This window comes from Staurois parvus, unplaced genomic scaffold (genome assembly GCF_062004578.1).
Source record: "Staurois parvus isolate SC_StPar_1 unplaced genomic scaffold, SC_StPar_1.0 ptg000437l, whole genome shotgun sequence".
In the NCBI taxonomy this organism is placed as follows: Eukaryota; Metazoa; Chordata; class Amphibia; order Anura; family Ranidae; genus Staurois; species Staurois parvus.
Window position 1 is genome coordinate 1913102 of NW_028318233.1, and position 72089 is coordinate 1985190.

Sequence of the window (72089 nt, forward strand, 5' to 3'; positions counted from 1 at the left end):
GGGATGACCAGTGACTGCGGACAGTACAGGGATGACCAGAGACTGCGGACACAGTACAGGGATGACCAGAGACTGCGGACAGTACAGGGATTACCAGAGACTGCGGACACAGTACAGGGATGACCAGAGACTGCGGACACAGCACAGGGATGACCAGAGACTGCGGACACAGTACAGGAGATGACCAGAGACTGCGGACAGTACAGGAGATGACCAGAGACTGCGGACAGTACAGGAGATGACCAGAGACTGCGGACAGCACAGGGATGACCAGAGACTGCGGACAGCACAGGGATGACCAGAGACTGCGGACAGCACAGGGATGACCAGAGACTGCGGACAGCACAGGGATGACCAGAGACTGCGGACAGCACAGGGATGACCAGAGACTGCGGACAGCACAGGGATGACCAGAGACTGCGGACAGCACAGGGATGACTGCTGACCTTTGGGGAGGGAGGGGGAGCGGGTACCTGAATTTGACAGGTACCCGCTCTTACTTCCGCAGAGTTTTTTTTTTTATCTTACCTGTTCCTTTATCCAGCCGCGCGTTGTCTTCCCGGCTTCTGTAGTGTGGGCGGACAGCCGGATGCCCAGTGCGCATGCGCGAGAAGCGCTGCGCTTTGTGATTGGTCCGGCGGCTTCTGGGATCTGTCATGTGTCCCAGGTACCGCCTTACCATTCACAAAGAGCACTGCTTCTTGTGCATGCGCACTTGGGACCAGGCTGTCACGCACACTACAGCCGGGAAGACAGCGCGCCGCTGGATTCTCCTGGCGTGCCCACAGATAAGGCTCGGCGTGCCGGCTGTGGCACGCGTGCCACGGGTTCGCCATCACTGATCTAGGGAGTTTAGTTGATCCTCACTTAATTTTAGTAACCCAGCCATTTCCAAATATTTCTTTCTTTTCTGGCTCTTCTCATTGTCTATAGTTTCTGAACCTTCCAAGGGGCTTATATTATACAGTTTCCTGTAATATTCTATGAAGGCTTTGGTGATATCTTTATTTGAGTGTTTCATGTTTCCTTTAGCATCTTTTATTTTTTCTATATAATTTCTATTTTTCTTTTTCCTCAGGGCTCTCATCAGATACTTTCCAGGTCTTTCTCCCCATCTATATCTCTCACTTAAAACTCTATTATATACTTTTCTCCTCTCCTCTTCTATCATTTCTTTCAGTTCTTCTTTCTGTTTTTTTAACTTCAGCTCTATTTCTTTTGTTATTCTATTCTTATGTATTCGTTCTAATTTACCTATTTCTTCTAAGAGCTCATTCATTTTCTCCCTTCTTTCTTTTTTCTTTCTTGCCCCAATCGCCATTAATATTCCTCTTATATAAGCTTTGTGAGACTCCCACACTGTGGCCGTTGACACCTCCCCTGTCTCATTCTCCTTAAAAAAGCGTTCGATCTCCTCCCCTATTTTCTGAGCTATTTCCTTTTCCACTAAAAGTGTCTCATTCAATTTCCATCCCAGCCCTCCGATTTTCCTTCTCCCCCATTCCATTTTCATAATAACTGGAGCGTGATCTGATAGAGATATTGTCTCTATTTCTACCTGGGTCAGGTGGTCAATTAATTGATGTTCTATTAATATATAATCTAGTCTTGAATATCTCTTATGCATATTTGAGAAAAAAGTATAATCTCTATCTTGTGTGTGTGTAATTCTCCAGGCATCTACCAATTGACTTATGTGTAATTCTTTTTTCAATAATTTCAGGGCCTTACTTCCTTCTGTTTTTATATGGGAGGTGGCGTCCCTTTGTGGGTCCATACAAAAGTTAAAGTCCCCTGCCAGGATCAAACGTCCTTTTTTAAAGTCCATCAGCTTCCTCAACACCTTTTTCAGATACTCCTCCGGTTTTTTATTAGGACAGTAGATATTGGCCAGTGTACACTCGATCTCCTGTAACTTGCCCCTTAAAAACAAAAATCTCCCATCTGGATCTGTTTTTCTATCTTCCAACTCGAACCTAATGTTCTTTGCCAGACCTATTGCTACCCCTTTTGCTCTTTTAACCGGGGAATCTGCATAATACCATGTTGGGTGGTTTCTAGACCTCAGCCTAACATTTGAACTTATCTCAAGATGTGTCTCCTGTAGAAATATCACTGAGGCATCTCTATGGTGTAATTCTTTAAATAATCTATATCTTTTCCCGGGGCAGTTCAACCCATTTATATTATATGTTATAAACTGAATCTCTTCCATCTGCCTTAAATTTCCTCTTTTCTCCTCCATCTATATTTTTCATTTCTCTCTCCTTCTCCCTTCTCACTTGCTTTTATATCGTCTTTTATTTTGCAGGAAAACCACCCTCCCTCTCCCATTTCCCACCCTTCCAACCCCCTCCCTCCCCCCTCCCCTCCCCCCTCTTTTTAGGCTCAACATTTGCCTACTAATCATTTATGGATTAAAAAGTCCACCTTTGATTTGGTCCTTGGGCTAAGACTCCATCCATGGACGACTTTCCCCTTATCTAACCTCCCCATAACCTCCCAGGCCCCACCTGGATTTATCACAGGCAGAGAAAAAAAAAATCAGAAACGAGGGTGATAGAGTGGGGATAGAAGGAGAGAAAAAAAAACAAAAAAAACCATTTCTCTTCCTCCATCCCTCTCCCCCCCTCCCCTCCACCTCCTCCCCCCCACATATTGCCAGTCCTCTTTTCTCTTCGCTCTATTTTCCCATTGTTCTTCTTCCCAGCCAGGGATTTCCATTCTTTGAATTTTTAAACTGTCACAAAAATTTTTCATATCTTCTGGAAACCTAAGGTATGCTGTAGTCCCATTTTTCCATCCTATTAAACATTCGGGAGTCCCCCATCTATATTGCACCTTTTGTTCTTTCAACCTTTCCAATAGGGGTCTCAAAGTTCTCCTTCTCCACAAAGTCTCTGGAGCCAGATCCGCATATATCTGTATGTCTCCTCCTTCATACTTAATTACTGATTTTCCCTTAGTCTTCTTCCAGATTTTTCTTTATCCCGAAGTTCATAGAATTTAACAATTATATCTCTCGGCCTTTCTTTCCCCAGATTTCTCAGAATTTTTCCTTTTTTAAAGGTTCCTTCTATTTTAGACCTTTCCATTTCAGAGCTGTCTGTTATAGTGTTAAATATTTTACAAACCACCTCTTGCAGACTTTCTCCCTTTAAGTTTTCTGAGACCCCACGTATCAAGATGTTTCTCTTCCTGTCTTTATTTTCTTGTATCTCGGCCTTATATAACAGTTTTTCTTGGGCTTTCCCTATATTAGTTAGTTCTTTTTCAAGTTCAGAGATAGCCTGGGTCTGACCTTTAACTTTCTCCTCCGTTTCCTCAACTCTCTCCAAGAGGTGTCCCAGATCACTGCGAATGTTTACCATTTCTTGTTTTATTGTTTTCTCTAGTTCTTTAAACATTTCTGCCATTTCCTTTTTATTAGGTATTTGTAGATCTTTTTCCATCTCTGTATTGCCTGATATTTGCTGATTACTAGTATCAGGGCCTATTGATACTCTAGGGCTTCTTTCCATACTAAGGTCTGCTTCTCCTTTTTCAGATCTGCTCTGGGGTCTTTCTGGGGTTACATTCCCTTGGGATGTGTATTTTTTAATTGTGCCAGTCTGGGACCCTTTAAGCCCACTTCCTTTTACATTTTTGTTTTTCATTTTTCTCTGTGGCACTTATCCTTCTTATAATCCTTTATAAGTTCGTGGGTGGGGTGGGAAAATATTTCTTTAAACTTTCAAGTCTCTGCCCTGTCCTCCTGCTGGTTTTTCTCTTTCTCTTTTCTTCCTCTTCTTCCTTCCCTCCTCTCCCCCTCCTTCCCCCCGAGCCTCTTTTCTTCTCTCTGCGAGCCTCTTCCACCTTGTATACAGTCTCCAGGGGTCCCCCCTTTCACATACACTCTATTTCTTGGAGGTCAGCACAATAGGTCTTCAAATGCAAATCACATTTCATTCATAGTCACTCACCCTCCTCTTATGTCTTCTTCCAATGAGTGCCTTTTCACTCGATTCCTCTGAGGGTCTGTTCATGGGGGGGAACTCCCCAGGGTCTCTTCAGACTCCTTGTCCAGGTCTCAATGGTTCTCCTTCCACTTTCTATTAGGCTCCAGGGTTACTAGGGGGATAGGGGGAAAGTGTGTCGGCCACCGGCAAACAGGTCGGCGCTGCTCTCTCCCTGCAGAACGCCAGCCGGCCAGCCGGCTTCTCGATCTCCCAGAGGTGCCTTGCGGCCGGTCACGTGATCGCGCCGGCCCCTCTCGTCTCCCAGCGTCCAGGGACTCTCTCTTCACCAGTCTCCAGCCGCTCCTCTCTCTTCCCTCACCCGCATCAGCCTCTCCTCCACCGGGAGCCGTCAGACCGGGTAAGTCCCCCACCGCAGGGCTCTAACATGCCCCAGGGGATAAGCTTGGAGGCCTGGGGAGGTCAGACAGCGGAGCTCCGTCCACGAGCTCCTACATTGAGCTCTCCCCTGCCGCCATGTTCAGGCTCCGCCCCGCCAACTCCTATTTTCAATTCCCCAAGTCTCTTTTACATCTTCTTCCCAGCCTGGGATATCTATGTTTTGTACTTCAAGTCTCTCACAAAAGTTTCTAAGATCTTCCGGAAATCTCAATCTTGCAGTACGACCATTTTCCATCCGATCAAACATCCTGGGAACCCCCAGCTGTATCGAACATTCTGCTTTCTCATCTGTTTCAGTAATGGTTTCAATGTTCTCCTTGTCCATGTTTCCACTGATATATCTGCAAAAATCTGTAGGTTTACTTACATATATTATATCTGATCTGCCTTTTATCTTCTTCCAAAGCTCCTCTTTGTCTTTATAATAATGGAATCGTACAATCACATCCCTTGGATTTTCATTTCTACTTTCTTGGAATCTTCCAATTCTATGCACTCTATTGATCTTGAGAAGTTCTGTTACTGATCTGTCCATTATTGTATTAAACATTTTCACCGTTATTTCCGTCAGATCATCTCTTTATGAAATCTCAGGCAGACCTTGTATTCACAAATTACACCTATCTCTATTCTCCTGATCTTCCAATTTGTATAGCAGGTTCCTTTGTTCTTTTCTCATTTCTTCCATTTGTTTTTCTAATTTTGTTATAATTTGGGCATGTTTATCTAATTTCTCCTCTGTTTCCTCCACCCTTGACAGTACTCGCCCCAGGTCGTTATGTATTTTCACCATCTCCTGTTTCATGGATCTTTCCAGACCCTTAAACATTTCTGCTATTTCTGCTTTAGTAGGCATCTGTGACGTCTGCTCTTGTTCTTCGAAGTTCTCAATAGTCACTACATTTTCTATGTCATCCGTTTCCATGTTTTGACTGATATTAGACACTCCCAAAGACAGTCTGGAGCAATCACCGTTAGTGTTTTCCATCTCTTATCTTCCATTTGCTCCGATGTCTCTCTAGGGTTTGTTTCTCTTGTGACGGTATTTTTTAATTGAACTTGTTTGGAATGACTTTGGCCCTCCCCCTTTTGCCACTTTATTTTTCATGTTGTTAGTATTTAGTTCTATTTTTCTCTGTACTGGGGTTATTTTTATGTGAGAATTAGGGTTGAATCCCTCCAGGATCTTTACCGTTTGGGTTTTTCCTTTCCTTCTTTCCCTCCTGTACCAAATTCTTCTCTAAGGGTCTCTGTGGTCTTTATCTCTCTTGTATCTCCTTTTCAAAACTTTCTCCTTCTAGGCTCCCTGGGTTGTCCCCCCCTATTGCTCTTTACACAATGCAAAACAGTTTCAAGTTTTGACATATTATCCTCTGTCGACCGCTGTCCCCTTCTCCACTCCATCTTCATTCGCTTTAAACCTGGTGGTATTGGACAGTCTCTCCCAGGGGCGGCTGATTCAGTTCTGAGAGAAAACCCACCATAAAGAGGTGGCTGTTAGGGGAGGTCACTTTCTGTGGAGTTCCATAGGTTTTAGGCCAAATATAATTTTATTTTAGAATATACTGTAGCAGCCGAGACCTGCTCCTTCTTCTCAGCCCGACCGGCTTCTTTGCCTCCCAGAGCTCCTCCGTGTTTGCCACCTGACTGTCCGGCGTCCTCCGATCTCCAGCAGCTCCGCCTCCTCACTGACTGTCCAGCTCATCACTCTCCCTTCTCCGCTTCGGCGCTACCACACTCCAGCACCGAACCACGGCACAAAGGGCACCGCTCTCCCGCCAAACTCCCCCAACGGGACTGCATCTGAGCCCAGGTGAGTCACAGCCTCCTAGGCATTCCTATTAGCGGGACACAGTGAGCAACCTGCTATCCGAGAGTGCTCACATCGAGCTCCCTCTCGGCGCAATGATCAAGCTCCTCCCCAGTGCTACCCCTTCCCCCATGAAATGTGTTTCTTTCACAAATTTGTAAGATGTTGAACTAGAAGCGCATAAAAAAGTTTTATTTTTTTCAATTAATTTTTTTTTATAATATCTTTTGAGGTACAGTTTTGCACCTCATGCTTAAACATAACTAACCGTATTGCACTTGGCTGATTGTGAACTTGTGAAGTGTGTACAATACATACATATTTAATATGTTTTTTTGAGGTACAGTACCTGCTCCTCATGCTATTGCACTTGGTTGATTGTGAATTTGTGAAGTTACATCATATGTATTTGAAATACAAAGACTGTACCTCAAAATACATTAAATATGCATGAATTAAACATCACACTTCACAAGTTCACATTCAGAACCAACCAAGTGCAATACAGTTAGTTACAGTGGCTTGAAAAAGTATTCATACCCCTTAAAATTTTCCACATTTTATGTTACAACCAAAAATGTAAATGTATTTTGTTGGGATTTCATTTGATAGACCAACACAACGTGGCACATAATTGTGAAGTGGAAGGAAAATGGTAAATGGTTTGCAACATTTTTTACAAATAATTATCTGAAAAGTGTGGCGTGCATTTGTATTCAGCCCCCCTAAGTCAATACTTTGTAGAACCACCTTTCACTGCAATTACAGGTGAAAGTCTTTTTGGGTATGTCTCTAACAGGTTTGTACATCTAGAGAGTGACATTTTTGCCCATTCTTCCTTGCAAAATAGAATTAGGGTTGCTGTCCTGCTGGAAGGTGAACCTCCGCCCAAGTCTCAAGTCTTTTGCAGACTCTAACAGATTTTCCTCTAAGATTGCGCTATATTTGGCTCCATCCATCTTCCCATCAACTCTGGCCAGCTTCCCTGTCCCTGCTGAAGAAAAGCATCCGCACAACATGATGCTGTCACCACAATGTTTCACAATGGGGATTTAGTGTGCAGGGTGAAGTTCAGTGTTAGTTTTCCGCCACACATAGCGTTTTGCTTTTAGGCCAAAAAGTTACATTTTGGCCTCATCTGACCCCAGAGAACCATCTTCCAAGTTTGCTGTGTCCCCCACATGGATTCTCACAAACTGTATTATTACTCGTATTCGGTCCTAAAAAAGTGGTATCGGTGTATCCATTGGAGTCTGTATCTTTTATGGTATATAGGGGTCTAGATTTTTCAATCCATTATCATTAAAGATTATCAATACATTTTTAGTGTCTAACTCCCCAGGAAGGGGGGGGGGGGGGTGGCATTTGGTTGCATTCAAATCCATCCCTTTGTTTGTAAGCAGTGTGGGTTGGACAGGTGTCCACCTCTGTCGTATGACAATGCTGCTAGAAAGGAGACAGATTATTTGTGATTGACAACTCTGGTATCTGGCAGCAGGGGCCCTTCTGGAGACCAGTGCCGTCCATTTGCACAAAAAAAAATCAAACAGCCTGTGGTGCTGTGTGTGTCTATCAGTGGCTGCTTTTCCACGTACATGGATCGCACAACACTGCAGTGCAGATCATTCAGCTTAGAGAGAGGGTGGGGCTCTGGCTGTACCTATCCCACAGGAACGCCCATAATTTGGGTTTCAAAAGGGAATGGAGCTGCAACCATTATTAAGAGGTGTGTTTAAAGGACAATGGGGCGACTGGTCAGAATGGAACCAAGTGTTATGTAACAATAGTTTTCCTACAAGTCTAATAAAATGACATCAATAATGCTGTATGTAGTGGTAAATTATTACTGCACCAGAAAAGCTGTCCTAAGTAAGGTTGGAAGGGATAGTAGAACCCCTTAGTAAGTGTGCAAGAGCAGGCAAACTCACCCATAACATTGGAGTACTAAATCCTATTGCTAAACACTCTTTTGCAAAGAATGCCGATTGCTTGGGGGGGAAGGGGTTGAGGTATGTCAAAGTCCAAAATATGTGATAAATATCACTGCAAAGTAAGTATATTCCACCAGCTAATGGAAATCCTCTCCACCACACGGGAGCAACAGAGCTAAAAGGCACTCGCCGTCATTAAAACTGCCAGAGGAAAGCAGCAACGTGCGCATTTATGTCTAAAGGGTCCTTCACACGTGGTCAACAAACTCTGTTCCCACACTGGGGACTCCCCCACAGTATGCCTTCTCACCATTGGGGACAGTCAGGTTTTCTTGGTACTGTCTGGGAGAAAAAGTACTCACCACAAGCAGGGGACCACATATAGTGTAGTATAATTATTAAAAAGTGCAGATTTCACATAAAAAAAGTAAAAGGCTTTATCCAAATGCCAGTAAAACTATTATCATGACAAACAAAACAGTGCACGTACAAAGAGAGCCACCAGTTCCAAACATGGAAGTGGTGGCGAGACGTCAGTGTGTAGCTCCTGCCCCAACGCACAACACATTTCGTACAAATGCATGTCTTCAGAGGACTTCTTGCCCCTACTTCCATGTGTGAACTTCCATGAATGGAGCAGGTTGACCAAGTGTGAAGGATCCTGTTGACAGAAACACATTGCTGCTTTCCTCTGGCAGCTTTAATGTCGGTAAGTGCATTTTAGCTCTATTGCTCACTGGTGGTGGAGAGGATTTCCATTAGCTGGTAGCAGACACTTTCTCTGTGGTGATATGTATCACCTATTTTGTTTTTTGTTTTTGCATTAGACTTTATTTACACTAATTTATCTTTTTATCATTTTTGAACTTTGTGGATGCTTTTTGCACATTACGAATGCTGTGTTTATAGCACGCTATAACTATTTTTATATAATTCCTTGCAGACTACAAGGAGGATAAGTTATGGCTTTTCCTTGTAAATGAACTGTCCCAATCAGTTACAGCTACAGCACACATAAGCTATCCACATGCTCTGCCATTTCCTTTGTAAGTGTGTTCACCATGATTAAATGATGGCACTGTCCAAAGCAACAGAGCCATGATTGGTTCATTTATCTAGTGCTAGATAAATATTTTCACAAGTAGAATGTAAAATCTTTTCAATGATTTGATGATACATTTCTAGATTGAACAAGGTTTTCCTTTCTACCCATACTGCTTATCTGGGACAGTTAAAAAAACAAAAAAAAAACCCCCAACTAAATAGACCATTGTCTTGATCCTAGGCAACCAGAAATCATGTCCTGGTGCTGGGCCCCCACGAGCCCACTTACCGCCGCCAACTCCCTTTGCCCAATGCCCTGGGCAATTCTCCATGCAGAAGCTGGATGCAGTGGAGGTCGGAGCAGAGAAGCTGCCTGGGCTGTATGTTCATCTGCTGTGCCCCAGGGGGAGCCACTACACTACGCTCTTCTCCCACGGGCTCCCACATCAACTGCTATATATATTTATTTTTATTATACACACACGCACACACACTATATTGCCAAAAGTATTGGGATACCCCTCCCAATCATTGGATTCAGGTATTCCAATCACCTCCATTGCCACAGGTGTAAAAAGTCAAGCATCTAGGCATGCAGACTGCCATGACAGGTTGTCACCTGTGCAATAAGTCCATCTGTGAAATTTCCTTGCTACTCAATATTCCATGGCCAACTGTTAGTGGCATTATAACAAAGTGGAAGCAACGGGGAACAGCAGCAACTCAGCCACGAAGTAGTAGGCCATGTAAAATGACAGAGCGGGATCAGCGCATAGTTTGCATAAGTCACTGTCTGCAGTCAATAGCTAAAGACCTCCAAACTTCGTGTGGCCTTCAGATTAGCACAAGAGTGCTTAGAGCGCTTCATGAAATTGGTTTTTCATGGCCGAGCAGCTGCATCAAAGCCTTACATCACCAAGTGCAAAGCATCAGATGCAATGGTTTAAAGCACACCACCACTGGACTCTAGAGCAGTGGAGATGTGTTCTCTGGGGTGACGAATCACGCTTCTCTGTCTGGCAATATGATGGACATGGTTGGGTTTGGTGGTAGCCAGAACGATACTTGCCTGACTGCATTGTGCCAAGTGTAAAGTTTGGTGGAGGGGGATTATGGTGTGGGGTTGTTTTTCAGGGGTTGGACTTGGCCCCTTATTTCCAGTGAAAGGAACTCTTACGGCATCAGCATATCAAGACATTTTGAACAAATTTCATACTCCCAACTTTGTGGGAAAAGTATGGGGATGGCCCCTTCCTATTCCAAGATGACCAAGCACCAGTGCACAAAGCAAGGTCCATGAAGACATGGATGAGCAAGTTTGGGGTTGAGTAACTTGACTGGCCTGAAGAGTCCTGACCTCAACCTTATAGAACACCTTTGGGATAAATTAGAGCGGAGACTGCGAGCCCGGCCTTCTCGACCGACATCAGTGCCTGACCTCACAAATGCACTTCTGGAAGAATGGTCAAACATTCCCACAGACACTCCTAAACCCTATGAACAGCCTTCCCAGAAGATTTGAAACTGTTCTAGCTGCAAAGGGTGGGCCAACTCAATATTGAACCCTATAGACTAAGACTGGGATGCCAGTAAAGTCCATGTGCATATATATATATATATATAAAAAAAAAACAAGCGTGTATACGGAGGGACGTATCAAGGGGGGAACCAGGGTGAATATTGGGTGCAGGGCTCAACAGATCTCAGGTCGCCATGGTGACCAGAAACCACGTCCTGACACCTGGGCTTCCCCCAGCCTACTCACCACTGGCACCAGCAACACCCATTGCCCGCCGCCCCAGACATGCAGCTCCGAGAACAGCCGATCCATCTCAAACATCCTAAAACAAAAAAAACTTCAGCTCTGCTGCTTATTCACTTCCTTTCTACACACCATACACCCTCCGCCCCCTCCCACAGCAGACCCACAGCCACCATGCAAAAAGACTCCCCTCTCCCTCGACACCAGCCAATCTGCAAAAAATGGCCCAACCCTCCTTACGAAAGCTGTTCATAAGAGGAAAAAAAAAAAAACCATGCTCCTAACTTTTTTTTGCTGGCTCCTAGCTTCAAAGCAAATTTGTCAAGCTCTGGCTTTGACCTAGCTTCAAAGCAAATTTGTCAAGCTCTAGCTTTGACCTAGCTTCAAAGCAAATTTGTCAAGCTCTGGCTTTGATTATAAATGCTCTCACTCTACACAGCACAGGCAGGCAACCTTTCAAAGGTGGAGATCTACCTGACCATGGAAGAGATCAAAGATCACTGAGGTGCAGCACCTTTTTTAAAATAAACAAATCAACTAGCAAGGTCCCAATAGAAAACAGAAGATGACATTGAGAAAACTCCAAAAAGTCTAATAAAACTAGCAAATGTCACTGTAAAAATATAAAAACTCAACCTACATTAAAAGATAGCTTCCTTGAGGAACTTACCATTCACATTATGTAGGCCAGTGTCTAGGGGGTCAGTAGTGTGTAGGGCAGTAGTAACTATTGCAGTTTACAGAGGTCAGCAGTATTTGGGGCAGTGTAAGAGGTCAGAAGAATCTAGCACTGTGCACAGGAGGGCAGAAGGCCAAAGTACAGAGGTCAATAAGGCGGAGGACAAAGGTCAGCAGGTTGGAGGACAATAGGGTAGCACAAAGGGGTCAGCAGGGCTCAGGAGAGTGGGGCACTGTAAAGGGAGGCAGTAAGGCAGAGGTCAGGTAGGGCAATTTACAAGGGATCGTAGAGCTGAGGATAAAGGGCAGAGGTCAGCTAACCAAAAGGCAAGAAACACCTCTGCCACCTGTGACTGACTGTTGGCTTAAACAGCTACACTGCGGGATAGCTCAGGCGTGTCTGAAATCTGAAATATACCTGTCAACTGCCCACATTTGACTGGTTGCGTATTAGGAACCATATGTTTACAACCCCCCAAAAAAAAAATTCCCACCTGAGGTCCAGACCAAAATGCACACTTGCTTGCAATATGGGAGAAAAAAAAAACCCACCACTGGCCTAAATTAAATCATCAAAATTTATGTATGATAATTCTTTTCAATTACAGTAAACGTGGTACATACACAGAATGCAACATTCATTTTAAAAGGAGACATATAAATGTTACATTTACATAGATGGCTTAGATGGATTATGTTTGAAAAGCATGTATCCCATTGAATACCATGTACACAGATGTAATATACATTTTCAAATGGTACACAACGTTTTGAGTTCATAAGTTCAGCAAACCAACCCTGAAAAAATAAATAATAAATATCTGAATGCTATCAAATGATGGGTTCAACTTAAAACTCTGCATTGGCTGGGCTGGTTTAAAAAGGTTGTAAGCTTATCTTCAAGGTTTAGCAAGCCAGAAGGTGTATGGGCCTTACTGCTGTCTGTTCAGAACTGAGATTCTATTTGATTCTAGATGGATTCAAACTTTCACTTTATTTTTTTTTTCTTTTTTAGATACTGCAAAAAAGTAGATATTAAAGAGGTAAAAGTACAAATATTTTATACAAGAATGTTCAATATTATAAAATACTGACTGAAAGACATTAACGCAGATCAACAATATATTACAAGTAGCTTGCATATTAAGATGATAGAATTTTTATTGAAAGTACTCTTCGATACAAATTCTACCAGGAGGACAAAGCTCTTCCCACCCATACAGACAAAGCAGACCAAAAAATAAATTAGGCACATACTCTCAACGCAAAAGAAGAGCCTCAACATTTCCATTTATATTTCTTTTAAACAAAGCTGCAAATCACATAAATATTGAGAAAACAGATGTAATTATGCAGAGATGCAAATTCCCATTTTGATCTTCTGGAGATATGCACGCAAGTATCAAAAAGGCAGATAGTTAAGAAAATTCTGGTTTATATTGGCTCCTTTCCCCCAAAATTCTCCAAAGCCTATATTACAAAAACAGTAACATAACTAACTCAAATCAAGGAATAAGAGTTATCTATAAAATGTAGTTATCTGATAAAAAAGTTCAAGAAAAAAAAAACAAAAAAACAAAAAACACACTTAAAAGGAAAAATGTAAAAGGTGTTGTTACCCAATAATGTACTGTTACACAAAAACAAACAAACAAAACAAACTTGTCTTTGGCCTATTTTAGCTGTTTCTTTAACTTAAACCTTACTTTTAAATAGCTTTCATGAAAATGTGTTTTTTTTTTCTTAAGAAAAAATTATTAATCACAATACTGCATCTGAGTTTCAATCACTAGGCAAAGGAAAAAAAAATAGTAAAAAGAAAAAAAGGTAAAATGTTACAAAACTAGTTACAGAACAGTTTAGTGTAAATTTAAATTTCTTGGAGAAAAAAAAAAAGTTATGACCATTTACTTCCTGTGTTTTAATATATGTAAAGTAACATCTTCTGTTGTGCATGCTCTTAAGTCCACATATTGACATGCTTTTTTTTCTGTCCACGTTGCAATCATTAATGCTGGTGATTGGTGGATATTAAGGCAATGTCCATACTATAACTTTGTGTCTGTACTGTCATCACCTAGAATCTCATTGTTCTCATATATTACAGCAGTTTCAGGCTCTTCCTCAAAGCCTGCCCTATTTTCAGTGTCAGAGTCATGATCATATTTAATGGGGTAGAAATCTTCATTTTCACTGTCTTCTTCTACAGGTTCCTGTAATCCTGGGCTCTGTAAAGATTCACTGTCACTGTTTGTTCCACAAGAGCTGGATGACAGGTCGTCGTCAGAGTCGGAGAACACTTCTGCACCATGGAAAATATAGCGATTTGGGGATAGAAATAAATATTGTGTGCCTAAAAAAATATATATATAAAAAACATGAATTAGAATCAGACATTTTGATGGACACATTAGCTTGACAGAATAACGGTATTATTGTTGGAAGAATAAAAAAAATTTACTGTGGTTGCTGGGCATCAGTTTTCTTAAAGCCCTATTGATGTCATCAGCCTCCCTACCTCTAAGGTTTTGAGCAACGGATAGCATAAAGTGGTGGCAGGCCTGATACCCTTTATGTCCAAAGAAAAGCATTGTTACCTTGTAAACATGAGATATTTATCTTCATAATGTAAGGAGATTTTCATTATGTACTGCATCTTCAATATATTGGGTGACCAAACATGGAACTATACCTGTTTACATTTAGACTTTAGGTCCACTTTAAGGATAATTTAGAACAGAAACAAGTTTTTATACAAGGCCATTACCAATTTGTTAATTTGTTTCCGGATGCCGGCCTTAAAAGTAGGGCCAATGCTTTTATGGTTTTTCTTCTCCTGTGGGACACAGGAGTGCACTTAGTTGTGAATATTGTGATCAGTATTCAGCTGACGGTGGGCTAAAGCTTGCCGTCGGCTAACATCACTAAACAGGTCCAGGCTCTGGAGAGATTCCGACTTTAACGCGGAACCATACTCACATTGGCTCCAGCAATGCAACAACCCGCTGCTGCCTGCTTGCCTGGGAAGCCGACTTCGGGGTTTCGATTGCCGGCCACTGTCATTGGCTAGGCGGGGATGACATCACTCCCACACATGCACAGGGAGTTCAGTCAGATTCGGCATTGCCGAATTTGTACAGTGAGCTTTGGATGTTTACATTTTTTGTGACAGCAATAGAAAGTGATAAAAGAAAAAAAATACATTAAAAGAGTGTAAAAATAAAAACAAACATTCAAATCAATTTTTTTTTTTTTTTTTAAAGCACCCCCATCCTGTGTTGGTCCCAAGAACAATAATTCTAGCTCCAGACCTGGTAACCTATAAAGGCAAAGTGGCGCCTATAGAGATTTTTAGGTACTATAGTTTGGTGCCGTTTTACATTCATACTCAATTTTAAAGCGTGACATGTTAGGTATCCATTTACTCGTCTTAACCTCAGTCTAATATATTTTACCAAAAAATGGATATATTATGTTTGTGTGCACTAAAATTCATTAAAAGTGTACTTTTTTTTTTCTTAAATAAAATTGCGTTAAAAAAAACTACTGCACAAAAACAAATTTTTCTGTAAAAAAAAATGATCATTTTTACATGTAGGAGAGAAGTGTCAGAATGGGCTTAGAAAGCACATGGTTAAAAAAAATTCTAAAAATATAATCACTTGTAACATGTATAGCTTCTGCTTTTTAGAATCTAGCTTTACATGAAAAATGTAATTCCAATCAGTAGGTAACCTGCCATGCCACTGTAACAACGGTCATCTGAAAATGTATGCTTACCATCTAGGCGTTTGCTTATCTGCTCCTTTGCCATTTTGGACAAACTTGTCCTGGACGGATCAATACTGCTCTCATTGTCACATTTCTCTGGCTCTTCAGTGTTGCTGGTTGGGGTTTCACTTACAGGTTCTGAAGGCTCTGGTGGTGTAAATACTTCTCTACCATTTATACTATCTACAGTAATTTTTCCTTTACAACTTTGAGAAAGTTCAGAGTCACTTTCCGATGACAAGCAGTCTTCAAGTGGTGGGGTCAAAGGTAATTCTGGGTGAGCTAGGCCATCTTGAGAGACTAAACCATGGCCAGTGCCCAAAGCCTTAGATTGTGCATCTAGCATAATGGAAAGCACTTTGTTTGGCCGGGGAGGTTTCTCTGTGATTTGTGTAAGTTTCAAGGAATTGCTACAGAGTTCTGCATACTCTCCGCCCAGTCTCTGGCTTAGCTCATTGATAATGACATCACAGTCTCCAAGCAGTTCAATATCAAAATGAAGATGAGGCAAAGGCTCTCTATTAATCAAAATTTGAGGCACTTCGTGTGGGATGGAACCTAAATAAAAACAAAAAAGAAAAACGTTAAAAATAAAAACTTTACAAGTTATTAACTGAATTAATCACTATTAATGGAAGTTATTTATTTTGCTTTGGGGGGAGAATAAGTGAGTGCTAAGAAGTAAAGTCTATAAAATTAAAGGATTATGCAGAAGAGAAGTTAATTCATAAATTAAATCTTTGCTGCTGTAAACTGTGAGGAAAGGCAGAGTATGTAGCAGTAAGAGGGCTGTATTACAACTTTTCCTTGACAGCTTCTTTATGACAGTAGTGAACCAATCACAACATTCAGTCTAGCTGCTATCCTCTTGCTGGTCAGGTTTGTCATGTGACAGCTTGAATACTTTCACATTAAATCAGGATAGGAAAATGAGAACGGCGACTTCTGACTTTATGAAGGTGCAAATTTCAGGGCTGCTATCGTTATCAATTCTTAACAATTCTAGTATGTGCATTTGCATGTTAGATGTCCTAAAACTTTACTGACTGCATGCTTTTTCCAGGTCAGCAACTTACTAAGCAGAGTGAGGATGCAAAAAGGCTGCTTTGGAGCTTGCACTTTCAAAATATCAGGTGCCCTGACAGTTGACTGGCTGCATGCTTGTTCCAGGTAAAAAAAAACAAAAACCTTTTGCTGCAATATTCACAATTCAGATGTTTCCCCAACAGTACTTTCTTCTGCCACTAGATGGCATCAGTCTGATGAACAGCAACATTCAAATCACTTCCTCTGAGCCTAGGTCACCCTGGGCCAGGTCCCACCTTGTGACTAGACCAGGGGTGGGCAAACTTTTTGACTTGAGGGCCGCAATGGGTTCATATATTGGACCCGGGGGCCGGACCAAGAGTAGATGAATGATGTGTATGTGTCATCCATAGTAAGTATAGTAATATTCCCCCATAGTAAGCATAGTAATTAATCCCCCATATAGTAATTCATCCCCCATATAGTAATTCATCCCCCCTATAGTAATTCATCCCCCCTATAGTAATTCATCCCCCCTATAGTAATTCATCCCCCATAGTAATTCATCCCCCATAGTAATTCATCCCCCATATAGTAATTCATCCCCCATATAGTAATTCATCCCCCATATAGTAATTCATCCCCCATATAGTAATTCATCTCCCCTATAGTAATTCATCTCCCATATAGTAATTCATCCCCCCTATAGTAATTCATTCCCCATATTAATTCATCTGATAGTACTATTCCCCCCCAAGTAGTAAGCCAAGTCCCCCGTGTCAATTCACTTACCTTTGCTCCGCGCGTTCTTCTCGCCGTGTTCCCGCGCCGTTCCGGTCTTCAGGGCGGACTGTGAGAGGAGCCTAGCTCCCCTCACGTTCGTCACGCTGCCCCGCCTACACACATCCCGACAGCCATCCTGACAGTATCACGCTCCACGGGCCGGATTAAAAGGTCCGCCGGGCCGTATATGGCCCGCGGGCCGTAGTTTGCCCATTGCTGGACTAGACAGTGAGAAGGAGAATAGCACAGTGATAAGGTCAACTACTCTACTTTCTCTCATCAGCATACTTTATTGCAGCACATGAACTCATTTGGCACCTTGTACAGCTTCCTCTCACATTCTGACTCTGCTATACAGAGACTACTGCAAGAGGCTGATATCAAGGTCAGATTCAGGTACTTGCACAGCCTGCATTTAAAAATACACATAATTATTTAATAATAATTAAAGAGCTGCTTTAATGTACGTCTATCTGTCTAGAGTCCAGCTTTAATGTTGTATAGCTTACAATGTACAAAGCAAACACCCAAAAGTAGAAAACTGCACCAAATTTTTATAAAATGTTGTAATGTTCAAAGATCATCCAGGGATGAAAGATATTTCCATTGTGTTTTTTATTTATATTATATAAACAAAAGTGGAGTTACTCCTTAACAGCTTGAACGGAGTTTGATCAAGTGCCTTGTGTCAACATAAAAATGCACATACATGTGCATTGATAGCCTTGTGGAAGATCTCTAGGATGCATCTCTAGACCTCCCCTCTGTTAGCTGAGCATTCAGTCAACCTAGTCTTCGCTGCTATACGCCTCATCATGTGTGTGCGCCATGACTGCCATTCCCACTTTGTGCTGGGGGATACAGACTCATCCTAGAACCATTTCGCTGATAGCTGGGAGTGCTGTGTCACATGATCTCACAAATGACTGGGACGCTAAACCTCATTTTCTGTGTACCATGAATACCACATCCGACTGATAGCTGAGAAACCTGGCAACATCCTGTAATTTTTCCTCTGATAGCTGGGAACAACCCATCTCAAATCCTCGCAAGAAATCCAAGAGCTGCCATCCATCAGTAAAACAAAGAAGCAAAGCCATTCAATTAACAGGTCTGTGCTTTTGCTGAGGTTATCATCAGAACTTAAAGAATGCTTTATAAAGCGGCACTGCTCTCTGATGAGGACCTATAACATCAATGAACCAGGCCAAAAGCACAGAAACAAAGTTACACATAGATGGCTTCTAGCCATACACAGCAAGTGTGTTCCACTTTTGCCTGCTGCGGGAGTTTGCCATCAACTTGCTCAAAGGACTGTAAAGACTGATGTATTTTGTGTTTATACTATATATAGTGACATTTCACCTATTATAGTGGATTAATGCAATTGTGACTATTGCCACTGGTCTATTTGCATTTTTTGCTTGTCTGGGTTTTGTTGAGTTCTAGTGTTCTACTCTACCAGTCTATTAAGCAGCATATATTCCTGATGGGCCATTTAACCATTACACAGCGTTGGGGTGGTTCTCCAGTTCTAGGAGGTCGTCCAGGGAAGTCCTCCCTAGCGCATGCAGTGGCGCACTCCTGTAGTAATGCTTGGTACCCGGCCACAAGGGGTATCATACCATGCATGACAGCTTGCTTACTATTGTAATGTCTGTGATTGATCACAGTTTTCACATAGTACATGGCCTTTTACCATGTGATAGCTGTAGCCAATCACAGCATCACAATAGTAAGCAAGCTGTCATGAATGAAAGCCACTTGTGACAATTAAAACGATTGCTGTTACAGTGATCATTACTATAACAAGCAATCATAACTCATCCTTCTCCTCCCAAAGTACAGTTGCACTACGGTAACACTACACTGCTCTGGTCACATGCTGTTACCAGTCAGTATCCTTAATTACCGCCACATCAGTCATATGATGCTGTACTGCACTGGTGACATTATGTGAAAAAAAACTGAAAAATTATGAAAAGCAAAAAACAAAAAAAAAAAACCTTGAAATTTCTTCATTGTCCAAGACAAAATAATTACAACTTCAAAAAACTCGCCATGCCCCTTACTAAATACTTTGGACTACTTTCCAAAAAGGGGTTATTTCAGGGATATCTGTACTGTTGTGGCATTTCAGAACCTCAAGAAATGAGTCAGTAAATCAGGATTGATCAATTTTCAAGTATATTGTAGTTTGTACACTACAAAGTCCATACAGACTAAATATACACTGATTGTAATTTTACCAAAGCAATGTAGAAGAATAATTTTGGCCTACATTTAAGAAAGAAAATGTACAAAATTTTATAATGGAAACAAAAGAAAAGTGGTGACCCCAATGGTGATTAACTACTTCAATACTGGGCACTTTCACCACCTTCAAGCCCAGGCCAAAATTTCAGCATTTGGCGCTGTCACATTTTGAATATTTGAATGATAATTATCATGTTTATGGACAGATTGAGCTTTCTTTTGGTGGTATTTAAATTGCCTCTGGGTTTTTCATATTTTGCTAAACAAATGTAAGGAAAAAAAAAAAGTTTTAGTTTCTTCTGTTATAAAAGTTTGCAACTAAGTAAATTTTCTTCTGCACTGATGGGCACCGATAGATGACATTGATGGGACTGCACTGATAATCAGAGCCCTGCTTATCAGTGTAGATGTGCCCTGTCAAGATTGCCACTTAGACATCACCCAGTGACAGCGCATGAGGAAAGGAAATGCATAACTGGCAAGTTTACTTACTTGTGATTAGCTATGGTTGGGCACAGCTGATCACATGGTAAAGGGCTGTTGTGATAGGCCCTTTAGCTCGATCTGTAATCGGCTGTGTCCAAAGGACACAGCGGTCACAGAGAGTGCCTGATCCGCACACCAGGGGCCATGAGAGAAGCGCATTCTGGGAGGATGTCCTCCCAGGACAAGAGCAGTGCTGTAGCCATCTACTCACTATGGCACAGTACTGAAGTTGTTAAAATACCACCAAAAGAAAGCTTTATCTAGAAAAAAAATAATACAAATTTCATTTGGGTACAGTGTTGCATGACTGCATAATTGGAATTCAAAATGTGAGAGCACTGCAAGCTTAAAAAAAACCTGGGTAGGAAGGGGGGTGAAAGTGTTGAGGTGGTTAAATGCTTAGACTTGATACACACGTGAAAATTATTGATTGTATGTATGAATTAAAATGTGCTTTCAAAAACAAGTTAGGAGTTGCAATTCCAAAAATCTATCCTGACAAGTAGCCCTTACACTAGGGAACAGTTAGGGTACCTTGTCAGGGAGTGACCAAAAAGTGCCTAATGGTTAAGAATAGCAGCAAAACCCCATTTGTGTTCACTTGGATATTACAAGCAACATGAAAGAGCTCACACACACTATAATGTACTTAAATGGGGACCTTGCGCTAAAAGGCAAAGTACACTTGTTACAACAGATCCCTCCACTATTCAATGCATTAAAAATACAGAAAAAAAAAAAAAAGGCAAAATCCTGAAAATGATTACGATCCCAAATCTCAGCAGATGTGCTAGCGACTGCTTATGGACTTTAGGATACTCAGCATTTTCAGAATCTCCTGGACAATACAGGAATGTCCCCCTTCATTTTGTAAGCCAAGTATATTTTCTAAGCCTCCTAAATAGCAAGACCTTGCCTTTCAGTTCAAGGGGAGCTTTAAAGTGTTAAATCCATACAATTATACATTTCTGCTCAGCTATTTTCAATCAAATATTTTTCAGAAAAGAGAAAGCCTATGCACTCAACTGGCATCCTCAAAAACACAAAAAAGGCAGCACATCAATATACCACTACACAAAAAGATAACTTTCATCTGAGGTGTACAGTTTTCTAATACTTCACTGTTGACACTAAAGCACTTACTTGGTATTAAAGCAACTGGTCTCACTTTCAGCGAGGAACCAATAACAATAAGAAGGTCAACCTCATCCTTGTCATATTTCATTGCCCTATGGAATTGTTCCGGCAAATTCTCCCCGAAAAATACAATATCAGGTTTCATAATTGCAAGGGGCTCTTCTGTTGGACACCTAGGACATCGTGGAACAACCTGTTCATAAAATAAAAATAGTCTCATTAAAATGTTTTTGCTTTTATGATCAGACCCATTTTGGCATTTGTTACTCTCTGGTACCTGTTTTGAATCCAGAAAATCCAAAGATTTAAGGGTCTTGCAGACTAGCAAAATCCTCATTTCTACTTCATAAAAAATACACTTAAGTTTGACCCAGATATAGGTGCATAACCAAATTTACTCTAAACGGATTGCCAGACAAACACACTTTGCACAAAAATACAACAGGCATGGAAAGAATGGTGTCAGTTGTCTTGTCCCTCACACTGTAGTTATTACTGCCAGCTGCCAAATCATTGCTGTGTTCTGTAGTAACAGTTGATTTAAAGTCAAACTCCAGGTTTGATTTAACTTAAAGCGGCTCTAAAGTCTACAAGTTTTTTGTACCTTAATGCAGTCCCTGCATTAAAGCGGTGTTAAACCCAAAACCAACAATGTATTATATCGCAGCTTACCAATCATTAGATGTGGTGGCTGCATCAGTTTTCTTTGGCTTTCCCTTCTGTTTTCACCTGGTGATCTGACCAGTAACACACCTCCTGCATTAGTGAGACACAACACTGAAAGAATGGGATAGGAGGCACAGCAGACAGCACCATTATAAGTTGGGGGGGGGGGATGGTTAGTGTTAAATGTATTAGCAAATTCAGATACACTAACAAATTTAGCCAAACTCCTTTCCTTTTGGGATAAAGGTTTTACATAAATGAATAAAAACTGATCATTTTATTCACCCCTGCTAGTGTTAAGTGGTCTTCTGCTGGAGACTTGATGGCCGATTCACCAGATGAAATTAGAAGAAAAAAAAACAAGCCTAAAAAAGGAAACTAATACAACCATCAAATCTAATAATTGGTAAGCTGCAATATAATAAAATGCTTACTTTTGGGTTTATTACTGCTTTAAAGGATAAAAAAAAAACAAAACACCACAACACCTCCCTACTGTTTTCCCCCTACAACCCATACCCCCCGCCCCCATCCTGCTCTGTGCCTGGCAGCAGGTCTTCTCTCTTCACTTCCTGATCTTACAGGAAACTCAGACAGCAACAGGAGACATTAGCTCCCGCTGCTTTCAGTCAAATCCAAATTCAAAAGGAAGCAGGGGCATGGATAGCCAAGCTGCGCCGTGTGTGTTTATGGACGCATACGGCCTGGCATGGGAGCATGCCCACAGGTGCAACCCCATAGCACACAGCTTGCTATGGGGACACATGCAGGAAAAGAGAAGCAGACACCACCAGCGGAGGAAGAGGAGGTAAGGGACTGCTCTATGCAATACCACTGCAGAGAGCAGGTAAGTATGGCATTTTCTTTTCCAATTTATAAAACATACACACACACTTATTTTACAACCAGTTTAAAATAGTTCATTTGGACCAATCTATTCCAAATACACCATTTCCTTCACTAACAGATGCACTTCTTGGGAGTGCTATATAAACTGTATTGTAGCTTCATCTACATACAGTATAGAGTGCTGTGTTCTAACAGCAGGATGAAGATTTCCCATCCTGTTCATGGAACAAAACTGTGGTGGGCTGAGTGCTAAACCATTCAAAGGAAGCTTTTCTCTTTTTAAATGAATACAAAGCTTCCTCTGGTTGGCTGGGGTGAAGATTGACATCAATCCCCCACCTCAGCCAATCAGAGGAAGCCTTGTATTCAGTCATAAAACACAGATTCCTCTGAATGGCCAAGCAGTGCTCAGCCTGACTTAATTTGGTTCCTGGAAAAAGACAAAGTCTCCAACCCGCTGCTGGAACACAATGTTATATACTGTATGTAGTTGATGCTACATACAGTTTATGAGTACATCAAGCAAGCACATCTGTTAGTGAATGAAAGTTTGTTTTGGACCAGCTTGGTTCAAATTAACTTTTTAAAGTTAAACCCAACCTGAAGTTAGGGTATAACTTGTAATACATTAAGGTAAAAAAACTTCCGGGTGCAGTTCCTCCATCTCTCCGCTATACATACCTGAGCCCCACCTCAATCCAGTGATGTGCAAGGGAGCCGCGGCTCTCCCGGGTCTCTCTCTCCTCACTGGCTCATAAAGCAGTGGGAGCCAAGGGCTCCTGCCGCTGTCAGTCACAGCTGATGAGCCAATGAGGAGAACAGGGGGCCACCCAGCACTCTGTGGGTAAACAGACAATGTCCATTCACAAGAGCGCAGCACGAGAACGAGCCTGCTCGAGTGCCCCTGTAGCAAGGGGCTCTCTATTGAGGGCACACGATATGGGGGGGGGGGGGGGGGGGCAGCCAGGACCACCTGTGTTGGACTCAAAAAGAAGGATCAGAGCTGCTCTGTGCAAACCAGAGCATGTAATTATAAAATTTTTTAATTTTTAAAATTACAACCTTAAGAATCACTTTTAAAGCTGAACGTCATTTACTAAGGAATGAGGCACATCGCCAATATTATATATTAAAAACAGTATCTAAAATTATAGAGCAGTGTGCACTGAACTATGAGGGTTCTTCAAAATGTTTCTGCACTTTTTTTTTAAAGTGTTACTAAACCCACAACAGTAAAATCAGTCTGTATATGCAGTACAGCATGCTTGTTATACTAATTGTGGAACCCAAGGGACAAATGCTCTGAATTGTGTAAAAAAGTCAGTTTGATCCTGTCTTCTCTGATCCTCCGCTTCTTCTACTGTACCCAGTCCATCTTTTTTTTCTTTGGGAAGGTGCATGTGATCGGCACATAGCCAATGATAACTGATCAGACAGAGGGTTGGGGGTTATGCAGCCTCATAGAACAGTCAGAAAAGAATGAAATCTACTACAAGCTCTAACCAGTGCTCGGCTGGACACTGGTAGAAGTCACAAGACTGCTATATACTGCTGATGAGAAAAGGTATTTAGCAGTTTATACCAAATTAAAAAAGAAGAAAAAAGCGGCACTTACAAAAAACATCAAAGTGTCAGCAGCATATCCCACCCAAAATAAATTTTGGCAACAATAATCCTAATTAAAAGTTATGCGCTAATAACAAACTTATACAAAGGTGTATATCATCATCCAAAAACATTTAGTGTTTAAAATAATTATAGTGTCCAAACATAAATTAGTGTCCAAAAAATATATATATATCTTCAGTGACTTGAACCAATTGTGAAAAATCCATCACCAAAGGAGATTAAATGAACTCACCAGAGCTAATGGCTGGTCAGATTATAAACCAGCAACAGCACTTGTGCTCTGGGAGCAATGAACCCGATGTCCAAATAGATATGGTGATGTTTCAGATACTTCCAGATAATAATAATCACAGACAAACAACTTTGCAGCCCAAGCTCTTGTGATGAACTTCTCCACTCTCTCTCATACCTCCTTGAGAGCATACAGTACACTCAGGGACAAAAAAGAGAACATAATGGTGCAATACGTTGTTTTAATTTTTCTCTTTAATAAAAAAGGTATAAGGAAACTCACAAACAAGGTGTCCAACAGACACCAGCTTCAATCGCAAAACAAGGTGAGATACAGTTACCGCTCACAGCGGATCTCTCCCATACAGCACAGAACAAGAAGGCTCTCTAACGTCCGCATCGAGTATGCCATGCCCAACCGGTTTCGTCACACCCTTGATGACGTCAGTGTGACGAAACCGGTTGGGCGTAGCCTACTCAATGTGGACGTTAGAGAGCCTTGTTGTTCTGTGCTGTATGGGAGAGATCCGCTGTGAGCGGTAACTGTATCTCACCTTGTTTTGCGATTGAAGCTGGTGTCTGTTGGACACCTTGTTTGTGAGTTTCCTTATACCTTTTTTATTAAAGAGAAAAATTAAAACAACGTATTGCACCATTATGTTCTCTTTTTTGTCCCTGAGTGTACTGTATGCTCTCAAGGAGGTATGAGAGAGAGTGGAGAAGTTCATCACAAGAGCTTGGGCTGCAAAGTTGTTTGTCTGTGATTATTATTATCTGGAAGTATCTGAAACATCACCATATCTATTTGGACATCGGGTTCATTGCTCCCAGAGCACAAGCGCTGTTGCTGGTTTATAATCTGACCAGCCATTAGCTCTGGTGAGTTCATTTAATCTCCTTTGGTGGTGGATTTTTCACAATTGGTTCAAGTCACTGAAGATATATATATATTTTTTGGACACGAATTTATGTTTGGACACTATAATTATTTATTTTAAACACTAAATGTTTTTGGATGATGATATACACCTTTGTACAAGTTTGTTATTAGCGCATACCTTTTAATTAGGATTAAGCAGTTTATATTTACTAAAATAGCTTTACTAAGCTCTGTGTACTGTGGGAGACCAGATATAGTGAATGCAGGGTCCTGGGGTTTAGTAACACTTTAAGAATATAATATGAGGAAACATTTTGAAGACCCATTGTAATAAGCACAGTACCTGATTAAATATATCCTCTCTGACAGCTTCACAGTCTTCTTTGTGTTTGCAGATTAGACAAGAGGCCATTGCAAAAGATCCTATGAAGGAAAAAAAAAAAAAAAAAAAAAAGCAGCTTGAAAAACAGGGTTTTACTTTATATGATAGTTTATGCCAAAAAAAATAAAAAATCTAATTAGGAATCTAAAATAGTGAAACTATCATTTACTGTGAAATAAAAGATTAAAAAGAGACCTAAAAAAAAAAAAAATAATTAAAGCTTGGCAGTTATAATGTATATCTACATTAGAAATATGATGGTAAATTCTTTTTAGCCTTCCATCACATATTTTAATCTCAGTCATGCAACAACATACACCATATACACCAAGCAGGGAAGTTACACACTGATGCTCTCCATGCCCCCAAAGTATTTTTGGTATGACAGGCGGGTTTCATTCTATATGCCCTCATTAGAAAAATTTCTCACATAATTTTTTTTTTTTTAGGCCAGGAAAGAAATTGCTGTCAACAAAATGCATTTAACGGTACCTACATTTTTAAACAAAAGAAAATAAACTGCTCACCATGACACTGGATAATTCTTTGAATTCCTGCTACTTGCTCCAGTGTATCTATATTCTGAGTATAATTTCGAAGTAACTTTCCCTCTTTATCCAACATAGCAATAAACTTGTGACAGAGAGATGGCTGAAACTGCCCTGGAAAAAGTTCCTAAAAAGGGGAAAAAAAAAAAAAAAGGAGACAAGTAATGAAACGATTGAAATGGCATTTAACAACCATGTATACGTATAATGTATAATCACTGTAATGAAACAAAAAAGTATAAATATATACAGAACTGTGCAAAAGATTTAGTCAGGTGTGAAGAAATGCTGTAAACCAAGATTGCTTTCAAAAGATATGTATTTTAATTACTGGGGTTTCAAGATGTGCTGTTCAAGCGCTTTTGAAGAAGCGCAAAAAAAAAAAAAAAAAAAAAAAAAAAAAAAAAAAAGAAGGGGCAACGTTGAGGACCGTAGATGCAGTGGTCGGCTAAGGAAGATTAATGCAACAGATGAGACACATCATGGTTACTTTCCTTCGACACTGGAAGATGTCCAGCAGTGCCATCGGCACAGAACTGGTGGAAACCAGTGGGACCAAAGCATACTCATCTACTGTGTGGAGAAGTCTGGCCAGAAGTGGTCTTCATGAAAGAAAAGCCATACCTCTGATATGGAAACAAAGTTAAGCAACTCAACTATGCAAGGAAACATAGGGACTGGGGTGCAGAAAAATGGCAGCAGGTGCTCTGGACTGAAGAGTCAAAATCTGAAATATTTGGCTGTAGGAGGAGGCAGTTAGTTCACCAAAGGGCTGGATAATAATAGGTACTAAAATAATGAGTGTCTGAAGTATAGCAGAGGTTCTTTGCAAGTTTGGGGCTGCAATTCTGCAAATGAGTTGGAGATTTGGTCAGGATCAATGGTGTCTTCAATGCTGAGAAATACAGGCAGATACCTATCCATTATGCTATACCATCAGGGAGGAGTGCGATTGGCCCCAACTTTATTCTGCAGCAGGACAATGACCCCAAACATACAGCCAATGTCATTGAGAACTATCTTTAGTGTAAGGAATAACAAGGAGTCCTGGAAGTGATGGCCGCCACAGAGCCCTGATCTCAACATCGAGTCTGTCTGGGATTAAATGAAGAGACAGAAGGATTTGAGGTGGCCTACATCATAGAAGATCTGTGGTTAGATATCCACGACATTTGGAACAACCAACCTGCCAAGTTCTTTCAAAAACTGTGTGAAAGTGTACCTAGAAGAATCGATACAGTGAAGGTAAAAGGGTGCTCACACCAAACATTGCTTTGAGTTGGATTTTTCTTCTTTTCGTTTACTTTGAACTTATTTTGTTAATTGATAAAATAACTATTAACACTTCTACTTCTGAAAGCTTTCTTAATTTACAGCATTAGCACAGAACTGTAATAGGTATCTATACACACATACACTTCCTTCTCACTAATGTGCAATGAATATGTTCCAAAGAAGCCTCATTATCAGCCAGTTGCTTTGTAATATATCTATATGACCGATACTTATCCACACAAACCAGAAAGGAATATATCACACTACGGTTGTGTATTGTTCCATTTTTTTCTTCTAACAAATGATATTCTAATTTAAATGTACCAGTGTATCTGCATTTTAGAAAATGACTAGAAAAATGGTAACGTGGATTTTAAAATATTATTCATGTTATTTGCATGCATGCCAAGTAATGTACAAGTGCAAGGCCTAACGTTATCATAGTTCACAGAAATTACAGTACTCCCACTGACCATGCCCTCATCTGCATCTCCCACATCTTTTGGAACCACTTTTGTTCAGGCATCATCCAGGGTCACCATCCATTTACTGGACTAGGATGTTCACACATGGATGAGCCATACGATTCCTGCTGTCTGTGAATTTGACTATGTTCACATGTGGTCTTGAACAGATATATCCTCTGCTGCCTTTCACCTAGTGTGGGGGTCAGCAACCAGTAGATCGTGATCTACCAGTAGACCTCGGCCAGGGCTTGCTGACCCAGAACATCAAACAGTGCATTGCAGAGGGACTAGTCGTAACGTTGGAGCTGTAGTAGGGAGCAAGAGCCGCATATGTTGATGTCTCCATTGTGATGCTGGCTCGTACGCCCTGTCATTGTTGGTGGGTGTAGCACCTGCCAAGCATGACCCATTCAAGTGAATGAGGCCACTCTGCAAGTGCCCTGCAACATTGTGCAGTACAACAAACAAGGGGTTAAACAGGAAGCGTTGTGTTGCTTTCTCACCAACTGCTTTAACCCCTTGGACCCCACAGAAGCATTCAGTTGTAGGGCACTTGCAGAGTGGCCCTATTTACTTGAATGGGTCTCGATTGACAGGCAGATGCACCCACCAAAAGCATCAGGGGTGTAGTTCCTTCTGCAGCATGTGTACACCTTTGGCTGCTGCCTCAGCAGCTAAAGGGGGTATGGATTGGGGGTGGTAAATCTGACTCAACTACAGGGTCTTACACCCCCCCCCCCACACCCCAAACTTTCATGTGAACGGGCCCGAAGAGTGCCACTGCTGAACGTAACTAGGGGGTCATTCACAAAAGCGGTAGGCTGTTGCATCACTGCTGCTCCTCTGCAAAGTGTTCAGAGTGTGTTTAACAGGTGGTGAAGAGGAGATATGTTGCATCCTCACCAGCTGATTTAAACCTATGATTGCTGTGCAATGCACGCGATTGTGACACGGTAGTATGGCAATTAGAGGTTTAAATCAGGTGTGAGGAGGTGAAACTGGCTGACATCATGCCCAGTGATCTTAGACTTCTCCCATGTTGTTCAGGTCGATCTCCACCTCTTCAAGGTTGCCTACCCCTGACCTAGTGGCTTGCTACAGTCACAAAGTTCACCACTGGTGAAGAGAGTACGCAAATACTTTCTACATCCTGCAGCAGACTGAAAATAATTCTCCCAGAATTCTACATTTAGCCTAGCAGCCATGTGCAATGTAAGGATTAAATTTATTTTGAATCTGCAGCTGCCCCTGATCTCTAATGTGTTCAGAAACAAATATTACTCATTTTATTCACTCCACTTCCTCTATTGTAAGGACACACCCTCTCATGTGACTGCTGTAATTAGTTGCTCTTTGACCAGTCGTAGCAATTATAAGGTACAGAGCTATTCAGATCAACTCTGTGCACAGTACCTGCATGGAGCTGTCTAAAAACTGCTCTTGTTGTGGGCTTTTTTCTGGAGTGAGGTGTAAAGATGTCACTCTAGAAGACAGATGTTCACCGATATATAAAAAAAAAAAAAAACCCACAACACAACGGTAGTGTCATGGTTAAAATGTACTATAAATTTAAACTTACCTTTGCAAACTTAAAGAATGGTCTTGGGTCCTTTCTAAAGTATTCAATATCAAACATGGCTTGAGGATTTGGAAGATCAGGAAAATCCACTGCCAGACGTGCATAAATTCCATCCCTTGATCTAAAATCTGGGATCCCACAGGAGACAGAAACCTAAAATGTTTGATAAACACTTAGGACAGGTGAACTTGTTACCATGGAACATCCTAAACCAATGAAAGGAGACCAACATGCTCAATAATTTTAACTCTAAGATTTCAGAAAACTCCATTGGCCATGGTTTTGTACACTTTGGGGTTGATTTACTTCGCGACAGAAGAGGAAGTGCTGACATCAGATGGGCCATTGAGGCCTATGAGTGCCTCGCTGCTCCTGACATAATCAACCATTGTTAGAACGCGCTCTTCTCTCCCCTGCAGCCACTGCGGGCTGACACAAGGGAGATCATGTAACAGACCGCCCTGAAAATAGGCAAGTATACACATCTTTCTTACACAGGCAAGCATAGGTTTTAGGAAAGAGGAGGGGACAGAGTAGTTATGGTTATCCTAGAATTCCACGTTAAAAGATAAAATTCGCCTTTGGAACATGTTCCACACATTTTTAGAGTGGAACATGCAACATGCTCCCACTGTTGCAGCCTCTCCCTGATCCATCAATTCTAGTGACAGTGAGCTGGGGATCTTCTCCCCGAACTTGCTGTCACAATTGCCAACTCTGCAGCTTCATTCATTCACAGAGTTCTTTCAATGGGAAAACTACTGTCAGCCTTTGTGGCTGACAGCTTGTGGTTTTCAATGAACTACCAGAGTGCTGGTGAGAGCTCTAGGTAGTTCATGAATGGTTTCTGTCATTGTACAACTGCTTGCCCATATAGATACACCGACAGTCTGCAAGAGCCTGCATTGCACCCACAACCCGCAGATTTACAGGCTCCTAATAAAAATAAAATAATAAAAGCACATTTTTTTTACCTGCAAAAAGATGTGCATTTATTTATTTTTTTTAAATTGAACATATCCTTTAAGTGTATGGTTCATGACATTTGAATCCACAGTTCCAGGCACGGAAATATAATGAATACTGGCAATGGAAAATATGAAATTCTTCAAACACAATGGCTTACCCCAGCTCCAGTTAACACCATTATTTTCTTGCTCTCTTGCAGAAGTTTAACAGCGTCCTCAATAGTATTAATGTCTTTGCGCTTTTTCCTTTTTGGTGGATCTGACAGTATGTTAATCACAATTTGCCAAAGTGTCATATCATCTAGATCAGGTGGTGCAACAGAATCAGGAAGCAGATCCTTCAGAATGGTCCTAGGATCAGTACCCATCATTAGGTGCCGTTGAACAAATGTGTAAGGACCTGTAAAACATAAAATCGGGAATGTGTTTTTACAATATTACACTATTAAGAAATGGGATGAAATTAGGTTTGAACACACTGGGCGAAACACAAGAGATCCCATTGATACAAAAATGAATGAATATATATCTATATCTATCTATCATGTGGGGGTAGTTTTTTTTTTTTTTTCTAACCAGTGGAGTAATCCATATTAACCCATGAACTAATCAAACCAAAAGGGATCTAAAATAGAATTCATATGAAAATGTAGTCATAACAGAATTTTTACAGCTGGGGTGACTTTTATAACTTTAGCTTGTATTTTTTATGTTGGTGTGCAGCTGGGCTACATACTTGCTAAGTGACACTTCAGCCTTCCCAGAGCATGTTTTCATTTTGGCGATGTTTTAGTTCTGCACTTACCTACCAGCTTTTTTCAGCACAGATAGTGCTTCAATTTGGTAGCAAATTTACATAGGTGTATTTTTATTTCTTTGATTTTTATTGTAAATAAATAGCAAATTTAAAAAGTGTATTTTCGGTAATGTAATCAAGGAGATAGGCTTATTAACCTCCCTAGCGGTCTGATTATGTCAGTATTTCTGTGCTCAAAGCAGTACATTGTTTTCAATGAAAATATGTTGTTTTTTTATTGTAGGACTGTAATTCTTAGGAATAAGTCACTGAAATCTGTCCAAACAAGAGTCTAGTAAACATCCCGGGTATAATAAAATTTGAAACACGAAATCATAAATTATAATTTAATAAATAATCATAAAAAATAATATAATAATAAATTTAATTCAATAACATAAACAAACCAAAAACACTGAAATTTTAAATATGGCGCCAAGTTCGCACATCACCGAGCTTAGTCGCAAAATCGTTTTCAGTATCTGAAGATGAATTTCCCCACAAATCATTATCACTCAATTCTGCAAGTGGTTCTGATTTACTATCGCTGTGTTCTAGATGGTTTAAAACCGCTTTTGACCTAAAGGGACGCTTTTTGGACGCCATGGACATTTCTCAGTTTCCAGGCAGAAAGAACAGTAAAAATGCAGGCAGGGCACAGGACAAAGCACTAGGAACAAAATGTATGTGAAATGGTTTGATACAGTAATGTAATACTATCAGATTTTAGTGGATTGAGTGAATGTCAAATTTTTAAATTTTTTAAATTCCCGCTGGTTCCGTTGCAGGGAACGTAACCCGGAAGACAGATGCCGGCATCGGCCGGAGGACATGGCCGGGGACGCTGCAGGAGGGAACATCACTGAAGCGCAGGACAAGGCCAGTGCTGGTGGGATCCCAGAGCAACGCTGAAGTGTATTCCCAAGTATAGCTCGGGGGTTACCGTTTGTGATACTAAAAGTTAACCCTGAGCTATACTCAAGAATACCGCCAGGGAGGTTAAAACTAGTATCACATTAGCGCAACCTTTATGCAACATATAAAATGGTGAATCTCAAAGTGGAAGTATGAACTTTACTTTAGGAGAGCTTTTTATTCACCTTTTGATGCTACATTGTGATGCATGCAGGGGAAATAAGCTGTAACAGCAAGATAAGATTAAGTTAGATTGAAAAGGGAATAATAATGGATGCAAAACGTTTAAGAAAAAGAAAGAGGTGGTCTAAGTGGAGGAGAATCTGACCATTTTTGACACTTTTGTCTTTTAAACCTTAATGAGCTGTAATTTTCTAGTAGTATTAAAAGAGCAAGATCAGAGATGTTCTGTATAGCCGATAGAAGCCAAAACTTGCTTTCCTGGAAAGTTCCAGGCATTGACACTCCTTTGTGTGTCATACTGCAAATGGTTGTGGTACCTCCCACTGAGCGCTACATCATTACAAAACATGGTGGATGTAGGAGGCACTATTCACCACAACTGGAAGTGTTGGCTTGTATCAGCATCTGGGGCTCTTCAAAAGAACGCAGTTCCAAAACACCACCTCCTAGACAGGCAAGTATAAAATGTTTTCTTTTATGAAATAATACTGTGACACCCTCACACCCTCTGACAGGGTCTCTAACTCTGGCTACTGTGAATTTTTGGAGAACAGTGACAAACTATACCTATGCAAGGCTTGGGAGTCCAGTCGCTCGAGCTGGCATGGGAAGTTCTATCGTCATCATCACTGTCACATGAATGAAAGCCGCCGACAAGATCATCATCTAAATGGAGGTCCTCTAGAAAGTAAAAAGATAATTAACAAGCTGATTCACTTTATTACAAAAATTTTGCACATTCGCCAAAATCAATTTATTACGTTTTAAAGTTTCACTGCAATGTCAGCAGGAAAATATTCCTTCTCCGCAAGTACAGATAGGTGAAAAAGAACCGATTTGCCTAACTGGTGCAGACAAATAAAATCAGCTGTCAGATACTGCAGTAGGGATGCGTTTTAGAGAGCTGGTCATTTTTACTACTGTACAATGTTGTAGAATTATTGAAGCCTCCATACAGCACATTGGTGTCATTCTGTGTTATTTCATTTAGACGGGTGAGGGACAGAAGATAGGCTGCTGCATTTAGATGTAGCTGAATGCTGATTTTGGATGCAGCAGAACTGTGTGCTATGGTTGAATACCAAATGGAAGATCAGCTATAGGCAGTTTGTATGCAAACATATACAGTCCATGTCCAGAGATGGTCACAGTACCTAACTGCTTGGATGAACCAACAGATACAAAGAGCAGCTGCAAAATTCAGAAAATTCAGCTATAATCAACTAAATCCTCCTCCAATCCCTTTCCAGGTTCGGGAGACAGCTAATCCATGGCACCTGAAACTGCACATCCCCTCCTCTGACCTCAGTCCTCTTCTGGTTTCTGAGAAGACCTCACAGCTGGACATCTTATAGGCAGGCATTGATGTGGACATCTGAGGGAGTACCCAAACCAGGAAGTAAACAGCAGAGAAGGCGGCTCAGGCTTGAAGTGTCATGTGACCTTCAGAAGGGACTTTAGACTGGAAACTCCATGAGGACAAGGACTACTCTGAACTTATGTAACACACCATGTAGATTGTGGGTGCTGTACAAATACCTGGAATATTGGATTCATAATAATAAAAATAAATGTTTACCAAATATAGCATTACATTTACATTACATCCTTCTAGAAGCATCAATTCCGTCAAAGCTTCATGTGCAGCAAACAAACTAGAGACAGGAATGGAAGGGAGTTTATAGTGAGTTTGCAGTGACATGGATGGTGTCCCTGTGCCCCCCCATATACATGAACCGTGCCCCTGCCTGTACCACTCCCCATACACAGTTACAGGTGAACGGTGTCTCCACCTGTCCACAGCCGCAAAGGTGATTGGTGTCCCCACCTGTCCCTCCCCCATCACAAAGGTGAACGGTGTCCCCACCTGTCCCTCCCCCATGGCAAAGGTGAACGGTGTCTCCACCTGTCCCCCCCTCGCAAAGGAGAACGCCCCGCGCAAAGGTGAATGGGTACATAGCAGCTCTGCCCGCTCCCCACCTTCATAGTGAATGGCCTACACTACAGGCGAACGGCATCCCGGGTCGCCCCCTCCCGTACAGGTGAACGGCGCCCCCCCTCCCCTACAGGTGAAAGGCCCCCCACAGGTGAACGTTCCCTCCTGGCCTCCAAACCACAGTACAGGTGAGCTGCGTCCCCGGCCGCCCCCCCTTCCCCCGTACAGGTGCACTGCGTCCCCGGCCGTCACCCCCCCCCCCGTACAGGCAAACGGCGTCCCCAGCAGTCACCCCCCCGTACAGGTAAACGGAGTCCCCGGCAGTCACCCCCCCCGTACAGGTAAACGGCGTCCTTGGCAGTCACCCCGTAAAGGTAAACGGCGTCCCCGGCAGTCACCCCCCCCCCCCCGTAAAGGTGAACTGCGTCCCCGGCAGCCCCCCCCGTACAGGGCAACGGCGGCCCCCCCCCGTACAGGTAAACGGCGTCCCCGGCAGTCACCCCCCCCGTACAGGTAAACGGCGTCCTTGGCAGTCACCCCGTAAAGGTAAACGGCGTCCCCGGCAGTCACCCCCCCGTAAAGGTGAACTGCGTCCCCGGCAGCCCCCCCCCGTACAGGGCAACGGCGTCCCCGGCAGCCCCCCCCCGTACAGGGCAACGGCGTCCCCGGCAGCCCCCCCCCGTACAGGGCAACGGCGTCCCCGGCAGCCCCCCCCCTCCCCATAAAGGGCAACGTCGTCCCCGGCAGCCCCCCCCGTACAGGGCAACAGCAGCCCCGGCAGTTCCCCCCCCCCCCCTCCGTACAGGTGAACGGCGTCCCCAGCATCCCCCCCCGTACAGGTGAACGCCCCCCCCCCAGTAAAGGTGAACGACGTCCCTGGCGGCATCCCCCCTGTACAAGGCAACAGCGGCCCTGGCAGCCCCCCCGTACAGGCGTCCCTGGCGGAGTCCCCCCCCAGACAGGTGAACGGCGTCCCTGGCACTCCCCCCCCGTAAAGGGCAACGGCAGCCCTGGCAGCCCCCCCCCACCGTACAGGGCAACGGCAGCCCCGGCAGTCCCCCCCCCCCCCTCCGTACAGGTGAACGGCGTCCCCGGCATTCCCCCCCCTCCGTACAGGTGAACGGCGCCCCCCCCCCCCCCCCCCAGTAAAGGTGAACGACGTCCCTGGCGGCATCCCCCCCGTACAGGTGAACGGCATCCCCGGCAGTCCCCCTCCCCCACATAAAGGTGAACGGCGTCCCTGGCGGAGTCCCCCCCCGGACAGGTGAACGGTGTCCCCGGCATTCCCCCCCCTTCCGTACAGGTGAACAGCGTCCCCCCCGGACAGGTGAACGGCGTCCCCAGCATTCCCCCCTCCGTACAGGTGAACGGCGTCCCCTGCATTCCCCCTTCTCCGTACAGGTGAACGGCGTCCCCGGCATGCATTCCCCCCCTTCTCCGTACAGGTGAACGGCATCCCCTGCATTCCCCCTTCTTCGTACAGGTGAACGGCGCGTCCCCGGCATTCCCCCCCCCTCCGTACAGGTGAACGGCGTCCCCGGCATTCCCCCCCTCCGTACAGGTGAACGGCGTCCCCGGCATTCCCCCTTCTCCGTACAGGTGAACGGCGTCCCCGGCATTCCACCCCCCCCTCCGTACAGGTGAACGGCGTCCCCGGCATTCCCCCCCCCCCTCCGTACAGGTGAACGGCGTCCATGGCATTCCCCCCCCCTCCGTACAGGTGAACGGCGTCCCCGGCATTCCCCTCCTTACAGGTGAACGGCGTCCCCGGCATTCCCCTACTTACAGGTGAACGGCGTCCCCGGCATTCCCCTCCTTACAGGTGAACGGCGTCCCCGGCATTCCCCTCCTTACAGGTGAACGGCGTCCCCGGCATTCCCCTCCTTACAGGTGAACGGCGTCCCCGGCATTCCCATCCCCCCCCCCGTACAGGTGAACGGCATCCCTGGCAGCCCCCCCCGTACAGGTGACCGGCGCCCCCCCCCCGTACAGGTGAACGGCGTCCCCGGCATTCCCCCTTCTCCGTACAGGTGAACGGCGTCCCCGGCATTCCCCCTTCTCCGTACAGGTGAACGGCGTCCCCGGCATTCCCCCTTCTCCGTACAGGTGACCGGCGTCCCCGGCATGCATTCCCCCTTCTCCGTACAGGTGAACGGCGTCCCCGGCATGCATTCCCCCCTTCTCCGTACAGGTGAACGTCGTCCCCTGCATTCCCCCCCCCTCCGTACAGGTGAACGGCGTCCCCGGCATCCCCCCCTTCCGTACAGGTGAACGGCGTCCCCGGCATCCCCCCCCTTCCGTACAGGTGAACGGCGTCGTTCCCCCCCCCCCCGTACAGGTGAACGGCGTCCCCGGCATCCCCCCCCCTCCTTACAGGTGAGCGGCGTCCCCGGCATCCCCCCCCTCCTTACAGGTGAGCGGCGTCCCCGGCATCCCCCCCCTCCTTACAGGTGAGCGGCGTCCCCGGCATCCCCCCCCCTCCTTACAGGTGAGCGGCGTCCCCGGCATCCCCCCCCCTCCTTACAGGTGAGCGGCGTCCCCGGCATCCCCCCCCCTCCTTACAGGTGAGCGGCGTCCCCGGCATCCCCCCCCCTCCTTACAGGTGAGCGGCGTCCCCGGCATCCCCCCCCCTCCTTACAGGTGAGCGGCGTCCCCGGCATCCCCCCCCCTCCTTACAGGTGAGCGGCGTCCCCGGCATCCCCCCCCCTCCTTACAGGTGAGCGGCGTCCCCGGCATCCCCCCCCCTCCTTACAGGTGAGCGGCGTCCCCGGCATCCCCCCCCCTCCTTACAGGTGAGCGGCGTCCCCGGCATCCCCCCCCCTCCTTACAGGTGAGCGGCGTCCCCGGCATCCCCCCCCCCCCTTACAGGTGAGCGGCGTCCCCGGCACCCCCCCCCTTACAGGTGAACGGCGTCCCCGGCATTCCCATCCCCCCCGTACAGGTGAACAGCGCGGCGTACAGGTGAACGGCGTCCCTGGCAGCCCCCCCCCGTACAGGTGACCGGTGCCCCCCCCCGTACAGGTGACCGGCGTCCTCGGCAGCCACCCCCCCCCCCCCCCGTACAGGTGAACGGCATACGGCGTACCCCCCGTATAGGTGAACGCCCCCCCCCCCATACAGGTGAACGGCAGCCCTGGCAGCTACCCCCGGTACAGGTGAACAGCGTCCCCCCCCCCCCCGTACAGGTGAACGGCGTCCCCCATACAGGTGAACAGCATCGTCGGCGCCCCCCCCGTACAGGTGAACGGCGTCGGCGGCGCCCCCCCCCCCATACAGGTGAACGGCGTCGTCGGCGTCCCCCCCGTACAAGTGAACGAACGGCGCCCCCCCCCCCCGTACAGGTGAACGGCGGCGCCCCCCCCCCCGTACAGGTGAACGGCGGCGTCCCCCCCCCCCCCGTACAAGTGAACGGCGGCGTCCCCCCCCCCCCCCCGTACAAGTGAACGGCGTCCCCCCCCCCGTACAAGTGAACGGCGTCCCCCCCCCCCCGTACAGGTGAACGGCGTCGGCGCCCCCCCCCCGTACAGGTGAACGGCGTCGGCGTCCCCCCCGTACAGGTGAACGGCGTCGTCGGCGTCCCCCCCGTACAAGTGAACGGCGTCCCCCCCCGTACAGGTGAACGGCAGGGTCCCCCCCCCCTACAGGTGAACGGCGGCGTCTCCCCCCCCCCCCGTACAGGTGAACGGCGGCGTCCCCCCCCCCGTACAGGTGAACGGCGGCGCCCCCACACAGGTGAACGGCACCCCCCCTAGGTGACCGGCGTCCCTGGCAGTCCCGCCCCACCGTACAGGTGAACGGCGTCCCTGGTGACGTCCCCCCCCCGTACAGGTGAACGGCGGCGTCCCCCCCGTACAGGTGAACGGCGGCGTCCCCCCGTACAGTTGAACGGCGGCGTCCCCCCCCCGTACAGTTGAACGGCGGTGTCCCCACACAGGTGAACGGCACCCCTCCCCCACACAGGTGAACGGCGTCCCTGGTGGCGTCCCCCCCCCGTACAGGTGAACGGCGTCCCTGGTGGCGTCCCCCCCCCGTACAGGTGAACGGCGGCGCGCCCCCCCCCCCCCCCGTACAGGTGAACGGCGGCGCCCCCCCCCCCCCGTACAGGTGAACGGCACCCCCCCTCCCCCACACAGGTGACCGGCGTCCCTGGCAGTCCCCTCCCACCATACAGGTGACCGGCGTCCCTGGCAGTCCCCCCCCACCATACAGGTGACCGGCGTCCCTGGTGGCGTCCCCCCCCACCATACAGGTGAACGGCGTCCCTGGTGGCGTCCCCCCCCCCCCCGTACAGGTGAACGGCGGCGTCCCCCCCCCGTACAGGTGAACGGCGGCGTCCCCCCCCGTACAGGTGAACGGCGGCGTCCCCCCCCGTACAGGTGAACGGCGGCGTCCCCCCCCCCGTACAGGTGAACGGCGGCGTCCCCCCCCCCGTACAGGTGAACGGCGGCGTCCCCCCCCCCGTACAGGTGAACGGCGGCGTCCCCCCCCCCGTACAGGTGAACGGCGGCGTCCCCCCCCCCGTACAGGTGAACGGCGGCGTCCCCCCCCCCGTACAGGTGAACGGCGGCGTCCCCCCCCCCGTACAGGTGAACGGCGGTGTCCCCGTACAGGTGAACGGCGTCCCTGGTGGCGTCCCCCCCCGTACAGGTGAACGGCGTCCCTGGTGGCGTCCCCCCCCGTACAGGTGAACGGCGTCCCTGGTGGCGTCCCCCCCCGTACAGGTGAACGGCGTCCCTGGTGGCGTCCCCCCCCGTACAGGTGAACGGCGTCCCTGGTGGCGTCCCCCCCCCCGTACAGGTGAACGGCGTCCCTGGTGGCGTCCCCCCCCCCGTACAGGTGAACGGCGTCCCTGGTGGCGTCCCCCCCCCCGTACAGGTGAACGGCGTCCCTGGTGGCGTCCCCCCCCCCGTACAGGTGAACGGCGTCCCTGGTGGCGTCCCCCCCCCCGTACAGGTGAACGGCGTCCCTGGTGGCGTCCCCCCCCCCGTACAGGTGAACGGCGTCCCTGGTGGCGTCCCCCCCCCCGTACAGGTGAACGGCGTCCCTGGTGGCGTCCCCCCCCCGTACAGGTGAACGGCGTCCCTGGTGGCGTCCCCCCCCCGTACAGGTGAACGGCGTCCCTGGTGGCGTCCCCCCCCCGTACAGGTGAACGGCGTCCCTGGTGGCGTCCCCCCCCCGTACAGGTGAACCCCCCCGTACAGGTGAACGGCGGCGTCGGCGCCCCCCCCCGTACAGGTTAACGGCGGCGTCGGCGTCCCCCCCCCGTACAGGTGAACGGCGGCGTCGGCGTCCCCCCCCGTACAGGTGAACGGCGGCGTCCCCCCCCGTACAGGTGAACGGCGGCGTCCCCCCCCCGTACAGGTGAACGGCGGCGTCCCCCCCCCCGTACAGGTGAACGGCGGCGTCCCCCCCCCCGTACAGGTGAACGGCGGCGTCCCCCCCCCCGTACAGGTGAACGGCGGCGTCCCCCCCCCCGTACAGGTGAACGGCGGCGTCCCCCCCCCCGTACAGGTGAACGGCGGCGTCCCCCCCCCCGTACAGGTGAACGGCGGCGCCCCCCCCCGTACAGGTGAACGGCGGCGTCCCCCCCCCGTACAGGTGAACGGCGGCGTCCCCCCCCCGTACAGGTGAACGGCGGCGTCCCCCCCCCGTACAGGTGAACGGCGGCGTCCCCCCCCGTACAGGTGAACGGCGGCCCTGGCAGTCCCCCCCCCCGTACAGGTGAACGGCGTCCCTGGCAGTCCCCCCCCCCGTACAGGTGAACGGCGTCCCTGGCAGTCCCCCCCCCCCCGTACAGGTGAACGGCGTCCCTGGTGGCGTCCCCCCCCCCGTACAGGTGAACGGCGTCCCTGGTGGCGTCCCCCCCCCCGTACAGGTGAACGGCGTCCCTGGTGGCGTCCCCCCCCCCCGTACAGGTGAACGGCGTCCCTGGTGGCGTCCCCCCCCCCGTACAGGTGAACGGCGTCCCTGGTGGCGTCCCCCCCCCCGTACAGGTGAACGGCGTCCCTGGTGGCGTCCCCCCCCCCGTACAGGTGAACGGCGTCCCTGGTGGCGTCCCCCCCCCCGTACAGGTGAACGGCGTCCCTGGTGGCGTCCCCCCCCCCGTACAGGTGAACGGCGTCCCTGGTGGCGTCCCCCCCCCGTACAGGTGAACGGCGTCCCTGGTGGCGTCCCCCCCCCGTACAGGTGAACGGCGTCCCTGGTGGCGTCCCCCCCCCGTACAGGTGAACGGCGTCCCTGGTGGCGTCCCCCCCCCGTACAGGTGAACGGCGTCCCTGGTGGCGTCCCCCCCCCGTACAGGTGAACGGCGTCCCTGGTGGCGTCCCCCCCCCGTACAGGTGAACCCCCCCGTACAGGTGAACGGCGGCGTCGGCGCCCCCCCCCGTACAGGTTAACGGCGGCGTCGGCGTCCCCCCCCCGTACAGGTGAACGGCGGCGTCGGCGTCCCCCCCCGTACAGGTGAACGGCGGCGTCCCCCCCCGTACAGGTGAACGGCGGCGTCCCCCACCCGTACAGGTGAACGGCGGCGTCCCCCCCCCCGTACAGGTGAACGGCGGCGTCCCCCCCCCCGTACAGGTGAACGGCGGCGCCCCCCCCCCGTACAGGTGAACGGCGGCGTCCCCCCCCCCGTACAGGTGAACGGCGGCGCCCCCCCCCGTACAGGTGAACGGCGGCGCCCCCCCCCCGTACAGGTGAACGGCGGCGCCCCCCCCGTACAGGTGAACGGCGGCGTCCCCCCCCCGTACAGGTGAACGGCGGCATCCCCCCCCCGTACAGGTGAACGGCGGCATCCTCCCCCCGTACAGGTGAACGGCGGCGTCCCCCCCCCGTACAGGTGAACGGCGGCGTCCCCCCCCGTACAGGTGAACGGCGGCCCTGGCAGTCCCCCCCCCCGTACAGGTGAACGGCGTCCCTGGCAGTCCCCCCCCCCGTACAGGTGAACGGCGTCCCTGGCAGTCCCCCCCCCGTACAGGTGAACGGCGTCCCTGGCAGTCCCCCCCCCCGTACAGGTGAACGGTGTCCCTGGCAGTCCCCCCCCCCCGTACAGGTGAACGGTGTCCCTGGCAGTCCCCCCCCCCGTACAGGTGAACGGTGTCCCTGGCAGTCCCCCCCCCCGTACAGGTGAACGGTGTCCCTGGCAGTTCCCCCCCGTACAGGTGAACGGCGTCCCTGGCAGTCCCCCCCCCCATACAGGTGAATGGCGTCCCTGGCAGTCCCCCCGGTACAGGTGAACGGTGTCCCTGGCAGTTCCCCCCCGTACAGGTGAACAGTGTCCCTGGCAGTTCCCCCCCGTACAGGTGAACAGTGTCCCCAGCTTTTACTCCAATACAGGTGAACAGTATCCCCAGTTGCCCCAACAGGTGTTCCCGGCACACTCCAGGTACAGAGCAGCTCTGCCCGCTCCTCACCTCCATAGTGAATGGCCTGCTCCTCCAGCTCTCCATTGATCAGCTGCTGCTCCTCGTCCTGCACGGCTGGGTGTCGCTGTTCCACGATCAGGCCCGGAAGAGGCGAGCTATCATTGTGCTCTCTACCCGTTCCCTCAGCACAGGCCTCTCCTAGTACTCCCGGCTCCGCTGGCACTCCCGCTCTCCCTTCCTTCTCTCCGTACAGCGGCTGCCCGCTCTGGACGAAGTCTATCCGCTGCCTTTTAGCGGCCGGTTCGCCGTTTTGTTTCGGCAGTGAGAGGAGATCGCCGGTATGGTTAAAGCCCAGCCGATCCGAATCCGCCATTTTCCCACAGCCTGAAGTAGGAGCCGCCCATCGAGCGGTCAGGGAAGCCTGTCCGCCCACGTGACACGTCTCCTGCCAATCGCGGGCGAGCCCCGTGACGTAAACAATAACAAACCCCGTCACGTGGAATCGGAAGAGGGGTCTGGGAATGCAGGGTGATGGGTGGAGGTGTGACTGCGAGGACTGGGGACTGTGCGGGCTGACTGCTGATGTCTTCTATATACCTTCATAGGAACCTTTACCTGAAGTGCCATAAACAGGAAATAAAACCGTGTAACGGGAAACAAGGCTTTCCCAAACTCTTGGGAGAATACCAAACTTCTGCTTAACCACATGAGTGCTGGAAGATTTTACCTGCTTCATAACCAGGCCTTATGTTGCAATTCAGCAGTGCGCTACTTTAACTAGTAATTGCGCATTCATGCAACACTGTACCCAAATGAAATTTAGATTTTTTTCCCCACACAAATAGATGTTTTTTTGGTGATATGAACACCACTGTTTTATTTTTTAATATATAAAAAAAAGACTGGAAATTTAAAAAAAATATAATATTTTTTTACTTTCTGCTGTAAAATATCCAATAAAAAATTATATTTCTTCATAAATTTAGGCCAAAATGTATGCTGAAATGTCTTTGGTGAAAATAAAATCTGAAAGTTATAGCGCCTACAAATCATGATATATAGGAATATTTATTTATTTTATGCTGGCAATGGCGTCCATCAGCGACCTATAGTGGGACTGTGATGTGGTGGGAAATTTGACAATAACTGACATTGACATCACTGGAGACACTAATACAGTGATCAGTGCTAATAATATACACTTAAACTGTACTAATGACACTGGGCAGGAAGGGGTTAACATCTGGGGCAATCAAAGGGTTAACTGTGCATAGCAAGTGTTCATGAATTTACTGTGTGCTGCTTTTACTAAAGGTATAGTTGCCAACATTTCAAAAAAAATTTTGGGGACACTTTTTTTACTGCATGTCCACAAAGCCAGTGTAGGATGAGTGGTATGTAAATTAGGGGTGGGACATTCATTTGTGGGTGTGGCTTAGCGTGAAAAATAAGGTGGCTAAATATTGGTCAGAGACTGCAGGTGTACAGGAGATGGTCAAAGACTGCAGTTGTAGTACATGAGATGGTGAGACACAGTAGATATACTACAGGAGATGGTCAGAGACTGAAGGTGTAGTACAGGAGAGAGTGAGAGACTGAAGGCATAGTACAGGAGAGAAAGAGAGACTGAAGGCATAGTACAGGAGAGAGTGAGAGACTGAAGGCATAGTACAGGAGATGGTCAGAGACTGAAGGCATAGTACAGGAGATGGTCAGAGACTGAAGGCATAGTATAGGAGATGGTGAGAGACTGAAGGCATAGTACAGGAGATGGTCAGAGACTGAAGGCATAGTACAGGAGATGGCAAGAGACTGATGGCATAGTACAGGAGATGGTCAGAGACTGAAGGCATAGTACCAGAGATGGTGAGAGGGTGAGACACAGTAGATATACTACAGGAGATGGTCAGAGACTGAAGGTGTAATACAGGAGATGGTGAGAGACTGCAGACATAGTACAGGAGAGTGTGAGACACAGTAGATATAATACAGGAGATGGTCAGAGACTGCATGCGTAGTACAGGAGATGGTCAGAGATTGCAGGCATAGCATAGGAGAGGGTTAGGGACTGCAGGGGTAGTATAAGAGTTGGTCAGAGACTGCAGGCATAGTACAGGAGAGGGTCAGAGACTGCAGGCGTAGTACAGGAGTTGGTCAGAGAATGCAGGCATAGTACAGGAGATGGTCAGAGACTGCGTACACGGCACATGGGATGGTCAGAGACTGCGTACATGGCACAAGGGATAGTTAGAGACTGTGTACATGGCACAAGAGATAGTCAGAGACTGCAGACATGGCACAAGAGATGGTCAGAGACTGAGTACATAGCACAAGAGATGGTCAGAGACTGAGTACATAGCACAAGTGATGGTCAGATACTGCGTACATGGCACATGCGATGGTCAGAGTCTGCGTACATGGCACAAGGGAAGGTAAAATACTGCGTACATGGCACATGGGATGGTCAGAGTCTGCGTACATGGCACAAGGGAAGATAAAATACTGCGTACATAGCACATGGGATGGTCAGAGTCTGCGTACATGGCACAAGGGAAGGTAAAATACTGCGTACATGGCACATGGGATGGTCAGAGTCTGCGTACATGGCACAAGGAAAGATAAAATACTGCGTACATGGCACATGGGATGGTCAGAGTCTGCGTACATGGCACAAGGGAAGATCAGAGACTGCATACATGGCACAAGGGATGGTCAGAGACTGCATACATGGCACAAGGGATGGTCAGAGACTGCATACATGGCACAAGGGATGGTCAGAGACTGCGTACATGGCACAAGGGATGGTCAGAGACTGCATACATGGCACAAGGGATGGTCAGAGACTGCGTACATGGCACAAGGGATGGTCAGAGACTGCATACATGGCACAAGGGATGGTCAGAGACTGTGTACATGGCACAAGGGATGGTCAGAGACTGTGTACATGGCACAAGTAATGGTCAGAGTACAGTAATCCCAAATATTACAGTATGCTCCACAAATATTACAGTTCCACCATAGATATTAGAGTTTCTCCACCACATATATTACAGTATGCTCCACAAATAGCACAGCACACCTCCATACCCACCAGCACATCCTTTTAGCCCCAGAACACTTCATCCTCCCCAGCTCATCTCTGAACCCGTTAGCATGCCTCCGTGCCCCCAGCACATCTCTGTACTCCGAGAAAATCCCTGTACCCCCAGGACACCTGCATACCCCCTTGCACATCTCTGCACCCCCCCCCCCTGCACACCACAGCCCTAGCACACTTCCATACCCCCCACACACCTTTGCACTCCTCAGAATACTCTGTATTTTCAAGTATACCTCCGTACCCCCAGCAAGCCTTTGTACCCTCAGTACACCTCTGCATCCCCAGCATGCTTTCGTACTCCCCAGCATGTCCCCCCAGCAGGCCTCTACAACCCCCCCAGCATGCTTCTGCACCCCAGCACTCTTATGTACCCCCTGGTACACCTCTCCACCCCCTAGAATTCTCTGTATCTTTCAGTATGCCTCCATACCCTCAGCACCCCCTGGCACATGTACTCTTCTGCACAACTCAAACCCCCCCAGCTATTGAGTGGCATCTGGCCGGTTCGCAGCCGCTCTGACAGTCAATGTGTCCAGGCTGTCTCCTCAGCCTCCTGACATGCTCCTGGAAGTGATCGGCTTAAGGTGGGCTGGCGTGATCACCCTCGGTTGGCCACACCTCCTCACTAATACTAACCAATCAAGTAAAGAGGAAAGCATTACCTGACTTCCTGGAGGTGGAGTAGGGGAGCGATCTGTCAGTGTTTATGTGGTCCGTGTCAGTTGTCTGGGACAGATCAAAATATTTGGGATTCTGCCCGGGACAAGCTTCCAGCAGGACATTGGTTCAATATTCGGGACTATCCCGGGCAATTTGTGACTGTTGTCAAGTATGCTAAAGAATGCTTTGCAGGGAGATAAAAATAAGCACATGCCCACTGTTAGTAGAGAGATCTGTGTAATGATATCATGTACTGGGCACACAGAAAGCTGTGTCTGTCAGCTATGTTGTTCAAGAATCATAGGTCGGCCATGACATTTTTGTAGAACAATTACACATTGCAGCAGCAAATACCTAGGAATGCACCTCCATAGCCTTTTCACAAAGTGCCTGTTATCTCAGTAGACACCAGAACACAGGCATCTACCAGAGATGTAAATGTCTAATTGAAGTTCTGGAAGGATGTCTGTTCATGTCTGCTGACCCATCATAACACAGTCACAAAATCCTTCAAGTGATTATAAAGGCTGCAGGTTTTTTACCTTCATACATTCTATGCATGAAGGAAAAAACCTTCTGTGTGCAGCAGCTCCCCCAACCCCCTCAATACTTACCTCATCCCGATCTGGCGATGTGAGTGACAGCCTCGGCTGTCCCAGGTCAGTGCCTCCTCATTGGCTGAGACAGCAAGCGGGAGCCATTGGCTCCCTCTCCTGTCAATCACAGCCAGTCAGCCAATGAGAAGAAAGAGGGGGTGGAGCTAAGCCACGGCTCTGTGTGTGAATGGACACACAGAGCAGTGGGTGCCCCAATAGCAAGTCGCTTGCTGTGGGGGCACCCGACAGACAGGGGGGCACAGGAGATCCTGTGGGGGACCAAGGAAGAGGAGGATCTGGGCTGCTCTGTGCAAAACCACTGCACACAGTAGGTAAGTATAGACATGTTTGTTATTTAACAAAAATAAAAAGATTAGAAATACACATTGCGCAGTAAAGTGTCTTAACCAGGGCTAATGGATATCATAAAGCAGTCAGGCTTGAGGCAACCTTTCAGAGACCCTTGCCCAACTCACCATTTAAAAAAACTCTACACACAATTCATAAAATCACAGGACCAAGACACATCAATATTAGGTATATATTTGAATGGCGAATATCATACCGAACAAATCAAGATCACATGTGACTAAGCTATAGTATATAGAAAGTGAGAGAGCAGTCAGATACCTCCTGGGTGACAGGCCCATTCAAGATACCCTGTGTTTAGTATCCCTGGACATAAAATTGAATGCTGAAAAATCATCTACCAGTTTCCAGAATGCAACCTGTACATATTTGCAGATATAAATTTCAGTTCAAAACTGTGTGTAGGGGAGGACTATGATACAGTCATAAACATAGTGATATCCCATGGCTATGCCTCAGCTGCTTAATTGGTCAGATGGTCTCTGACCACACCTCCTTGATACCAAAGAAAAGTGGACTGCAAAGCTCTCGTGTACCATCAAATGAACTAACAACTGTCAAGTCATGTGAGAGCCAATGTACCCTCTTGCTCATTGATTGGACATTGATTGATTTTCTTTGCACCATTTTTTACCTTTTAGCAGTTTGTGTTACGGCGCTGCGTTGCTTTAACTGACAATTGTGCGGTCATGCAACGCTGCACCAAAATTAAATTTACGTCCTTTTTTCCCCACGAATTGAGCTTTCTTTCGGTGGTATTTGATCACCTGTTTGTTTTTTTATTTTTTGCACAATAAAAAAAAGACCGACAATTTTGAGAAAAACAATATTTTGTACTTTGCTATAAAACACGTCCAGTAAAAAAAATTAAAAATCAAATTTCGTCATAAATTTAGGCCAAAATGTATTTTGCGACATGTCTGTGGTAAAAAAAATGCCAATATGTGTAAATTAATTAGTTTTCGTGAAAGTTATATTGTCTACAAATGGTGGTATATATACTGCAATTTTTTTATTTTATACTAATAATGGCGGTGATCAGCGACTTATGGCGATGATCAGTGACTTATAGTGGTACTGCGGCTGACATTCTGTCACTGGGAAGGGGGGAACTGACTTGAGATCACTGACATCCCCAGTGAAACCAATACAGTGATCAGTGCAAAAAAGAAAACACTGACACTGTACTAATGGCACTAGGGAGGAAGGGGTTAACATTAGAAGGCAATGAAAGGGTTAACTGTGTGAGGGGAGTGTTTCACTAGGGGGTGGGGGGTGTCTGCTTCACTGTAAGCACACTGATCTGGAAGGCTGAGCTCAGCCATCTGGACCAGTGTGCTCACACTGACAGGGAGGAGAGCTGCATTGAAAACATTGCTCCTCCCTGTCAGGGTTTGCTGGTAATCGCTGGGCTCCAGCGGGTAATCACCGGTTGGGACCCGGTGATTGACACCCGCGGCCGCGTTTGGCGGCGCAGGTAGGGCAGTCGCGTGCCTCGTGCGCGCCCCCTATCCAAAATGTGAAATCACCTATATAAACGTGATTTTGTGCAGCGGTGCCGCCCTGCCGCAGTGTATCTACTGTTCTGGTCGACAAGCGGTTAACCACTACTATGCATTGTATTGTATTTTCACACAAGTGTAACAGCACAGTTACTGTATTCCAGGATTTCCTTGTCTTCAGTTGAGAGATCTTGCAATAATTTAAGACTTTAACCGCCTCCCACCCGCCATATAAGGAAATGATGGGCGGGCGGCAGTTCTCTCCTTCTGGGAGGATGTCTTATGATGTCCTCCCACTCTAACCGTGTGTGTGTGCCCCCAGGAGCGCACAGTGCGGAGATTGGTGCTGTGCTGAGTCCCTGGGACACAGCGGATCACTGATCAGCAGAATGAGCCGATGACGTCGGCTCTGTCTTGTGATCACCTGTGTCCAATCACAGCTGATCGCATGTAAATAAGAATATGCTGGTTATTGGCAGTCCTCTCCTCATGCTGACAGTGTGTGAGGAGAGGAGAGCCGGTAATCGGCATTCCTCAGAGGGGACATCTACACTGATCATCAGGGCACTGATGATTAGTGCCCTGATGATCAGTGTAGCCCCATCAGTGCCACCTTTCCGTGTCCATCAATGCCACCTGCCAGTGCACATCAATGCCACATATCAGTGCCTACCAGTGCACATCAATGCCACATATCAGTGCCCATCTGAGATGCCTTTCAGTGCCACCTATAAGTGCTGCCAATCAGTTCCATCTATCAGTGCTGCCTAACAGTGCCAGTCAGTGCTGCCTAACAGTGTCAGTCAGTGCCGTCTACCAGTGCCAGTCAGTGCCGCCTATCATTGCTGCCAGTCAGTGCCACCTATCAGTGCCATATATGAGTGCTGCCTTTCAGTGCCCATCAGTGATGCCTGTCAATGCCCATCAGTGCCACCTACCAGTGCCTCCTCATCAGTGCCCATCAGTGCCGCCTATCAGTGCCCATCAGTGCAGCCTATCAGTGCCCATCACTGCAGCCTCATTAGTGCACAACAGTGAAGGAGAAAAAAAACTTATTTACAACATTTTATAACAGAAACTAAGAAAAAAGCTGCTTGCGCCAGGGCACCCGTCATAAGGAAGGGGCCAGGAATGCCAGCGGGAGATCTGAGAAGGGGAGACTCTGGGCTGCTCAGTGCAAAACCACTGCCCAGAGCAGGTAGGTATGACTTGTTGGTTTGTTTTTTTTAAACAAGACTTTATATCACTATATAAAATAACTTTCCAAATAACTATTTATGCATATCTTGGTGCCTTAAAGTGTTACTAAACCCACAAGAGTAAAATCAGTCTTTATATGCAGTAAAGCATGCTTGATATATTCACTGTGGAACCTAAGTAGTTAATCCTCTGCATTGTGTAAAAATGCTGTTTGATCCAGACTTCTCTGATCCTCCCCTTCTTTCAGTGCCACCCTCCTATCTCCTGATAAGACATATCATGTGGAGACACTCTACACATGCTCGGTTTGGTGTGTATTGCTAGAGAGTTTTGTTTTCTTGGGAGAGTGCATGTGATCAGCGCAGGGCCAATCAGCACTGTCCAGACAGAGGTCAGGGGTTCTGCATCCTCCTAGAGCAGAAAGAAAACTCTTCCTACAAGCTTTACCCAGTGCTCTGCTGAACACTGATAGAAGCCACAAGACTGCTCTAACTGCTGATGAAAAAAAGGTATTTAGCAGAAATTTATATTTACTAACATAATTGCACTTCCATGTCGTGTGTAATGTGGGAGACCAGATATAGTGAATGCAGGGTCCTAGGTTTAGTAACACTTTAAATGTCTGTCTATTGTTCCAAAAGCTTGTGGCCGAATAATTGAGGCATGTAAAAAATTGGGGCGTGGATGTGACTACAAATGGGGTGTAAATTTATAGATTAGACAAAGCCAAAAAAAGTAAACAGAAATTTAAAAAATAATATCTAAAAAAAATCAGGCAGACGCGGGGCAGCACGTGCTCTTTTTTTCTGCTGTCACTGTTCTGTGATACTGTATGTCTATTATGATTGAATTATTTCAATTGTTCTGTAATCTATTAATTCTCGCCGTATCTTGTATATTGGGAAGTTCAGCTTTTGCAGCTGTTTACACCATATGGAGCAGAGCAAAATTCACATTATAGCTAGGGGATGTTTGTCAAGCAATAACTTTGTCATAAATTATAATAATTTAGTGAAATGTATACCATTTTTGGGGACAAAAAGCTTTCCTGTGGTGATAAAGTCTACTAAGAATTATATATTTTGTTGTCATACTTTAAAGGACATCTGTCCTTTTAGTCCCACACTGTGCTTCTTCAACCTTGAAAGTCTCTCTCTAGATAAACTAACATTTCAGGACCAAAAGGAGTGCCATTAAGAATTTGAATATTTATTCTCAGGTTGACAGAAAGCCAGAGAAGGGAATGACTGACAGGCAGCAGATACAGTAGGAGTGTCAGTGGTGGTGGGGTTAGCAAGTCTTTCTGTAACATTCTTGATTGATAATAGAGATGTGAGTCTATTTTAGGCTTGGCTCACATATATGTATTTTGCATTTGATGCATTCTCCAGTGCTTTTTGCAGTTTGTTTTGCGTTTTTCTACATGTGTTTTTGACGCTTTTTACCATGTTTTGCATTTTGTTCAGCTCCTTTTTTTTTTTTTGTTAAAGTGAATTTTTTTTTGTTGCTGGGCAGAATAAAAATGGAAAACGCAGCAAAAATGTGGCAAAAACGCACTACCATGCATTTCAGTAGCTTCTCCATTGAACTCTATTGTAGCAAAAATGCTGCTTTTTGCTTTTAAAAAAAGTCCCTGAGCCTTTCCAAAAATGCAGCAGCTCAAAAAAGCATAAATGTGAATATGTTCCATAGGAAACCATGTTAAATGGACTGTAGTGCGTTTCTGCAAAAAGCACTAAAAACACATTGGTGTGAACGGAGCCTAACAGAACACCAGACTGAAGGAAATTGCAGTAGTTGAGAGAGATTATGAAAAGGATTATCAACAATGGATTTAGATAGAGTTTATCATTACAGCAGCACAAAATATATCCCACTTATTGTGTGCATTTACACGCTCCTGCAGCAATGTGTCTCCTGAAGAGAGAGCACAGACTGACTTGGGAATACGGTCTATTGTGGACAACACTCACATGTCTCCAATCAGTATAACTCCTGTTCAGGGACCCAGGGGCGGACTGACCATTTGGAAACTCGGGCACTGCCTGAGGGCCCGGGGTCAGTAGGGGGCCCCATGAGATGCCCCTGGTACCTTTTTCATAGGCTTTTTTGAGTTTGGGCAAGGATACAGGGGCCCCATGATCCCCTATTGCCTGGGGGCCCCATGAGTTGTCAGTCTGCCCCTGCAGGGACCCTTTCATTTTTGAAACAGACACTAGCTGCATCTTTACTAGAGATGAGCTTGGGCATATTCAGACGATCTTCCAATCCCACATGACCGAACACCAGGAAGCTGTCCCCTGTAATGGACCAATCATCTGGGGCAGGGGCATTCTCCACCCTGCAGCTATATGTAAACATGCCCCCGCTAGGGTTGCCACCTTATCCCTTTAAACCAGAACACATATTAACCACTTGGCTACCGGGCACTTATACCCCCTTCCTGCCCAGGCCAATTTTCAGCTTTCAGTTCTGTCGTAATTTGAATGACAATTGCGAGGTCATGCAACACTGTACCCATATGACATTTTAATCATTTTTTTCTCACAAATAGAGCTTTCTTCTGGTAGTTTTTAAATTGCCGCTGGGTGTTTTCTTTTTTGCACTATAAACAAAAAAAGAGCAAACAAATTTTTTTAAAAAAAAGTTTTTCTTTGTTTCTATTATAAAATTTTGCAAACAGGTATTTTTTCTCCTTCACCGATGTGCGATGCTGAGGCTGCACTGATAGGCAGCACTGATGGGCACTGATGAGGTGGTACAGATAGGCAGCACTGATGGGCACTGATAAGCGGCACTGATGAGCTGGCACTGATGAGGCGGCACTGATGATGCTGCACTGATATGCAGCAATGATGAGCACTGATAGGTGGCACTGATGGGCACTGATAGGCATCACTGATGGGTGGCACTGACTGGCAGCACTGCTGGGCATTGATGGGTGGCACTGATGATAATTCATGGAAAGGTGGTGGATGCCCTCAATGACCTTTCCATCCACGTGGACTTCTCTTTTGGCCATAAGGCTGTTTGCAATTTCATGTGAGTTTTATTTTTGTTATTTCTCTGCACCATAATAAAACAATGTTGCACTAAGATATATTTTTTGGGTTCTGTTTTCTTGAGCCTATTTTCCCTAAGGCAGGCATGTCCAAAGTCCGGCCCGCGGGCCATTTACGGCCCGGGGTCGGTTTAATACGGCCCTCCAACAGCCCTCCCTGCTCTGTGTAATGTGGCCCTCCCACGGCCCTCCCTTCTATGGCAGACAGTCTTCTGCTTGAGAGCAGAGGGCAGTGCGCATACCTGACTGCGGCGCGTTCTCCCTGGTCTGTGTAAATGCGGCTGTCGCACGGCCCTCCCTTCTGTGGCAGACAGTCTTCTGCTTGAGAGCAGTGCGCATGCGTGACTGCGCCGCGCTGGGAGCGACAGAGGGCAGTGACGTCAGGGCCGGGCTTCCAGCGTGAAGTGTGTTTCTCTTCCCCTCCCGGCTCCCGAGCAGAGACTCCAGCTCCAGCTACCTTTTTCACCCTTCACATTAGTGCAGGTAAGTTTTTTTTAAATTTATTTTCAATACATTGTGAAAACTCAGTTGATCTTAATGTTATGAAATGAAAAGTATGTCGTTTGCAATTAACTTGGCATAAAATAATTTATTGGCATTTAATTGTAATGGTTCAAAGAATGTTCGGAAAAATGTTCGGCCCTCCACCATGTTCACTTCATCCAATCTGGCCCTCTTTGAAAAAAGTTTGGACACCCCTGCCCTAAGGGAACCGTTGGATGCTCTCCAGAGCTCTATCTCCCTCTGCTGGTCTCTGTACATATCACACACTTCAGGAAACCTGGTTTTAAGAAGTCTGAAGAGATCCTGGTTGCTGGCTCCCTCTGGTGGTCTCCAATCAGAACTCTGTTATTCAGAAGCCCTGCTGACATACTGTGATACATGCTGCTGCCAGTTAGAACACCCGGGTCCAGATGTTCATACCCAGATGACCTCATCATTTTCATGCGCTTAATATAGCGCTTTCTGGTTAGTGCAACATATTCTCATTTTTTATCACTGATGTCACGAATACCGTTTGCTGGCTACCTATAGACTGTCACCTATCATCACAACTTTACCTATGGAATCGAATTTATGAACCTATTTATGCATAGTGATTTATAATTGTGTGCTATACAACGTTTTGCATTTATATATGCTTAATATCACTTTTTTGGGTGGTACTGGTGGGTGGCACTGCTGGGTACTGGTCATCAGGGTACTAATTATCAGTGCCAAACTGTTCTCCGACAATTACCGGTTATCAGCAGTACTTTCCTCACGCTGTGACAGTGTGAGGAAAGTGCAGCCAATAACCGGCAACTGCATTTACCCGTTGATCTGCTGTGTCATTGGACACAGCTGATCATGTGGTAAAAGGCCGTTGTGATTGGCCTTTTACCACATCATGTGATCAGCTGTGTCTATAGGACACAGCGATCATGGAGATTGCTGGGTGCATGCCGCTGGGGGCACACGGGAGGGCGCCTTCTGGGAGGACGTCATATGATGCCCTCCCAGAACTAGGTAACCGCGCTGTAGCTATCAATTGGATATAGCGCAGTTGCCAAGTGGTTAATTACAGAGGTTCTGAGGCTAATTTAATGCAGACAAGGCATTCAAGGATAAGTTCACCTTTTGGACAAAAATAATAAATGCACATTTTTTTGCAGGTAAAAAATGTGCATTTATAATTTTTGTCCAAAGGAGCCTGGAAAGCATTGCACCAGCAATCAGTAGATCGCTGATGCCATGCAGGTCTCCTGCAGACCTGTCAGAATATCTGCTAGCTGTATTGGATGTACGAGTAAACAGATATTCTGACAGGAAGCTTCAATGAACTACCACAACACTCCACAGCACCCTGGTAGTTCATTGAAAACTACAAGCCAATAGTCGCTAAGGCTGCTGGGATTTGTAGGCATTCATTCACAGAACTCTGTGAATGAGTGATGCGGCCATGTAGGTGGAGCCAGCACAGCCATGCTGTTTTCAAATCTGACAGATAGTATGGCGAAAATTGTCCCGGTATTATCTCTCAGAGGGAGGGGGACGGTGGGTGCTGCTGCGGCTATGGGAACATGGAAAATGTTCCAGCCTAAAAACGGGTGGAACATGTAACATTTTCCCAAAGGTGAACTTATCCTTTAAGTGAGTTTAATTACCACCTTAATCAGCCACAGAACCTATGTAATTAATGTGTTTGGTTTTAAAGGGATGAGGTGGCAACCCTAGCCCCTGCCATGAATTATTAGTTCATTACAGTGGACAACCTTCCTGGTGGACTTTGGATGTGGGTTTGGGACAGCAACTGAGCATGCCCAAGCTCATCACTTATTTTTATTCATACATATACTATGTATATATTAGGGTTTCCACCTCATCCCTTTAAAACTGAGCACATACTAATTACACTGTGGCTGATTAACTCACTTGGTGCCTTATCTGCTTTAAATTTGCCAGAGAACCTGTGTAATTAATATGCGTTCGGTTTTAAAGGGATGAGGTGGCAACCTTAGTATATGTGTATATATATATATATATATGTATATATATATATGTGTATATATATATATATATATATATATATATATGCAGTGTATATAATATATATGACAAGCCTGGAAGTTGTCCATATTAAAACCTGGCAGTCTCTCATATTTTCCTGGTTTTGGGACCCAGCAGGTCCAATTGAAATGTGTTTGTATTGTAGGCAAAGCAGGTTATATATGCAGGTTTTACATGGGTTCAGTTGCAAAACATAACATATGACAACATCTTTCCATCATGCATGAGCCCTTAGACTTGGTTTACACTACTGTGACTTATCATGTGACTTGTGACACATAAAGTCACATGACAAGTCAAAACACATTTATTTCAATGTGCGCCGTTTTAAGCAATGCGGCTCAAGTCAGAGCAACAAAAAAAAAAAAAAAGGTTCCTGCACTACTTTTCTGTGACATTTCTGAGACTTGAGTGCCATAGACTGCAATGGTAAATCACAGAAGTCGCAAGCAAGTTGCAAGGAAATTGCAGTCAAGTCACACCGCTTTTTATTGCAGCAGTGTGAACCAAGTCTTTAGCTGGTGTGGAAAGCTATCCATGGAAACATGAACAATGTAGAGTATGTTGCTCTAAGGTAAGCATTTTCAAAACGCTTGGTTTGTTCCATGCATGTCTGAATCTGCTTACTGTTGACAGACTCATTACTTCTGCTGGAAGTCTATTCCAGGTATCAACTACTCCGTAAAATAATACTTTCTATGAATAGTTTTGAACTTTTCTCCTGCTAGTTTGTGATCCTGTCCCCGTGTTCTTGGTCTTAGCTAAATATTAAAAATAAAATAGTGAAAAAAAGAACAAATGTAATAAAAAATAAAAAAAAATAATAGAAACATTTGAAAAAAATACAAATTCAATTTTTATTATTATTTTCACCAAAGAAATATAGCAGAATACATTTTTTTTTTGTATTTCAATGGTTTTTATTAATTTTAAACAGTATAAAACAGAGGCAACAAAACACACCCACGCAGGGGCTATCAATTGCACCAATAAAAAAGGCATAATAGAGCAGAGCAGAATACATTTTGACCTAAATTTATGAAGAAATGTTATTTATTTGCAAAATTTTATAACAGAAACGAAGAAAAGTGCATTTTTTAAAAAAAGTTTCAGGTGTTTTTTTTTTTATTTAGCAAAAAATAAAAAACTCAGTGTTGATTAAATACCCCCAAAAGTAAGCTCTATTTGTATGAAAAAAAATTATAAAAATTTCATATGGGTACAGTGTTGCATGACAGCGCAATTGTCATTCAAAGTGCGACAGCGCTGAAAGCTGAAAATTGGCCTGGGCAGGAAGGGGGTATAAGTGCATGGTATTGAAGATAACATGCTCTGTATATTATTTATTTCCAATTTCTATTCATTTTGCTGTACATTCACAGCTACTCTCTACTTTTCATTGTTGAGTTAGAAGTTAGAGAAAAGTACTTGGTTAAGATGCAAAGGACTTTAAATTGGATTTCTCACATTTAAAAATATCATAGCATTTCCCCTCCCTTGAGGGTAGGCCCTCGGTGGGGGTTTCTCACATGTACGTCAGAGCTGTACCCTCACTTGCGTGCCTTAATCATATTAGGAGAAAATTGAGTGGTAGGTTTTAATGAAAGCCACACATTCCTCGTCGACAGCAGCAGAAGTAAAGTACTAATTAATACGAATGCGGAGAATCTACGCAGAGCTCAGTAGTTTTGTGATAGCTGGGTACCACTTTGTTCCATAATGATAGGTCCCCTTTCTCTGAAAATCCTGCTAACCATAGGTAGGTAGCCGTATACACTACAGTGCAACCTGATGATCATGAATAGAAAATGAGGATCTTCCCTGCAAGCTTAGATAGACATGGTGACCAATTGCTAATATCGCCATTAGATATTAGAACAGAACCTTGGGACCTGCGTGTTATCCTTGTGAGGAGAAAAGAAAAGGCATTCTACTGAAATGTCGGATTATGAAATTTAAAATAAATCTTTTGTTAAAGTGTCATTTTATTAAAATACCAAAAAAAAAATCAAATTCTGCTTCTTTGTAACTATGGCAGCAGAAATCTTTGTACGTAGTGACCCAGCATTCTCATACTCCTGCTTACAATTAGCATAACTTTCTTTTAGCAGAACGGTGCACAGAGTTTTCAGTAAAATCTAAAGGATAGAATCTAATATATACGTAGGTGAGAGCTGGCAATATCTGGGGAGCAGCTAGCACACAAGGTAAAGGTAACAGTCTCCTACAATAGTATATGTAAAAAAGTGCAGCTCTGAAAAAAAAAATATATATTGCGGAATGGTAAAGTGCAACAGATAAAAGTGCAAAAACCATAAGAGAATGTGAAATCTAAAAGTCAAACAATATGGTAAATTGCATCATAAATGTAATGAACTGAGTGAAACAGTAAAGTGCATCAAGTAAAAGCATGAAAATATCAGCTAAACAGCTCAAAAAGCAAATACCAAACAATAAAGTGTATCATGGGCAGAATCTAAATACAATAATGTCCGTGGTAATGCATGAAGTAAAGTGCAGTAGTAAATGATGTTACAATAAACATATAAAATCTGAGATATATAAACAGGATAAAACTCTACATCAATGTCTGTGGTTAAACGTGCTATTTATATAGTCAAATATCCATGAATGGAAGCAATTGTCCGTGAAACCATAAGGCGCAGTATAATTAACCACTTGTCTACAGGACACTTATACCCCCTTCTTGTCCAGGCCAATTTTCAGCTCTCAGCGCTGTCACACTTTGAATGACAATTGCGTGGTGATGCAACATTGTACCCATATGAAATTTTTATCTTTTTTTGAGAAAGATAGAGCTTTATTTTGGTGGTATTTATTCACCTCTGGATTTTGTATTTTTTGCTAAGCAAACCAAATACAACTGAAAATTTTTAAGAGAAAAAAAGTTTTTTTCTTAGTTTCTGTTATAAAATTTTGTAAATAAGTGATTTTTCTCCTTCACTGGTGAGGCTGCAGCGATGGGCACTGGTAGGCGGCACTGATGGGCACTGATGAGGAGGCACTGGTAGGCGGCACTGATGGGCATTGACAGGCATCACTGATGGGCACTGAAAGGCAGCACTTATATATGGCACTGATAGGCAGCACTGATTGGCAGCACTGATAGGCGGTACTGACTGGCACTGATAGGCGGCACTGACGGGCACTGATAGGCGGCACTGATAGGCGGCACTGATGGCACTGATAGGCGGCACTGACTGGCACTGATAGGTCGCACTGAAAGGCAGCTCAGATGGGCACTGATATGTGGTATTGATGTGGCACTGATAGGTGGCATTGATGAGCACTGACAGCTGGCATTGATGGACACTGACAGGTGGCACTGGTGGAGTTACACTGATCATCAGGGCACACTGATGATCAATGTACATGTCCTCTCTGAGGAATGCCGATTACTGGCTCTCCTCTCCTCACAAGCTGTCAGTGTGACAGCTCGTGAGGACAGAAATGCTGATAACTGGCATTTCCATATTTACATGCAATCAGCTGTGATTGGACACCGCTGATCACCTGACAGAGCCAACGTCTTTGGCTCTTTCTGTTGATCAGTGATCCGCTGTGCCCACTGATCGCCACACTGCGCGCTCCCAGAGCCGTGCAAGTGCAGTTAGAGTGGGAGGATGTCATATGACGTCCTCCTAGAATGAGAGAGTCACCTTGCGCCCATCATTTCCTTATATGGCGGGCGGGAGGAGGTTAAGGTGCAGAGTGCAAATGTGCTGATGATCAAACAAAAGAGTCCACCACCTCTCTCGGATGTACACTCACCAGGCAATCAAGCATTAAACATCTGAGAATGGAAGGCGGCCAAAGGGTTAAACTGGACCAAATTCGTCCTGAGCACTCGAATGGGAAGTCAGCCCATGTCCTAGAGGGAATAGCTCACCACAGGAGCCAATAAAGTTGCATATAGTGTAGCATTTATTGGAACACAAAAAGTATCCACGTGGAGACAGAAATCAAAAAGCATAAAAAGTGTCATAGGCGTACCCCTGAGGACGTGCATGCGCACGAAACGCATTGCTGACATCACGCCGCTGCTGCTGATGGTTGGAGCTGTGGCCATCTTAGTACACTTTTTATGCTTTTTGATTTCTGTCTCCACATGGATACTTTTTGTACGCTCTTCTGTTGAACCCTCATCCCATGTGACTGTACACCTTCTGCTCTTATCACAAATGCAGAATTGCTGAGCGGACACTGCAGAGCCTGTGCCCTGCTCCATCAACACAGCCATGATTGTCACCTCCATCTCAGTCACAATGTGAGAACACAGCACAGTTCTCTGTTACTAAAGCCGGCCGTACATGGGTCGAATTTCCAAAGAATCTTCTTTCTAAAATCTTTTCCAAGAATTTTCGTTTGAATTTTGCACCATTAGTGGGTCACAGAAACTGAAGATTTTCGTGACCATTGAATCTGAGTGATCGGGCATGTTGGAAATTTTTTGAAAAACAAAGACATTTCGAATAAATGATGGGAGAATCGTGTGAGAAATATAAACAAAAAAGAAATGAGCATGAGCTGTGACCTGCAAAGAAAAGAAAATTCTTAGCCACAAATTCTTTTCTGTAGCAACATGAGGTGAAATTGAAGGCTTGGTTGGTTGAATTTCAAAATCAATGGTCAGATTACAAAACGCACAAAATTTCCGATTTGCTAACAAAAATTTGTTCGGAATTCAACCCATGTATGGCCTGCATAACAAGCTCGAACACTTTATGTGGATCCATTTCTCTTCCTCGTTGTGACCTCCAAGCTAGGTGCATGAGATCCCTGTGCCATGTTGTCTGTCTCAATTATGGGGTACCAATCGCAAAGGAGGGGGTCAAGCTCACCAGCCCCCTCACTAGCAGGGTCCCCGCCTCCCACGCCAAGTCACATAACTCCCCTTGACCGGACGCTGTAACATTCTCTGCCACTTCTTGGTTGCTCATGGCAACGGCAATGTACCTCATCTCCCGCCAACTGCACAGTATGATTAACCCTTTCGTGGTGGACATTTAGCTTCTCCTCTTCATCCCCTTTTGTAAAAGCCCTGTTCTTTGATACGCCATCCATGTATCCTGTTAGTAAATTCAGATCAGGCAGGGTTAATTAACAGCAAAACTCTTTCTTTACTAGAAAATGCTTCTTACATTACAGCTCGCAGCATGGTGCATTTTCTTCAGCATGATTCAGGTAGCCCTCTTGCCCCATAAGTATCAGACCTCAACAATGCAGAAAGCGGTAGTAAACGGCGAGAAAAAAAATACTACAAAATCTCCCCGCAAGTTAAGGGCATAATGTGCTAGTATGCAATGCATTATAAAAGACCTGGAAACAAAGCCCTCCAACGGAGCGCTGTCACGGCTTCCTGAGGCGGCCATTGGGCTCAAGAACTGCGACCATATGATTGGCCGAACCAAGATGTTGTCATTCCCACGCATGCATGAACGGAGTTTCAGCCACATCCATCGTCTTCCTTCCAGGCTCATGAGCTGCGACCATCTGATTGGCCAAACCACAATGTTGTCACTCCCACGCATGCACGAACAGAGTTTTGGCCACGTCCATCGTCTCCCTTCCGGGCTCACAAGCTGAAACCATCTGATTGGCCAAACCACGATGTCATCACTCCCACGCATGCATGAACGGAGTTTCAGCCACATCCATCGTCTTCCATCCAGGCTCACAAGCTGCGACCATCTGATTGGCTAAACCAAGATGTCGTCACTCCCATGCATGCGTGAACAGAGTTTTGGCCACGTCCATCGTCTCCCTTCCAGGCTCATAAGCTGAAACCATCTGATTGGCCAAACCATGATGTTGTTACTCCCATGCATGCGCGAACAGAGTTTCGGCCACGTCCATCGTCTTCCTTCCGTGCTCACAAGCTGCAACCATCTGATTGGCCAAACCACGATGTCGTCTTCCTATGCATGCATGAACGGAGTTTCAGCCACATCCATCGTTTTCCTTCTGGGCTCACGAGCTGTGACCATCTGATTGACCAAACCACAATGTTGTTACTCCCATGCATGTGCGAACAGAGTTTTGGCCACGCCCATCGTCTTCCTTCCGGGCTCATGAGCTGCGACCATCTAATTGGCCAAACCACGATGTCTTCACTCCCACGCATGCATGAACGGAGTTTCAGCCACATCCATCGTCTTCCATCCAGGCTCACAAGCTGCGACCATCTGATTGGCCAAACCACGATCTCTTCACTCCCACGCATGAGTGAACGGAGCTTCATTCATGTCTATCGTCTTCCTTCAGGGTGCACGTTTAGGAGATATTTACAGTACCTAAGGTAAGGCTTATTAAAGTCTTACCTGTAGGTAAAAGGGGCAAAATAGAGTTTACTTCCACTTTAAAGCTTATAAAGTCCATGTCCTTGGAACCCCCAGCTGGGTTCCCCCCCGAAGGGGCACATGAAGGCAGAGTTCTCTCGCATAGTGGCAGCATCTCCTCTCTACTTCCCATTTTGGAGCTTACTCACACAACCTGATGTCATTTCATATGTTCCTCCAGCAGGGGGCAGGGCTGTGCAGAAAAACCAGAGAAAGTCTAGACAGCAGAAGGCTACTTTCACACTGATCTGCCGCAAAAACACCTAAAAAACGCATAGGGGTTTTTACCACATTTGTGCCGTGTTTTTTAAAGGACTTAACACTGCACTAAAAACGCTTCTCATAGGCATTTTTGAGGCGTTTTCCATTGATTTCAATGGGAAGAGGCATATTTGGGGCGTTTCTTTTTAACTCCCCAAACATGCCTCAAAGATGCTGCAAGCAGGAGTGTTTACACCACATCGCAAGCACAACTCCTCATTGTGAAAACACACATAGATATGCATTCACATACACAGGGAAGCTTTTTTCTTGAGCTTTTCAGGCGCTTTTTGTAGCGCAAAAACGCTTGAAAAACTCCTCAGTGTGAAAGTAGCCTTAACCCTAGCTTCTCAGGAATCACCAAATTCTGCTGTGAAACAATAACTAAGTAGTACAATTAAGGCTTTCATACTGATCCGCCACAAAAACACAGCAAAAACGCATAGGCGTTTTTACCACGCTTTTGCCGCACTTTCTGGGCATTTTTTGAAGGACACGTAACTTGAAAATGGCACCAAAACCATTTCTCATAGGCTTTTTTGAGGCGTTTTCCATTGATTAAATTGGGAAGAGGTGTTTTTGTCACGTTTTTTTTAACTCCACAAACCTGCCCCAAAGATCCTGCAAGCAGGGGTTTTTACACCGCACCGCAAGCGCAATGCCTCAGTGTGAGAACATACATACTGTAGATATACATTCACATACATAGGGAAGCAGTTTTCTTCAGCTTTTCAGGCGATTTGTAATGCAAAAATGCTTGAAAAAAACTCCTCAGTGTGAACGCAGCCTTACACAGAAGAAAGTACAACTCCAGAAATACTGAACACAACCAGCACTGTAATACCTCAGCTGCTTACACAATTGCTACACAAACTATGCTGTAATTTATTATTATTGAAAATGACCTTTCCTATTCCATCTGTAACCGCTTTCATGTTATGTAAAATTCAATACAAAATGGCAACCTAGAGGTGTTCAGCGGTGGTATGGTATACAGAACACCCTAGAAGTGTCATTTCCTGCTTGCGTTATTTTCCCAGAAGTCTGCACTAGGATACAAGTACAATTTTAGGCACCCCCTGTAATAGGATTTTCAGTTTAGGTGAAATACTCCCCATGGATTAAATACTTCTACAGGGATGCAGATTCTGTAGTGTTTCTCATTAGAATATTGAGCGTGCACTAGGTGATTATAATGAACCAGGGTCTGATCAAGCCTTTATGATCTGGGGGTTCAGTCACTGACTGTCTGCACAGATGCAGGGAACCAATATTTATGCTTCTGTAAGTCATGGCCTGGAAGCAATGTCTTACTGGTAGTGCAGAGGCAGTGCAGGAGTGAACAGAGAACACTTGTATGTCAATAGATTAGGATGAATAGAAAGAACCTGTGCCCCCTTATATTAGGTGTCCTTATCAGAGTCCTCTTTTACTTCAGAGTCCCCAACAGAGTGCAGCCATACATCATTTGTCCTCATCAGAGTTCCCCCTTACATCAACTGTCCCCATCAGAGTGCAGCCATACATCATTTGTCCTCATCAGAGTTCCCCCTTACGTCAACTGTCCCAATCAGAGTGCAGCCATACATAATTTGTCTCCATCAGAGATCCCCCTTACGTCAACTGTCCCCATCAGAGTGCAGCCATACATAATTTGTCTCCATCAGAGTTCCCCCTTACGTCAACTGTCCCCATCAGAGTGCAGCCATACATCATTTGTCCTCATCAGAGTTCCCCCTTACATTAACTGTCCCCATCGGAGTGCAGCCATACATCATTTGTCTCCATCAGAGTTTCCCCTTACGTCAACTGTCCCCATCACAGTGCAGCCATACATCATTTGTCTCCATCAGAGTTCCCCCTTACGTCAACTGTCCCCATCAGAGTGCAGCCATACATCATTTGTCTCCATCAGAGTTCCCCCTTATGTCAACTGTCCCCATCAGAGTGCAGCCATACATCAACTGTCCCCATCAGAGAGCAGCCATACATCATTTGTCCCCATCAGAGTGCCATCTTACATCAATTGTCCCCAACACACTGGCCCATGGATCATGGAATGCACTCTCAGAGACCTAGGGGGGGGGATTTAATTTGAGGGGGCATAGCATACCCCACCCCCCCAGATCTGGGTCTCTAATGAGCCAGTTGCTCCCATTCAAATTCAGTTTGCAAAAGACAAGTGAATCAAATAGCTATTTCTTCAGAGCAACAAAAGGTAGGAATCTGCTACAAAGTCTGTTAAAACCCCTGCAAGGTACATAGATCACCCGGATGAGTTTGATTTTTTTCCCAAAGTAAGTGCAGTTACATTTGAGTGCATTTAAGATTCTTTCAAGCAGAGACTACACCAGTGAGGCTGATATGGTGATAATTATAAGCCCTCATGCACACTGGACGTTTTGATAACGCTGGTAACAGCTGTATAAAGTCACATTAAAAACGTGCATTTTTGCATTAGCGTTTAATAGTGTTTTCCAGTGTTTGCATTATTTTGCATTTTTTTACCCCACAAAAGTTGGTCAAAAACGTTTTACCACGTTTTGTTGTGTTTTTCAGCGTTAGAGCGTTTTTACAGCTAAAAAACTCCTCTAGAAACCCACTAGTTCTGGGGTTTTTTTCCAGCCAAAAATGTCCCAGCCAAAAAGCATTTATTACAGTCTATGTGTGCATGGACACAGAGGACAACATGCTGGGAGGTTTACTGGCTGTAGAAAAAAGTCAAATGCCAAAAACAGCCGCTGTAAAAACATCCAGTGTGCATGAGGACAAAGCTCTGGTTCACATATGTGCGGGTGGTGTTGCTGCAGATCCGCACAAAAATCCGTGTAGCTGCACCACCCACACAGAAGAATGCGGACCCGCGGGCAGGTGCCATTAATTCTAATGGCACGCCGCACGCACTGGAAATCGCAACCGTACTGGGAACCGAGGTTCCCGTGCAGACTGCGGTTTCCACAGAAGTGCAGGGACTTCTTCCCTGCGTGTCCTGGGGCACGGGAGTCCATTCAAATGAATGGGCTCTTGTGCCTTCGCAAAATGCGTCCCATACGGTCGCATGTATGTGAACCAGGGGTTAAGGGAATACCCTTCCATTTATCACTCAGTTTTAGAAACTGCTGCTTGGACATAGGTCAAAATCTCTAGAACAGAAGCAGGTTAGAATCGGCAGTAAAGTTTGCTAAATCTCTGTGATGTTCAGTATGTCATTCCACTAAAGGGAATTGTTTTTTCTCCAGTAAACTTGTGACCATACAAATGATTGATCGATGTTTAATTAGATGTCACACATCAGAAAATGTTATATTTGATGAAACTTGATGGCAGGTGACACTCACAGATTTACTAGTAAGGAAAGAGGTAGCTGACATTTTTATAACTCTGGCTTTATGAAGTTAGTACTATAAAAATAACTGCAAATAGACAAGATTATTTCAGGAAGGCTTGACTCCCTGTACAAACTCACTGCCAGAACAAGATCATTTAAGGTGCCCGGAGAAGGAATATCATTACCTCACCCTTATTAAATCCTTAAATCTGTAGCAAAAATATAAGTCCTGAGTCTAGACATGCAGAAAGTCTTGAGTCACTTGGTTTAGGAATAATGGTATCAGAAGGAAAAAAACCGCATGTAGTGAAACTGGTCTAGTTTCTACTATTTTAAGGCACTATTTGAGTCATTATTTGACATTTACACTGGCCTTCACATTACTGCATTTCTTTATGTCATAGACTTATTATTTTTTGTAAAATATCTCTAAAGCTATTTCCCAGTTATTCTCAAAATAACCTTTACAAGGCTTACGCTTATACACTTATTGTATATTAGTAAAACACAAGTGAACATGGCATAGGCTGTATAAAACCCTGAAATATATTATTCTGAATGGAGCTAGGTTTGGTACCTGAATTTCACATGATATGAGCTGCTTCTTCTCCTTGGACAGAATGGAAGAGGGAGGTTCAGTAGTAGGGGGCAATAAGGTGTACTGCATGCACATGTGCTGATTAGAAATTTTGACAGGGTGAATGATCTCATCAGTCTTCTGCTGCTCTTTCAAAGCCCAGTCAAATGCTAGGCAGTGAGGTGACCTAGTTGACTTTACGGGCAGTACAGTGGCTAAGTTGTTAGCACTTCCGCCTGGCAGTACTAGTGTTATTGGTTCAAATCCCAACCACGGCCTGGAGTTTCCATGTTCTCCCTGTGCCTCCGTGGGTTTCCTCTGGGTGCTCCAGTTTCCTCCCACACTCCAAAGATATGCTGGTAGCAGGGGCAGACTGACCATTTGGAAACTCGGGCACTGCCCAGGGGCCCAGGGTCAGTAGGGGCCCCATGAGATGCCCCTGGTACCTTTTTCATAGGCTTTTTTGAGTTTGGGCAAGGACACAGGGGCCCCATGATCCCCTATTGCCCGGGGCCCCCATGAGTTGTCAGTCCACCCCTGGCTGGTAGGTTAATTGGATCCTTTTAAATTGACCCTAGTATGTGTATGTATGAATGTGAGTTAGGAACCTTAGATTGTACACCTCTTGGGGGTTAGGGACTGTAAGGAAAAATGTCTTATTAACTGGCATCCATTGTGTTTAATGCCTCCATTTTAGATGTGTGAACAAGTTAGTGTTGTTTCTATATGTTATTTGTAATAACTCTCTGTTTCCAGAACTCAGTTTCTATACTGAAGAAACGGAACTGACCTATATGGTGGTCTTCAGTCATTTGTGGTTGTTATCTTTCTTGATAAGAGTGTAATATTTCATTGGTTATTACAATATTTCGTTGGTCATTCTGAATTTGTAAAAACTGCTAGCATGCATTAACCACTTGACCTCCAGAGGGCACCCAAACGAAATTTACATCCTTTTTTTCACACAAATAGAGCTTTCTTTCAGTGGTATTTGATCACCTGTGCGCTTTTTATTTTTCAAGCTATAAACAAAAAAAGGCCAAAAATTCTGAATAAAAACATAATTTTTTTACTTTCAGCTATAAAAAATATATAGTAAACTCAAAGTTAGTTATAAAATTAGGCCAAAATGTATTCTGCTACATGTTTTTGGTAAAAAAAAATCCCAATAAGTGTATATTGATTGCTTTGTGTGAAAGTTATAGCGTCTACAAACTATGGTATAAATACTGCAATTTGCACCATTTTTTTACTATACAGCGCTGCGCTAGTTTAACGGACAATTGTGCGGTCATGCAATATGGTACATAAATGAAATTTACAACCATTTTTTTTCCCACAAATTGAGCTTTCTTTCGATGGTATTTGATTGCCTGTGCGGTTTTTATTTCTTGAGCTATAAAAAAAAAAATCCTTACAATTTTGAGGAAAAAAACCAATATTTTGGACTTTTTGCTATAAAACATGTCCAGTAAAAAAAATTAAAAAATCAAATTTAGTCATAAATTTCTGCCAAAATGCATTCTGCGACATGTCTTTGCTAAAAAAAAAACCCAATACGTGTAAATTAATTGGTTTACGTGAAATTTATAGCGGATTTTTATAGTTTTTTTTAATACTAATAATGGCGGCGAGCAGTGTCTTATGGCGGCGATCAGCGACTTATGGTGGGACTGCGGCGGACATTCTGACATTGGGGGGTACTGACTTGTGGTCACTGACATACCCAGTGACACCAATACAGTGATCAGTGCACAAAAAAACCCACTGACACTGTACCAATGGCACTGGGGAGGAAGGTGTTAAGTTTATTATTCAGGGAAAGGGTTAACTGTGTGAGGGGAGTGTTTTACTAGGGGGCGGGGGTGGGGGTGTGTACTGCAGGGAACACCGCTGATCGAGAGAGAAAAACTCTTCTGTCCCAATCAGCGTGTCAGGAGCTGTCAGGGAACTGACAGAAAGCACAGCTACTGCAACTGTGCTCTCTGTCAGCGATTGCCGCCGATCGCCGGGACGTAGCCGGTAACGACCGGCTGTGACCCGGCGACTGACAACTGCGGCTGTGATCGGCGGGACAGGTAGGGCAGCGCCGCGCCTCGCGCGCGCCCCCTACCTGTTTTAAAAACACACGTTTTAAAACGTGGTTTTGCCCAGCCGTGCCACCCTGCCGTCGTATTTCTACAGTGGCTGGGAGGCATGTGGTTAAACTTTCAGAGATTTAGCTTGCACACTTCGGTGTTTAAAGCTTTATTTCTACTGAGCTTAGAGGCTAGAAATTACTGAAGACGATAAAGGGCTACAGACATAGGTTGAATCTTTGCAGGAACTGATGTGAATGTACAATATATATGTAAAGTGCTGCGTAAGTTGATGGCGCTATATAAGTACCTGAAATAAATAATAATTACTAACTGCAACAGTGAGACATCAGCCCACAAACTTGGATCTGATGTCTGCAAAAAAGAATAAGACTGCTCTGAGGAAGGGAGCTCGACTCCCGAAACGCGTTAGCATTTTTTACCCAAGGACCTCCGCTGTCCGCGATTGTCATTTTTGGTTCCTTGTCTGTTTTTATGACCTTTTTGGTTTGTGAGTATGCATTTGTGATTTTACAATAAATTTCCTATATATAACGGTAGTGCATGAGGAGAGCGCGCCCTGTTTTTTATTCTTTTTTTGCCAGCATCAAGATTCCCCGATCTATCAAGGGCGGCACCTCAGCGAGTGTTAGATTCCGTGTTTTCTGTGTAACATGAAGATCTGAGCGCTGGTTTTTTGGTATTTGTTGGATCTGATGTCTGGCAGGGCTATGTAAAGTTTAGGACTGGACAACATCTTCCCTTCCCTTCATCTTTCAAATACTGACCAGTGATAGCCTTGCATCCTGAGGGTCACTATGGAGCTGGAGGAGGTGCCTCAGTATTAGATGAGAAAATATGTGCAATAAGGGGCATCAATGCAAGTTTTTCAATGATGTGCATTGGTGTTGCAGTATGGCCCCTATTCACTGTAAAGCCATGGAACGCTCTGGTACTTTGTCACAGACTCTGCCTTACCCTTGGTTCACACGTAAGCGTTTTCTACACCGTTTTGCATTTTACAGAAATGCAGTACAGTCAATTTAACATGATTTCCTCTGGGACATGTTCACATCTGAACGTTTTCACCTGGTGCGTTTTTTGGAAAGGGTCTGGGACTTTTTTTAATGCAAAAAGTTGTGTTTTTTGTTCTATAGACTTCAATGGTAATGCTGCAGAAACGCATGTATTGTGTTTTTGCTGCATTTTTGCTGCGTTTGTTATCCGTTTTGCATTTTAAATCTGCCTAGCAACAAGAAAAATAAACAAAAAGCATAAAAAACACAGCAAAAATGCAAGTACTAAAACGCAAAATGCAATGCAGAAACGTCTTACACATTAGAATATAAAGCCTAACCCCTGGCTCTTTAAGAGAATCTAAATGCCGGGAGGTGGGGAGGGCATTCTGATTTTATGTCTGCAGTGATTGGCTGTCACAGCGGTCACATGATTGGAAATATACATCAGGAGCATCCTGTGTTATCTCTTAGCACAGAAAACCATTCCCCATGAACGCATAGATGCAGCTGCTTGGCGTTAAAGCCTTCTGTCTCCCCAGTCCCAGCAGCCACATAAAAGTTGTAAACTGCAAGTGGGGTAAGAATTTTAACAAATAGTTTACTAGGGAATTTTTATTTTTTATGCTCAGTGTGATCAGCTTTAACCACATGCCCTACTGAGGATTTTCCCCCTTCCTGATCAGGCCATTTTTTGTGTTACGGTGCTGCATTACTTTAACTGACAATTGCGTGGTCATGCAACGCTGCACCCAAATTAAATTTACAGTTGAACCTCGAAAAATTAGAATATTGTGCAAACGTTCATTTATTTCAGTAATGCAACTTAAAAGGTGAAACTAATATATGAGATAGACTCATTACATGCAAAGCAAGATACTTCAAGCCGTGATTTGTCATAATTGTGAGGATTATGGCTTACAGCTCATGAAAACCCCAAATCCACAATCTCAGAAAATCAGAATATTACATGCAATCAATAAAACAAGGATTGTACATAGAACAATATCGGACCTCTGAAAAGTATAAGCATGCATATGTACTCAGTACTTGGTTTGGGCCCCTTTTGCAGCAATTACTGCCTCAATGCGGCGTGGCATGGAAGCCATCAGCCTGTGGCACTGCTGAGGTGTTATGGAAGACCAGGATGCTTCAATAGCGGTCTTCAGCTCTTCTGCATTGTTCGGTGTCATGTCTCTCATCTTTCTCTTGGCAATGCCCATAGATTCTCTATGGGGTTCAGGTCAGGCAAGTTTGCTGGCCAATCAAGCACAGTAATCCCACAGTCATTGAACCAAGTTTGGTGCTTTTGGCAGTGTGGGCAGGTGCCAAGTCCTGCTGGAAGATGAAGTCAGCATCCCCATAAAGCTCGTCTGCGGAAGGAAGCATGAAGTGCTCCAAAATCTCCTGGTAGACGGCTGCGTTGACCCTGGACTTAATGAAGCACAGTGGACCAACACCAGCAGATGACATGGCTCCCCAAATCAACACAGACTGTGGAAACTTCACACTGGACTTCAAGCATCTTGCAGTGTGTGCCTCTCCATTCCTCCTCCATACTCTGGGTCCTTGGTTTCCAAATGAAATGCAAAAGTTGCTCTAATCAGAAAAGAGGACTTTGGACCACTGAGCAACAGACCAGGTCTGTTTTTCTTTAGCCCAGGTAAGACGCTTCTGACGTTGTTTGTTGTTCAGGAGCCCGTGTCCAGGATCCGTCTGTGTGTGGTGGCTCTTGATGCACTGACTCCAGCCTCAGTCCACTCCTTGTGAAAGTCCCCAACACTTTTGAATGGCCTTTTCCTGACAATCCTCTCCAGGCTGCGGTCATCCCTGCTGCTTGTGCACCTTTTTCTTCCACACTTTTCCCTTCCACATAACTTTCTATTAATGTGCTTTGATACAGCACTTTGGGAACATCCAACTTCTTTTGCAATTACCTTTTGAGGCTTTCCCTCCTTATGGAGAGTGTCAATGATGGTTTTCTGCACAACTGTCAGGTCAGCAGTCTTTCCCATGATTGTGATTCCTACTGAACCAGACTGAGAGACCATTTAAAGGCTCAAGAACCCTTTGCAGGTGTTATGGCTTAATTAGCTGATTCGAGTAGGACACTTTGAGCCTAGAATATTGCACCTTTTCACAATATTCTAATTTTCTGAGATTGTGGATTTGGGGTTTTCATGAGCTGTAAGCCATAATCATCACAATGATGACAAATCACGGCTTGAACTATCTTGCTTTGCATGTAATGAGTCTATCTCATATATTAGTTTCAGCTTTTAAGTTGCATTACTGAAATAAATGAACTTTTGCACGATATTCTAATTTTTCAGGTTTCACCTGTATGTCCTTTTTTCCCACGAATTGAGCTTTCTTTCGGTGGTATTTGATCACCTGTGCGGTTTTTTTTGCACTAGAAAAAAAAACACCGACAATTTTGAGAAAAAAAAAACAATACTTTGGACTTTTTGCTATTAAACATTTCCAGTAAAAAATAAAAAAAATCAAATTTCGTCATACATTTAGGCCAAAATGTACTCTGCGACATGTCTTTGCTAAAACAAAAATCCCAATACATGTAGATTAATTGGTTTATGTGAAAGTTATAGCGTTTACAAATGGTGGTCTAGATACCGGGAATTTTTTTTTTACTAGTAATAGCAGCGATCAGCGACTTTTGGCGGGACTGCGGTGGACATTCTGACACTGGGGGAAACTGACTTGGTGTCACTGACATCCCCAGTGACACCAATACAGTGATCAGTGCTAAAGAAAAGCACTGACACTGTACTAATGGCACTGGGAAGGAAGGGGTTAACATGAGGGGCGGTCAAAGGGTTAACTGGGTGCAGGGAGTGTTTTACTAGCGGACCATGTCAGTGTGCTTCACTGTAAGCACACTGCTTTGGATGGCCCCTGCCGCCCTGTAGCAGTATATCTGCTATAGAGCTGCAGTAAAGCAATTAATTTACAGTGGTACCAACTAGTTAGGAGGGCCTCACTATACTATTAGTAATCATCATATACTTTTTACATACCACGTACTGTCATTGGGCAGGTGACTCGCCCCTCCATTATTGCTGGGATCCGCTCATCGATTGGCCCCTCATGGTGTCATTAGATGTTTCCTTTCATCATCTCTATGCAGATGTATGTGCTTTGAGGTATTATATTTGCTTCATTACCATTTGTTTTGATATGTGTACATTCGGTATTGTATGTAAGTTGTTGCTTATTATTTTATCAACACAATTCTGTATATCTCTTCACATAGAAGTCTTCTTACAGCTCCTGAAGAAGCAATATCATTGCGAAACATGTTGAGCCATTACTATTATTATCATCTAAAGAGTTCCCCTTCTTACTTATTGCTGAGTTCTGGCATATCTTTGCTAATGTGGGAGTTACCAGCAACACATGAATCTGCATTGATCATATTTTTGTATGTTACAGGGTTAGAATATATTCTATAACAATTTTTTTTTTGTATATGTATGTACTATTTTGTGCATGTTTAATAAAGTGTTACATTTTATGAACCATTGTTTGTAGTGCCTGTAAAGTCCATAAGGTTCTTTAATTTTATAGCACATCCGAGGTATTTAACAGTAACAGTCTATGAGATCCTTAACATGTCAATACTCACAAGGCCCAAATGAACAGCCGTCAGCATCTTCTCCATGATA

General features: G+C 45.3%; 1 protein-coding gene across 1 annotated transcript; it reads right to left on the bottom strand.

The window, feature by feature from the left end:
• Positions 1 to 12182: 12182 nt before the first annotated feature.
• On the bottom strand, positions 12183 to 42159 carry SIRT1 (sirtuin 1). Its single transcript, XM_089687771.1, has 9 exons — positions 41795 to 42159; positions 33017 to 33130; positions 30714 to 30955; positions 29588 to 29740; positions 26246 to 26393; positions 25680 to 25759; positions 21088 to 21274; positions 15403 to 15951; positions 12183 to 13975 (listed from the first exon to the last, which is right to left on the bottom strand). The coding sequence occupies exons 1-9, from the start codon at positions 42117 to 42119 to the stop codon at positions 13671 to 13673; spliced, it is 2103 nt and encodes a 700-aa protein (XP_089543897.1). The 5' UTR covers positions 42120 to 42159; the 3' UTR covers positions 12183 to 13670.
• Positions 42160 to 72089: the final 29930 nt, after the last annotated feature.

Coding starts and splice junctions, on each gene's coding strand:
- SIRT1 (XM_089687771.1), bottom strand. CDS start 42,119: ATGGCGGATTCGGATCGGCTGGGCTTTAACCATACCGGCGATCTCCTC. Junction 33,131..41,794: donor GCAGGCCATTCACTATGGAG/GTGAGGAGCGGG, acceptor TTTACTTTCTAG/AGGACCTCCATTTAGATGAT. Junction 30,956..33,016: donor GACTCCCAAGCCTTGCATAG/GTATAGTTTGTC, acceptor TATGTTTTACAG/GTCCTTACACATTTGTTCAA.